This window comes from Cavia porcellus, unplaced genomic scaffold (assembly GCF_034190915.1).
Source record: "Cavia porcellus strain 051 isolate PalLab524CR breed Dunkin Hartley unplaced genomic scaffold, mCavPor4.1 scaffold_10, whole genome shotgun sequence".
In the NCBI taxonomy this organism is placed as follows: Eukaryota; Metazoa; Chordata; class Mammalia; order Rodentia; family Caviidae; genus Cavia; species Cavia porcellus.
In genome coordinates this window covers 60,668,924-60,728,436 of record NW_026947493.1, presented here as the reverse complement: position 1 = coordinate 60,728,436, position 59,513 = coordinate 60,668,924, and the positions used below count along the sequence as shown (strand labels likewise).

Genomic DNA, 59,513 nt, shown 5'->3' with positions numbered 1-59,513 from the left:
TCCCTCAATCCTGGCCAGTTTATGTTATAGATCTTAGAGACTGTTTCTTCTCAATCCCCCTGCATCCAGAGGACACTCATAGGTTCGCCTTTACTTTACCCACCATTAACCAAGAAAGCCCTGATCTCAGATACGAGTGGATAACGCTGCCCCAAGGTATGGCCAACAGTCCCACTATGTGTCCGATTTACCTTGATTCCCTACTGGCCCCCCTACGGAAATCCTCTCCCAAGATAAGATGTGTGCATTACATGGACGACCTTTTGCTCAGCGGCAGGGACCCAGACATGCTAAATAATATGCTCGGCCAGTTGGTCGAGGCCCTGAGACAAGCTAATCTGCATGTTGCCCCCGACAAGATTCAGGGAGGAGAAATGGTGACCTACTTAGGCACGAAAATCTCCCCTATGCTAGTCTCTCCACAGAAGGTCACCATTAGGATGGATGGCGTTAGGACCCTAAATGACATGCAAAAGCTATTGGGAGACATTAATTGGATTAGGCCATATTTACATATACCAAATTCAGATCTCAAACCCCTGTTCGACCTTCTAAAGGGAGACCCAGATATAGCCTCCCACAGGAGGCTCACTCCTGAGGCAAGAGCTGCCTTACAGAGAGTGGAAAAAGCCTTAGGTGGGGCTACCTTACACAGAATTGAACCAGGGCGACCCTTTGATGTCTGTTTGCTACAGACTAGTCTACAGCCCACAGCGGTGATTTGGCAAAAAAGACCATTACTGTGGATACACCCTAAGGTCTCACCTGCAAAAGTCATAGAGCATTACCCGGAGGCAGTCGCTTCATTGGCCCTTGAAGCGCATGATAGAGCTGTCCAACATTTTGGCTCAGGACCACAAGCCATCCGAGTACCCTATACCGCCAGCCAGATCAAGACCCTGGCTGCCTACATAGATACATGGGCCATTCTGAGATGTGTTTTCCATGGGGATATAAACAATCAATACCCTAAAGACCCTATCTTGTCATTTGTCACTCAGCACCCTATAATTTTTCCAAAGGTTACTGCCTCTGAGCCATTAGTCCCAGCAACTACAATATACACAGATGGCTCCAAGACGGGGATAGGCGCCTATGTGATCCTAGGCAAGCCCCCGGTTACCATACAATTTGAACCTGATCAGCCTCAGGTGGTGGAACTGCAGATCGTTAAAATGATTCTTGAACGGTTCTCAGAAGCCATTAATATTGTCTCCGATTCTAGGTATGTGGTCAATGCTATGCAAGTGCTTGAGACTGCCGGTTTAATTAGATCCACTTCCACAGTGGCTGGGCTGTTCCTGTCTATCCAGACATTGCTTCAGAACAGACACCATAAGGTCTTCACCACCCACATAAGAGCACATACATCCCTGCCGGGGCCCATGGCACAGGGGAATGCGGCTGCTGATACTGCCACTCGCCCGTTATGGATTTTTACCTTACTAACACCAATCGAGCAAGCCCGTGCCTTCCATGATAAGTTTCATGTCAATGCCAAGACACTAACAAACCATTTCCATGTTTCCAGAACAGATACACGAGATATCGTGCAACTATGTGACTCCTGTGCCACATACAAACCTGCCATACCGATGGGAGTAAACCCTCGAGGTTTGATCCCTGGTGATGTTTGGCAGATGGACATCACACATATACAGGAGTTTGGGACTCTTAAATATGTTCATGTTTCCACAGACACCTGTTCTCACGTCATATTCGCAACAACAGAAACAGGTGAAAAAGTGTCTAATGTGATCAATCATTGCCTGGCGGCTTGGGCCGCATGGGGCAAACCAAAAATATTAAAAACTGATAATGGACCAGCCTATATAGACAAAGCCTTCAATGAGTTCTACAAAATGATGGAGGTTCAATTAAAACATGGTATCCCATACAATCCCCAAGGTCAAAAAATCATTGAGAGGGCTCATAAAAGCCTCAAAAAAATTTTACAAAAACAAAAAGGGGGAGTAGGCCAAGGCCTGGCCCCAAAGGCACGATTATCCATGGCACTATTCACACACAATTTTTTAAATTTAAATAATGATAATTGCTCCCCAGCCGTGGAGCACTGCAACCCTTCCCCCAACCATAAAGGGTGGGTGAAGTGGAAAGATGTCCTGACAGGACAATGGATGGGCCCGGATCCAGTGGTCAGCTGGAACCGAGGCGCGGTTTGTGTTTTCCCACAGGAATCGGGACGAGAACCACTGTGGGTACCGGAGAGACTGACACGGGCGACAAAGCCCTCGACTGAAGATCAGACCTGCCCTACCGGAGATCCATCACAGACCAACCAACAAGATGAATAGAAATAGCGGTAGCCCGAAATGGACAAGAAGATCCTCAGGCATATGCATGGCTCGCTCGCCTAGCCTACGACCGAGTCTAGGGGCGGTGAGCTTCCCACACTCCTCCTCTAAAAAATTATGACATAGCTGGGTAGGAGAGTCAATGACGGGTAAGAGCGTACTCCCCCGGTGCGACTCAACCTAAGCCAGGCCCTACCCCATCCTGCACGTAAGCCGCTGGACTGTTAGATGCTGCCCAGGTCTAAATTTCTCTCCGAGGGGATTTCTTTACGGAGAGGAAATGAGTGCAAGCTTGTGTGCATCCAGGTTCCGTCCAGTTTGTGCCTGGCCCTAGAAAAAGGACGAGGGCCTCAGGGCCTTGGCAGACCATGGGACGGCCGATCAGGGTCTAAGCCAAGGACCTACGGTGGGCCTACGCATAGGGCATAAGCCTCTGCACCCAGTCCAGGAAGGGCTACGATGCGCACATTTATAAAAAAAATAAAAAAGTGGGAGATGTTGGGAGCCGCAGCCCCGAGCCCGGTCGCCTCACTTGGCGGACGTGAGGCCTGTAGTAAAGAGTAAAGCCTGAGGTAGATTACCCCTCCCATCGAGCACGTTAGTTTCCTGCTTACCGCGTAAGCAACCCGCTCAACAATATAGTCTGCCTGGCAACTGATGATGTTAGCCAATCAGCTTGCCTTGCTTACTTTAACATGATTGGACACTGTATCCGTATATATACTGGTGCCACCCCTGGGGGGGAAGAAGAAGCCCGGAAGTAGAAGCCTAGAAGGAGCTGCGGGGAGCGGACCAAAGGAGGCTTCGGCTGGGAGCGATCCCAGGGCAGGCTGTACGGAGAAGAAAAATAAAAGAAAAGGTTGTCCACTGCCAGACTTTGTCGTGTGTCCTTCCTGCCGGCCGGGAGCGACATCGACAGGATTCCAATGACGTCTCAGTGGTATTACAATTATAACCTTTTAGATTGTTAAAAAAAAAAACTAAAAAGAGGATTACAATACTTGGATGACTGAACTCGATATTTGGGTTTACAATACTTCATATTTGGACCCATGGAGAAGCGTGGAAAGGCAAAAATAGAACACTTTTATTAGATCTGGTTTGTAATATGATCAAATGAGAAAATAAAAAGTACTGTTTGGTTAATTAAAATTAATGTGCACGGCCTGATGAGTAATGGGACATAATGTGGAAGCAAGTATTAAGGCTACTGAAAAGAAAATGAAAAAAATGATTAACTTCAAGGTTGGTTTGCTGGGTTTCTGGGAGATCAGCAACTCACAAAAGTCCAACCTGCCTTACTTTTAGCTAATCTAGATAATGTAGCACAATTTCTTTTGTTTTCTTTAATAACTTCCTTTCAAAATTTATGATTTTTCAGCCTTTGGGATCCCCACATCAGCTTACAAAATCGGAATGTAACTGTTGATTTTTGTTCGATGTCTCTGGGAGATGCATTCCGCTATCCACACAATATTTCTCATTTCTTGTTCCTTCAGCTTTATATAAGCATAAAACACGCCATAGTGGAATTGCCTGTTGAATGCCAGAACATTCATTTTTACCTGAGGAAGAGAAAAACGGACTATCAACTTATCTGGAATGCAGACATTTGTAAAGTAATACTAAGTCACAGAATGGATCCTATTTATGCAGTACTTGTATTTAGGTAGACAATATCAAAATTGGGCCAAATACAGAAAAACAATGACAACTCAGCACATTCTAAAAGGAAAGTAGCATTCTGACAACGGCAGTTTAAAAAGTAAGTTTATGAACTCAATTAAACTTCAGAACTCAGAATGGCACCGCTAGCACAAAGATTTCTAGGTGTATTCTGAATGTGTGTCCAACTTTGTAGAGATATATATCTGGCTTTCAGCTAGTGGGCTTGTCTCAGTTGAGTAAAGTATTTCTTACCCACAATTTTTAAAAAATTAAAAAGACATTTAAATCTATCTAATTTCCCTCCTGGGCAATGTCACAGGCTCCTGGAATTTAGACGGAGTGTTGTAAGTTTTTCAGGATAACTTGCAGCAATTTTCCACATAGATGAATTGTTTTATTCTACAAAAGTTAAGGGAGTAAAGGAAAATTTTGAAAAAATATTTTTAAAAACTGGCATAAAGATGGAAATAGAACAGTTCCTTCATTCTTTTCCATTTTGACGTTTAGGATGGAAAAAAGCAGGAGAGATACTGAGTCTTAATGCAGCTCTGAAACCTCAAGAGAAGCAGCCAGGAAGCGGAGGCTGCTTCTGTTCTCAGGAATAGACATTCATCCTTCCTGCCACAGCAAGCTTCCTCGGCAGCCTCCTTTGCAGCGCTGGTGCGATGGCCTGAGCATATATATTCCTGATACCCTGGATAATTTGGATCATTTTTACTTCTGTCTATGACAGATACTAGAGAGCCACTGGAAAACGTTTAAAGGGTAGATGCAAAAGGTTTTGCAAACCGCTTTCTTCAGCCACTCCAACCCTAAAATTTGGCTCTGTTTTGTTTGCTTTCTGAGACAGTTGCAGTAAGTTGCCCAGGCTAGCCCTGGACTCATGATTTTCCTTTCTTAGCTTCCTGTGGGCTGAGATTACAGGCATGTGTCACTATGCCTGGCAGTTTGCTTCTTCATTAGTTTCAATCATACTGAGATGGTTTCAAAGAAATATATCAGAAAAATCCTCTAGATTTGGGGGATCTTATCTATTGGGAAGGGGAAAAATTTTCTTTTTTTAAACTGTGCAATAACCCAGGAATTGAACATAAATGATTTACTATTCCTTTGTCTTTTTACTATTCCTTTGTCTTTTTTAGGGTGCGGGAATAACCTCAACTCTCTGACAGATTCCCCTGTGAATGGTTCCCAAGGCTATACTCATGTGTTTTAACCTCCTTGAAGAACGGATGCATTAGAGAGTGAGGTGTACCAAACAGTGTGGGTAGTCAGGATGTGATGGCATGAAAATCCTCTCTTTGCTTCCTAATTAATTAATTATGGGAAAGCTATATTTCTTCTAGGGCTTCACAATGTGCACATCTGACTGCAGATGGGACAATTGCATGGGAAGCTGTCAAATGTGAGCCACAAGGTCCTGATGCTCAAAGGACTTCTTAAAACTGTTGATTGACAAACTTCAATTTGCCTGAGCACCTGTAAAAGAAAACTCAAAGTGGGGAAAAAAGTTTAAAAACCCAAGGTAATAGAAAAGTCTGCAAATTAGTAGCATTTCCGTTATATCATACCTCATGCTCGTAAAACACATCTTCCAGTGTCTTTCCCTCACTGCCACCTACAGCCTCAAATACAGGCTTATATACCTTAAAAATAAAGATGAGAGATTAATTGTTTCATTTCTTATAAGTGCATATAAATATATTTTTCTAGAAATATAGAAATTGTGTATTCATTTTTTAAAATCTTTACCAGAAAGCCTGAATTTTTTGTTGCAAGATCTTTGGTCTGCTGAAAAAAATAACAAAAATTGAAATATTAAGAGTATGGATAAAGAAAAAAGAGTGTGGATGAAATGCTAACTTATTGGCTTATACAGGACTATGAGGCAAGAGTCCAAAATTATTCTATTCTCCATATGTACTGCTAGAGTTAATTTCCACTCTCGTGTTCTTTGGGCTCAATGAATGCTTGTAGTTTGATGAGTACAGGCTTGTGGGTTCTTTGAGATTGACAACTGATAAAACCCACATAGAGTTTCAAGTGTGGGAAAGGGTAGGAATGGGGGAAAAGTTCACACTCTAATATTATACCGAAGAGTCTTAGACATGAGATGCTATGAGGTTCTCTACAGCCTTTGCTGATTTTATCTTTCCTGGACGGCTTTAGAAATTCAGAGACAGACAGGTGCCCATCTAGTCTTGGAGAAAGTGATTTGGGGAATGTGTACATAATTCTACAAGTTAGAGGGACTAAACTCTGAGATGAGGCATGCAACGGAGACCTGAGAAGCTTTGGGCTGTTTTATAGCAGTTTGATGCTGGAGTAGTAGGGTAGATACAAGCAGCTTTCTGACCTCTCCTGATTTCTTCCACTGCCAAAGGGAACATAAAATTCCACCTATATACACACTCTCCCTGTCACCCTCACAGACATTCTGTGCCTAGCCCAGTTTCTCTAATGGGTATTGGGAAGGACCATCGGGTCAGGCTATTTTATATAACTTTGCCATGAGCTCATATTTCCAGAATAGCACTCTTGGGAAACATGCTTTATCAACACTTCAAAAAAGTGCTCAGATGATCACTCCTTAGAGACTTAAACAATTCTTTACTTTGCAAGAACCTTTAAGAAAAAACCACTTTGGGTTATAAACTTGTATTCCAAAGGAACACAAGAGAAAATTACAGGAAGAGGTGCTGCTTGCTACCATATAAGAATTATAATTTCTTCTGGTAGGAAGTGTAAGTTTAATGTGTGAATTTCTAAAGCACATGTGATGAAATAGCACAAGGCATGCAGGGAACCTGGCATGATCACTTACTCCATAATGGTCTGCTACTGTCTTCATCTGATCAAAGTCTTCAGCTTGGGCTAACATGCGCAAGCCCTCAGGATGGAGCCTGCCGCAGGTCGGGTAGAGGGTCTTCCGGTCGTCTTTGCTTAATTCAGTCCCAAAGGAGTTAAGGGTGATAATGAAGGATCTCCGGTCAGCCTCAAACTGGATTTGTAAGACATAAGATCAGTGAAATCTGATGCTCTACCAAATGCTGTAAACAGAACCCTGAGTGGACAGATTCAGCTCTGAAGTGATTTGCTGTCCTCTCCTGATCTAAATCTAATTATAATGCAGACATGTGTTATTAATGTTCCTTCGCTCTCTTCTTGGAATGGAGTAGCTTTGCCAGAGGAGGATCACACATCTTGGCAATGGCCTATGACTCTTGAAACCTTACCAAAGTTTACTTCCCAGGCATCCTTAGTCTGTCACGTAGGCCACTAGAGTCACAAATATCTTTTCTACAAAAGTGGAAGTAATATCCACTATAGTTCATTAAAGGCCAGGTCAAGATAATGTAAGTAGATGTGCCTACCAGGATGCTTGGGCAAAAAAACTGGCATCAAACATATTAATATCATATATATGATGAACCCAAGGCCCTGAGCTACACGCTCAGACTTTTACATTTATATATTTATTTTTTGAGTCGAGGTGTTGCTAAGTTGCTAAATTGCCTAGGCTGGGTGTCTGAGCTCCCACCTTGAGGCTAGATCACTCGGTTTCATCTAATCATCCAGTCATTCTAGAAATTTCTTTTCTGTTATCCTCCATATTTCACTCTCTTGGTTTTTCTTCTGCCTACTCTGACCATTTTCTCTCAATCTGTCCTCCATGGGCTCCTCCTCTGTCTGCTCCAAATGTTTTGCCAAGCTTCTCTTGAGCTCAGAAATTCTACTCTAAGTACCCAAATCATACCTGAGGTTTTACAAGGAATCACATCACCACATCTCTCTTATTCATTGTTTTTGAACAGTCAGTGCCTGACACACAAGAAAATATATTCTGAGAATTGAACCTAGGGCTTCTCATTGAACTCCATCGCATCTTTTAAAATTTTGTTTTTAAATTATGAGACAGGGAAAAAAATTTATGAGGCAGCGTCTCAATAAGCCACTAAATTGTCCAGACAGGGCTTGAATTTGTGATCTGCTTGTCTCAGTTTCCAGGATGCTGAGATTACAGGTTTGTGCCGTCATTCCTTGCTATGAGAAAAAATAATATCTTAACTATTTTTCTAACCCAACACAATAGTTTGCAATTTTGCTTTTTTTCAATTCTGCAAAATTGAAAATGTTCCCTATAATGCTGCTGCTTGAAATGTTTGGTGGCTCAGTGCTTTGACAGTATCAGGAGGCTCATCGGAAAGGCAGTCTCGCCACAAACCAGGGCCAAACGAGAATCTGCATTTTAACATGATTCCAAAGTTCTTGACATGCACTTGAAGTTGAAAAGAATTGCTCTGTGCTATCCTTTACTCATTACTTTTAACTATTAACCAATAACAAAACCAGACATGCAGCAGATTTTACTGGAACTCTTTTGTTAGAACAGGTGTTTCCTATCAGAGTGATTGTGAGTTAGTATCGTCTGATCTTTTGATTTCTCTCATGGAAATTATGGGTGGGCCAGAAGCAGGGAGTGCCCTTATTTGGAAACAAAGGCAGCTGCTTCTGGCCACTGAATATGACCAGTCCTGTCAACCATTTTAGACCTTACAGGAATAAGATAAGTTATACAAGAGGGAGAATTCATGGCAATAAGAAACCTTAAAATAAAAATTAGGATGAGAGAGTACCAATGGGGGTAATTGTCCCAGATGTTCTTTTGTGTGCTTTCTAGTTCTAAGATGTTAGAATTTGCGGGAGGGCAGTAAGGCAGGGCAGGTAGCACTGCAGACATTGCAAGACAGCAGAGCGTGTGTGCACTGCATGCCAAGGAGAAACCACCTGTGCACACGACATTTTGGAGGAGTAGGTGAAACTCCCATGCCAGGGAAGAGGAGGCATCAGTGAATGGACAGGTAGCTGGGTCGACAGAAGGCAGGGCTTCATGTGCCCTGTCAAGAGGAGATGGCTCGCACTGACAAGCCAGTCATTTGGACTCTCCATACTCTGCAAGTCTTTATCCTCATCACCATTTCTCCCCTAGCTTGCAAAGCCTACACTCTAGCTCAGGACTCACAGGTTGAAATCTTATGTGTTTGAGGGTCCCACCTAATGCCATCTTCACCACATGGACTTTATTTCTTCCACAATTGAAAATGGTTGCCTTTAAATCCCTATTATAGTTTCATTTCCCTTATAGCTGTGTGTGTTATCTATCATATTTTACTAGTTTTCATGTGTATGTGTGTATCCTTTGAGTGAAAAAAACCTATCATTTTGAAATTGTATAAAGACTGCTTTGTGATTATCCTGAAGTACAGTCAGACACAGTATCTGGTTAGCAGAGACTAAAAGGCAGCATTGGTTTGATTCTGCCTGTTTGCACTGCCGAGAATTAGATTGCTGTGTAGTACAGGGTATATTGACTATCCTATACCTTCCTTCATTCTTTTCTAGAAATATGCATTTTCAAATCACAACTTATTGTCATTGCAAGAAAAAATAACACTGTCGATTTGTTCAAAATCATTATCAGTCGCACGTCATAGATTTGGGATCAAGCATTCTTAGAGGAAGAAGGGCGGGGGCACAGCGCAGAGGTGTCAGCGGAGGTGGAAGAGTGAAGTGAGCTGGAGGTGAGTCCAGCCTTGGATGCACACGTGCAGTGCCATTAAGCAGATGCACTCAGTGCAAGAGTGGGGTACACTGTTGTGCGCCATCAGCTGTCCAGGTAGACACCAATAGTGGCACCTGACAGATAATGAAATGAGTTTGCCAACTGTTAATCACTGAACTAGAGTCTTCCTAATGAAACTGGAATGCTCAAGGATTGCCAGGGTCAGCCTTCACTTTAGGATTGGTTTTGTATCAGGAATGATGTCCCTGTGGATGGAGCCACAGTGCACCTTGGTGCCAAGATGTAAACGTTTCTAGCTACCCTGTGTTCTTCTATTATAGGGAATTTGAGTAATTACTGTAAGATTGTTCATCAACTGCTTGTAGTATACTAAAACTTAAATAATTCTAATATGCCCTCCAGATACTACATCAAAATGAATCATGATCAAACATTTGTGTTTTTTTCCTAATTACAGAATAATTCTTCTATGTAGAAACTTGGAAAATAGTATATTTTTAGCAGAGCTGTGGTCAAATCCACAGCCTTGGCATGATAAGCTAAGCCTCTACCCTGAGCTACACTCCCAACCCTCAAAAATTGCTCCTTTTCATTGAAGTCATTAGGTGTTATGTGTATTAAAATGTACTGCTAATTTTATAGCTATAAAATTTGTAAGCTAAAGAAGGATCAAAACAAGGAAAGGCATATAAGCACATTATTTGACATAAAAAATTCAAAGACTCTTTCTTACCTCAAGAATGGGACACATAACTTCTGCTGTGATGTCCCCATGATTCTTACAGAATTTATAAAATGACTCAAGGTAAGACTTAAAAAGAAGAAAGATAGAACAATAAAATGAACATATTTTCCTTTTGGAAATTTCTAGGTCAGCTTTTCATGGCTTATTAAATTCTTTAATGGGAATTGAATTATTTTTCCCATAGGGAGACACTTTTTAATAAATCTGGTAGAAACTTGCACATTGCCGCACGTTGCAGAGACTAAAAAAGAACTCCGTAAGAGAACAAAACTGCACGTCTCGTAGCTTGTAATTACTGAAACATTTCTTTTTCACATGGTTCTTGGATTATTTCACATGGTTAATTCTGGCTATTCTAACAAGAGTGCCAAGTTCTTTTTTGAGCTCAGCAAATGATTTTAGCGGTCTTGTGCTGACATTTAATCTCTCAGAGATGCTTTAAGGATGGCTCCGAGCGTGGAAATATATTGGACAGGCAGTATCTGGGCTGTAGTATAGGACTGCCTCTGTTTGAATCCCAGTCTAATACTTACTACCCAAAGGATTTTTGCTAAGGAATCTTTACCACTCCATGTATCAGTTTTTCTCATCTGAGGAATGGGTAGATCAGAAATCTCATAGTTTTGCTAGTAGAGTAATGGAATTAAAGCCTGTGTATTTCCCTAAAGACTGCCTTCTGTTAGTTGTACCTTAGATGACTCCTCAAGGCTCATCTGTCTCTTTCCAAACAGAATTGCCTGTAATACAGTGCTTTTGAGAGGACCACTATAGTATTTCACTATATCATGCTATATACATATACACCATATATTATATATAATCTATATGGCATAGCACTATATATTCATTTACCCTGTGGAAGTGTCCAAAGATGCTATGGTTACATGAGTGTACACAGGGCTCCTCTAATAGTGGCAGCCTAGCCCAGACAGTCACATTATGCAAAGTGGTGCAGATGCTGTAGTGACCACCAGCTGGTTATCCTGGTAAACTGCACACACGAGGTAAATTCTATGGGCAGATTAATGGTGAGATATGGGACACCATAACACTATCAGTGGTCGCTGTAAAGGAAGACTAATCATGCATGGTGGTTGCCTTACATAGGTTCATATGGGTCACCTTACTCTTTTATGCAGCCACCTGCTACCATCCAATCAGCACTTTTAATGTTCTGAGCACTGTACAAGGAGTTAAGAATACAGTAGAGTATGTTATTTCTTCTCAAAACTGTTGTGGCTGGGGGAAGTTGACATGCATGAGTGTAACTAGAGTCAGGCTAAATGATAAACTACATTTCAAATCTATAAGCTTCCTAGTTGCAGATGTTGGCTAATAGACAAAGAAACTTAGTTAGCAAAGCTTTCTAGTTATGGTGTATTATATAATCAAGAAAAATATAATATCTGGGAAAACTATTACCTTATATAGTTTATTGCGCAGTAATTCAACATTCAATTCATCAAGAGTATTTTCAGACATGCAGTCTTGAAAGAATGGTGCTAAAAGCAAAAAATATCAAACAAAATAAAATAATCAAAACAAGGTATAAACTGTAGAGAATGTTCCCTGAACTTCCCACCCTCTGCTGACTTCTAATGAGCACACCAAGGAGCTGCAATTCACAGACTTACTGTGACCAGCAGCAGCCAGGATGATAGGAGCTATTCCTTATTAAGCACTTATGATGTGTGAGCTCTAAAAACTACTTGCTGTATTAAACACATTTCTACGTATTTAGGCTTCACAACACCTTAGAACTATTCACTCAGCAATTGGTTTTGAAAATCTCTCCTGAGTCCCCAGTAAATGTTATCTACTAGTAACATTTGCCATTTGTAACCTAACTTACACCAGGCATTGAGTTGTATTAATACTATGTTTTATTTAGTTTTCAAAACCTTTCTCTGGTCAGATACAATTGTTTTTAAAACAAGGAAACTGGGGTGAACTGACTTATTCCCGGTCACCTTGTTGGGACAAGGTCAGAGCTGTCTGATTCTAGGCTCACTCTCTTCTGCAGGCTGTGTCGCCTCAGCATCAGATGCCAATGGGTGGCACAAATATTATTTTTGTCTTTTAAAACTTGCTGTTTTTAAAACTATATTGCATACTGTTACCTTCAATGTAGTTGTTCAGATTATAAAATTTCAGCACAAAAATGATCAAACAATGAAAGTGCAAACTCTTCTTTTTGATGAACTGACAGAGACTAGTAGTACAGTTAATGTTAAAAATTTCTGCTTTAAATTTTGGCTGGGGACATCAGTGGTTGAGCACATACTTAGTGTACATATGGCCCTGGGTTTAATCCACAGGACTCCCTCTAAATTGAAGCGAAGGGCAAGCGTTTTGACAAGTGACTAATTCTGGATTTCTCCTATGCTGATTTTCTGACAATAATAGATAAATAAATGTCTGTGAAATTACCCCTTTAGCATTTTAGGTAATCCAATTCTTTCCAGGGTCAAATTATAAATGAAATTGACATTCATTTCACCATCGCTTCAGATCATTTGATAGAGGATCTCAATAAAGTGACATTTCCAAGTCTCCTAAAACAGAAGGCTCTTCAGGTTGACTTTTTTAGACCTTCATTTAAAATGAAGTATAAGGAAGTAACCATGTAAAACTCAGCTGGAAGACTAATGTTTTCAGTCATGGTATGTTCTGTCACTAACATGCTATGGGCTCACAGAAAACACAAGGCCTTGAAGGTTGAGCGGTGAGCTCCAGCTATTCCTCTGCAGTGAGATTTTGCGTGTGACTCTGAGCAGGTTATCTCACTTTTTTGATCTGAAAAATGAGGGAGCAAGACTAGATGATTCTTTAGTGCCCCTTGTACACTTACGAATCTGCACAGTATGAAACTGCATATGTGGAAAACAATAGTGAACTGTAAGTACATTTTCCAATGACTGATAACAAACACAGCTATGTGCTTATGCATTTGTACCTAGTGGGGTTTCAACCAGAACTGCATTGAAGAGGTCCGAAGTGGTCTCTGCAATGTTGACTGCTTCCATTTCTGTAAAACTGCCCAGTGGATGGCACTTATCCAGAATTTCTTTCACGGATTTTTTTTGTAATGCACCATTCATCAGCAGAATCACATTGTCTATCATATAACTGCACCTGGTTTAGCAGGAGAATCAATTGTTAGGAAAGCAATCTCATGAAGACAAGAAGTATCATACCAGTATGAAATAACAGTTCAAGCACACCACTCCTTTGTTAAAAAAAAAAAAAAAAGAAGAAGAACATCTTTTACTTTTAACTCTGAAATTTAGGAGCTGTGGGAGGGGAAAAATATCCCAGAATATGCTCTAACTTGAGAAAAAAACACATTCAACTAAGTCAAGTTAAATGAAACTATGGTTAGTGGGAAAGTGCTAAGATGGTCCCTGTGCAGCAGTCATCAAATGTGATGAGTGTGAAATTATTTGGTGTATCAGAATTATAGCACTGAAAAATTGTATAACAGTGCTTCTAACTCTGCTTTAAATACTGAGTATTGGAATCTACAGTGCAGCCCATCCTTCTCCAACAAGCCCAACAGTGAATATTTTAGCCTCCCCACTCTCAACACTCTCTGGAGTCCACTAGTTCATATTTTACAGAATTTCTTTACTTGGCATAAGTTCTGGTTGGGATATTTGCCTGTGGATGCTTTTCAATCATGCTTTCAGCATGTAGGATGTTCCAAGAATTGACAAGGAAAAGAAGAAGTGACCTCGTCCCTTCCTTCACAGGGAATGCCGTTCAAGGGAGGGGCCAGGCAGACAGTCATTTACAAGCTACACATGAAGCACATGTCCTAAGCAAAAGAAATTTTAGGGGTGTGTGGGAATTTGTTGCTGGGCCTCAGCCAGAATTCCCAGGGCAGTGACACCCAACCCAAAACTTGAATGTGTAGAAGCTGTCTAGACACAAGGAGCCAAGATCTGGAGGAAAGAGTGTTTTGCAACAGAAGGGAAAACATTTGAGAAGCCCCAGAGGGATAGTAGAAGGATATTCTGCTGTTCCTTTTGCCAGGAAGGAGCACTTGAGGTGGGGCTAACTCTGAGCATGTTGGGTTCTTCATGAAGACCAGATGAGCAATTTGGATGCTAAGGGCAATGGAGAAGGATACTGAATGTTTTTAAACTGACAGAAGTAATAATATTAAGTATTAAAATAGATGAAGAGGTAAACAAACACAGAAGTGCTTTAGAAAAATTCTTTGATGTCAAATAGAACCATGTAAGGTAAGTGTTGTTACTATTTCCACTTTACAGATAAAGAACCCAAGGCCCAGAGAGATGCAAATGTGACCTATGATAATTCAGAGCTGTTAAATGTGACAGATGACAATCAAACCCAGCTGAATCCTACCCTGCGATCCTACGCTAAACCCTCCTGTCATGCTGTGTTTAGCTATCAAAGTAGATGCACAGGTTTCTAGGTTGAACAGTTAGGTTGTGGCTCTAGCTGGAGATGCTGCAGGAAGACACGATGCTAAGGGGCCTTCGAAGTCCAAGTCCTGACCGCAAGCACAGGTAAGATGCATTTGGAGAGCAAGAGGAGTACGTTAAAGGCAAAAGCTGAAGTCTTAGGAATAATTAGTATCCTATCTTAGAGGTCACATAAGTGTTCTTCCCTGAGAATTTTGGGGAATTTAAGGGAACTTTGGGGAAGCCCAGAACTTAAAAAATGTTTTATTAGAACATGTTTCCAATACCTAATGCTCACATTCCTTGCGTGGAGTTGATATATACATAATGCATCTTAATTCCTTTTCTTCATCCCCTTTTCTTCTCTTTCTTCCATTTCTTGATTCCTTCTCATTTGAGAATGTTCTTTCTCCCCATTTCTTACTGTTGGGAGCCGCAGCCCCAAGCCCGGTCGCCTCACTTGGCGGACGTGAGGCCTGTAGTAAAGAGTAAAGCCTGAGGTAGATTACCCCTCCCATCGAACATGTTAGTTTCCTGCTTACCGCGTAAGCAACCCGCTCAACAATATAGTCTGCCTGGCAACTGATGATGTTAGCCAATCAGCTTGCCTTGCTTACTTTAACATGATTGGACACTGTATCCGTATATATACTGGTGCCACCCCTGGGGGGGAAGAAGAAGCCCGGAAGTAGAAGCCCAGAAGGAGCCGCGGGGAGCGGACCAAAGGAGGCTTCGGCTGGGAGCGATCCCAGGGCAGGCTGTACGGAGAAGGAAAATAAAAGAAAAGGTTGTCCACTGCCAGACTTTGTCGTGTGTCCTTCCTGCCGGCCAGGAGCGACATTGACATTTGGTGGCCCGCACGGGGACTGATCACCCCCGAGACGTGACAGCGGACAACGCTCCAGTACAGAGCTGCGAGACAGGTGAGTTGGGGATAAGCCTGGGCTCTGGGTGGCGCGCACCTACAGGGCTTTTAGACTCCCCTCAGGCTCACGCGTAAGTGGCGGATTCCTTGGGCCTCACGCGGTGAGTAACATATTAAAAGATGGGAAACATGCTAGGTAGCAACACTAAGAGCGAGGGTGGTTGTGGAGAAAGCTCTCAAGAGCTTACAAAAGTACGCAGGGTATTTGAGCAGGCCCAGTCGGGGAGCTCCCGAGAGGGGCCCGTCAAGGGGAACAAAGATGCTAAGGAGAAGGACGGGGCTCTAGCCTCGGAGTCGTCTGACTCCGAGGACGAGGGAAAGTTGAATGGCAAGGAGGCCAAAGAGACCAGCTGTCAGGAGCCTAAGTCGCTCGATAAGGAGTCGCAGGGTTCTTTCCCAGCGTTGTGCCGTGAATTGCGCTCCGCTCAACTTGGTCTGCGGAGGAGTAGAGAGCTCCTGAGCGCTCCCCGGCGCGAGAGGGAGGCGAAGCCTTCCGCCCCACCTTGGGGGCTGTTCCCGGAGGCGATCCCTCGCCGTGAGGCGGCCGCCCGGGAGCTCCCTTCCCCTTCGCCAGAACAGGAAGTGATGCACGGGCCCCCATTTTCCGCCCAATCATGGCCGCCGTCTTATGCTCCGCCCCCGGCGGGTCGGTATTTTTACAGGCGGCTTTGGCAGGGGGGACGTTTGTCTCATGAGGTACATCCACTACCTGGGATAGATAGTGGCCCCTACGGGATATTTCCTGTACAAGTAGCTATGGGCCAGGGACGTAATGCATGGGAGCCTTTTGAGATAAAGCAGATTAGAGAACTTAAAAATGCAGTTACAACCTTTGGGCCGACTGCGCCTTACACCATTGCCATGCTGGAGAACCTGTCTTCTGGGCCCCTCACCCCCGCGGACTGGATTCAGCTGGCAAGGGCGTGTCTGCCCTCGGGTAGTTACCTGGATTGGCGAGCCTGGTACGCAGAGTTCTCTGCAGAGCAGGCTGAGAGAAACGCCAATCGGGGAAACCAGGGGTGGAACAAGGAAATGCTTATGGGAGAAGGTCGGCACGCTGATGATCAGACTCAGTTCCCCGGCGCTGTCTATGAACAAATCAACGCCATAGGGCTCCGTGCCTGGAAGCAGGTAAGTGGTGCCGGAACAGCCTCCTTGTGTCTTTCAAAAATAATTCAGGGTACCACAGAGCCATTTGTTGACTTTGTGGCCCGAATGCAAGATGCTGCCGATAAGATATTTTCTGATCCGGGAGTGGCTCGACCGCTGGTAAGGCAGCTGATTTTTGAGCAATGTACAAAGGAGTGCAAGGCAGCGATAGCTCCTCATAAGAACAAGGACCTCAACGCCTGGATTAGGATATGTAGAGAGATAGGGGGGCCGCTCTCCAACTCGGGAGTGGCTGCTCTCCTGGCCGCGGCTGTACAGCAGAGGGGACCTCGCGGGTTAGAAGGGAAATGTAAGGCTAAAGGGTGTTTTGCCTGCGGGGAGCCAGGACACATTAAACGTCATTGCCCAAACAATGCAGATGCTAGGCCTCGCCCTAGGAATGAAGAACCATATGTTTGTGGGCGATGCAAGAGGGGATCACACAAAGCTGAGGAGTGTAGGTCGGTCTTTGATGCTCAGGGCAACCATATTTGTGGACGAGATGCTACAGGGCCAAAAAATGGCCAGAGGGGGCCCCCTTCACAGGCGGGCCCCCGCCCCAGAGACAGGACAGCTCAGGATGGCAGCCTTCAACAAGGGCCACCCCTGGGTCAGCAGGTGTGGACCTCAGTGTCGCCTACAGACTTATATTAGTGCCTGATATGGGTGTTCAAGTGGTTGAAACCACCTTTAAGGGACCGGTACCCGAAAATTCCGTGGGTCTGGTGATCGGGAGATCCTTCACGGCCCTTCGGGGTCTCATAGTAGTCCCGGGGGTCATAGACTCAGACTACACAGGACACATTAAAATTATGGTTCAATCTCTTGTGGGTACTATGGTAATCAATAAAGGAGACAAGATAGCGCAGCTCTTGCTGCTCCCCAGTCTCCACAAGAGATTCCCCTCAAAGCAGAAAATTAGAGAAAGTCAAGGTTTCGGTTCCTCAGGGGAAGTCTTCGAGGGACTCCATATAATACTTGATAAAAGGCCCATGCTCTCACATAAGGTCAATGGCAAGAATATAACAGGGCTCCTAGACACAGGAGCTGACCGTTCCATTATCTCTAGAAAGGATTGGCCCTCCAACTGGCCCACCAACACTGCAGATAACACGCTGCAGGGCCTGGGGATGGTGTCAGCTCCTCAGGTTAGTGCTTCAACCCTGCTCTGGTGTGATGAGGAGGGTCATCAGGGCCATTTCCAACCATTTGTGTTGCAGTTGCCAGTGTCTCTATGGGGAAGGGACATCCTCACTCAGATGGATGTCACGCTTACGTCAAACTGCTCCCCCCAGGCTAAGGATATACTCAGAAACCAGGGATATACCCCCGGCAAAGGCTTGGGCAATGCCCTACAGGGTCAAACATCCCCAATACCAGTAGAGAACAAAAAAGATAGGCAAGGGCTGGGTTTTTCTTAGGGGCCGCTGAAGAAGCTCTCCTACCCACTTCGATCAAAATCACCTGGAGGTCAAATGATCCGGTTTGGGTACCTCAGTGGCCCCTGCCTAAGGAGAAGCTATTAGCCTTGTCAAAAATAGTCAGTACACAACTTAGATTAGGACACATTAAGCCGTCAACCTCCCCATGGAACACCCCCATTTTTATAATTAAGAAAAAGTCTGGCAAATGGAGGCTGCTCCATGATCTAAGGGCGGTCAACGCGCAGATGCAGTCCCTGGGGGCGGTCCAGAGGGGGCTGCCAGCTCTCTCAGCCATCCCTCAGTCCTGGCCAGTTTATGTTATAGATCTTAGGGACTGTTTCTTCTCAATCCCCCTGCATCCAGAGGACACTCATAGGTTCGCCTTTACTTTACCCACCATTAACCAAGAAAGCCCTGATCTCAGATACGAGTGGATAACGCTGCCCCAAGGTATGGCCAACAGTCCCACTATGTGTCAGATTTACCTTGATTCCCTACTGGCCCCCCTACGGAAATCCTTTCCCAAGATAAGATGTGTGCATTACATGGACGACCTTTTACTCAGCGGCAGGGACCCAGACATGCTAAATAATATGCTCGGCCAGTTGGTCGAGGCCCTGAGACAAGCTAATCTACATGTTGCCCCCGACAAGATTCAGGGAGGAGAAATGGTGACCTACTTAGGCACGAAAATCTCCCCTATGCTAGTCTCTCCACAGAAGGTCACCATTAGGACGGATGGCGTTAGGACCCTAAATGACATGCAAAAGCTATTGGGAGACATTAATTGGATTAGGCCATATTTACATATACCAAATTCAGATCTCAAACCCCTGTTCGACCTTTTGAAGGGAGACCCAGATATAGCCTCCCACAGGAGGCTCACTCCTGAGGCAAGAGCTGCCTTACAGAGAGTGGAAAAAGCCTTAGGTGGGGCTACCTTACACAAAATTGAACCAGGGCGACCCTTTGATGTCTGTTTGCTACAGACTAGTCTACAGCCCACAGCGGTGATTTGGCAGAAAGGACCATTACTGTGGATACACCCTAAGGTCTCACCTGCAAAAGTCATAGAGCATTACCCAGAGGCAGTCGCTTCATTGGCCCTTAAAGCGCATGATAGAGCTGTCCAACATTTTGGCTCAGGACCACAAGCCATCCGAGTACCCTATACCGCCAGCCAGATCAAGACCCTGGCTGCCTGCATAGATACGTGGGCCCTTTTGAGATGTGTTTTCCATGGGGATATAAACAATCAATACCCTAAAGACCCTATCTTGTCATTTGTCACTCAGCACCCTATAATTTTTCCAAAGGTTACTGCCTCTGAGCCATTAGTCCCAGCAACTACAATATACACAAATGGCTCCAAGACGGGGATAGGCGCCTATGTGATCCTAGACAAGCCCCCGGTTACCATACAATTTAAACCTGATCAGCCTCAGGTGGTGGAACTGCAGATCGTTAAAATGATTCTTGAACGGTTCTCAGAAGCCATTAATATTGTCTCCGATTCTAGGTATGTGGTCAATGCTATACAAGTGCTTGAGACTGCCGGTTTAATTAGATCCACTTCCACAGTGGCTGGGCTGTTCCTGTCTATCCAGACATTGCTTCAAAACAGACACCATAAGGTCTTCACCACCCACATAAGAGCACATACATCCCTGCCAGGGCCCATGGCACAGGGGAATGCGGCTGCTGATACTGCCACTCGCCCGTTATGGATTTTTACCTTACTAACACCAATCGAGCGAGCCCGTGCCTTCCATGATAAGTTTCATGTCAATGCCAGGACACTAACAAACCATTTCCATGTTTCCAGAGCAGATGCACGAGATATCGTGCGACTATGTGACTCCTGTGCCACATACAAACCTGCCATACCGATGGGAGTAAACCCTCGAGGTTTGATCCCTGGTGATGTTTGACAGATGGACATCACACATATACAGGAGTTTGGGACTCTTAAATATGTTCATGTTTCCACAGACACCTGTTCTCACGTCATATTTGCAACAGCAAAAACAGGTAAAAAAGTGTCTAATGTGATCAATCATTGCCTGGCGGCTTGGGCCGCATGGGGCAAACCAAAAATACTAAAAACTGATAACGGACCAGCCTATATAGGCAAAGCCTTCAATGAGTTCTGCAAAATGATGGAGGTTCAATTAAAACATGGTATCCCATACAATCCCCAAGGTCAAAAAATCATTGAGAGGGCTCATAAAAGCCTCAAAAAAATTTTACAAAAACAAAAAGGGGGAGTAGGCCAAGGCCTGGCCCCAAAGGCACGATTATCCATGGCACTATTCACACACAATTTTTTAAATTTAAATAATGATAATTGCTCTCCAGCCGTGGAGCACTGCAACCCTTCCCCCAAACATAAAGGGTGGGTGAAGTGGAAAGATGTCCTGACAGGACAATGGATGGGCCCGGATCCAGTGGTCAGCTGGAACCGAGGCGCGGTTTGTGTTTTCCCACAGGAATCGGGACGAGAACCACTGTGGGTACCGGAGAGACTGACACGGGCGACAAAGCCCTCAACTGAAGATCAGACCTGCCCTACCGGAGATCCATCACAGACCAACCAACAAGATAAATAGAAATAGCGGTAGCCCGAAATGGACAAGAAGATCCTCAGGCATATGCATGGCTCGCTCGCCTAGCCTACGACCGAGTCTAGGGGTGGTGAGCTTCCCACACTCCTCCTCTAAAAAATTATGACATAGCTGGGTAGGAGAGTCAATGACGGGTAAGAGCGTACTCCCCCGGTGCGACTCAACCTAAGCCAGGCCCTACCCCATCCTGCACGTAAGCCGCTAGACTGTTAGATGCTGCCCAGGTCTAAATTTCTCTCCGAGGGGATTTCTTTACGGAGAGAAAATGAGTGCAAGCTTGTGTACATCCAGGTTCCGTCCAGTTTGTGCCTGGCCCTAGAAAAAAGACGAGGGCCTCAGGGCCTTGGCAGACCATGGGACGGCCGACCAGGGTCTAAGCCAAGGACCTACGGTGGGCCTACACATAAGGCATAAGCCTCTGCACCCAGTCCAGGAAGGGCTACGATGCGCACATTCATAAAAAATAAAAAAGGGGGAGATGTTGGGAGCCGCAGCCCCGAGCCCGGTCGCCTCACTTGGCGGACGTGAGGCCTGTAGTAAAGAGTAAAGCCTGAGGTAGATTACCCCTCCCATCGAGCACGTTAGTTTCCTGCTTACCGCGTAAGCAACCCGCTCAACAATATAGTCTGCCTGGCAACTGATGATGTTAGCCAATCAGCTTGCCTTGCTTACTTTAACATGATTGGACACTGTATCCGTATATATACTGGTGCCACCCCTGTGGGGGAAGAAGAAGCCCGGAAGTAGAAGCCCAGAAGGAGCAGCGGGGAGCGGACCAAAGGAGGCTTCGGCTGGGAGCGATCCCAGGGCAGGCTGTACGGAGAAGGAAAATAAAAAGAAAAGGTTGTCCACTGCCAGACTTTGTCGTGTGTCCTTCCTGCCGGCCAGGAGCGACATCGACATCTTACCATCTACCTTTTATTTTGTTCTTTATTTATAATGTGGGTTTCTCATGTAAGAGAAATCATGCCATACTTAAGCTTGTGTGTCTGATTTATTGCATTTAACATTATGGTTCGAAAGTGCATCCATTTGCCTACATAAAGTCAAGTTTATCTTCTTTGTGCAGAGTAGTACTTCATGGGGTGTAAATATCACAATTTCTTTATCTGTTCATCTGTTGCCAGACATATGGGATGCTTCTGAGACTTAGTTATTATGAATTGTGATGGTGTGTGTGCATCTATCACTGTCCTATGATGTTTTTAACTCTTTTGGAAAGATACCTAGAAGGGAAGTTTCTGGATCAGATGGAATTTTTAGTTTTAATGTTTTGAGGAATCTCCACACTTATCTCCATAGTGGTTCTATTACTTTACATTCCCATCAATAATGTAGAAGGCCCCCCTGACACTACCGCCCTATGATTTTAAGGCCCTGAAGGAAATTAAGAGGAATAGCGAGATGGGTGAATGAAACCCAGGCAGTGAACTCTAGAAATTTCTAGAGAGTTCAGGAAGAAGTGGTACAGGGTTAAGAGTTACAGTTATGTCAAGGTAAATGCTGATGTAAGCACTCACAGGGTATAGCAACTAAGGTCAACAGAGCACAATGAAAGTGCTTTTGGTGGCGTGTTTGTGGGGGAGAGAGAAAGAAAGAGGGTGCATCTCTAAGCACTGTGTGTTTAAAATGAATTGGACATAAGGAGGCCAAAGAAAGTTCACGTCACAATTCGCTCTTCAAGTAAGAGGAAAATAGCTATGTGGAAACACAGGGCCAAAGGGAAATTTTTTTTTGAGTTGTACTATTTATTCAAAGTGCACCCATGAAGACGCTTTAGTGCTGGGGGTAAAAGGTAGCACACAGGGTGAGGTTGTGGATAGAGACGGGGAGGGAGAAATGAACTCCTAATCAACTGAGGTTCTCTAAGTTTGATAGTAGTGGAAGGCAGAACCAGTGCCACAGCTGAAAGATGACACACTGCACTAGATTACAGCCAACCTGGACACCAAGAACTGGAGTCAGCCATAAGGATTTACAGTCTTGTGCTAGAATTCATTTTTGGGTGGAAAACTGAGAGTTTTTCACTGTAGCACTTCTACAGTTTACCCTGATAAAAATTCTAACTAAAGAAGTTTTGAAGCAAGCAATTATCCTTTTATAAAAAGCACATGACTATAAAGTTTCTTCACTTCCCCAACAGCAGTACCAAATTTAGACATCTTGGAATTTCAGAATCCTTTTTATCTCTTGAAAATGATATTAAAATGGAAGTGCTTATTTAACTGTCCCTTTCTGGCTCAAAAGCAATTACCTGAGCAAGAATTGCCTATACTTAATAATCCTTAGCTGGCTTTAGATATTTAATGGTTCCCCACGGCACCCCTGTAATGTAAAAGCATATGAGCTGCTAACATTCTCACTGTGCGGAGGAAGAGGACGTCAGTGTTGAGGGCGGCCAATGTCAGTGCTGTGAGTAGGGTTTTGCATACACAGAGCATGCAGGCTTACACCCACAGTGTGTGTATGTGTGTGCACAGTGGTACATCAGTTCATGAACTTCCCATGATGCTGGTCATAAGCCAAGTTGGACAAGAACCTAATCAAGCTCACTGTTTAGGTTCAATGTTGATCTGATGCGAAAATTTGATTTGGTCCTTACTCAGTTTGGTTTTGAGTAGAATCCATGGAGAGAATTGTGTTCTTGATCTGAGGTACTGGTGTATTCAGCATGCTTATTTATTTATTAATAGGCTGGTGTGCAAATAGAGTTTTTTATAGATTGGGTTCAGTTTTATTTCAGTATTTGAGTGACCTCCTTTCTAAAATGAGACAATAACACCAGTTCTGAGAGTGCGATGTTGGAAGCAGAAGGAGAACCCAGGATTTGGTTCATGCTTGGGGCCTGGGATTTCTCTTTCCTAGGTCTCCTCTTCCCTTCACACATGTGCACCAGGTGTATGACTGTCATGGGCTGTTGGACTAAGGAGATAACATACCCATAATATCTCTCCTTTCTCCAGATTGTAATCTTTATAGACTCCAGGGCCGTGGATATAATGATGAATAATGATTGCTGATGGCCTGGTAATGTTTGAGCTCATAACACCTGCTTATTCACCTTGCTCAAACTCCTTATGTTTTAGATAATTGTGTCTGCAGGTAGTGAGAGAGCCAGGACCAGTGTATGTTAGTCTGGCTAATTTTTCCCTATCTACAGTCTTGTAAGTATCCCTATTTTTAGCTTTCTAGATAATTTATTCTGTAACTCTGATATGGGCACCTGTGAAAATCATGCAGTCACCTAAAACTGTGATAGAATTAATTACTTAATTCCAGAATTTCAGGTTGTAAAAATATCGTTTTAAAATACTTAATGTTTTACACGTTTTTAAAACAATGTGCCAGGCATTATATGTGTATTTTTACTCAACTCCAGGTGGTTCAATGCCACAAGGACATTATTATGAGCACTTCAAAGATAAGGGAAAGGAGGTGTGGAGGTATGAAATACTCTGCCTCTAGTCGCACTGCTATAACCTGCTGGTAACTTGTCACCACCCATGTCTACCTGCCTGTCTCTTAAGCTTCACTCTGAAGTGTCCCCCACTTCCTCAGTGTGTGGAGAGCCGAGGTGGCACTGAGGCAAGGGCAAAATGTTAAATAATCCTTTTCCCAAAGCCAAAACTCAGGCTCCTGTATCAGGTTCAGACATAATAGCCCAAGCCAGACAGTATTTTAACATTTCCTTCTGGTCTCTTCTTGCTTGTTAACTTTTTACAGGACAGTGAAGATAACTAAAGTGTATTTCCTGTACGATAATGGGCAAATTCTATGCAGCCATAATTTGCTGAATTAGAGAAACTCTCTTCAGTGGATAAAAAATTTAAGGCTTTAATGTCATTAGCAATAGCTGAGAAGTGACGGTCGTTTGCTAAGCAATTGGGCATGAAAGAGACACATGGACCTTCTAAGAAAAACACCGTTCACTGAAAGTCTCCAGGGTGCTATGTCACAGGAACATTTTTAGTAGTCTATGGTTTGTCTAGTGTCTTAAATTTTCTATATCTCAGAGCTGAGCATCACAGAATGGTTTAGAGACAATGATTGGGAAAGGAAAATTTGCAACAGGGAACCCAGCAGGGTGCCCTGACTGCAGGTTACCTTAGGTAGTATTAGAACATATGCATATAGACATTCAAAAGATGGAGCATGGCCAACTTGAAAGTATTCCCACCTCTGTAACCCTCAGAAAGCCATCCTCTATACCTGTGGAGACACACAGCACAGTTGGCAAATTGTTACCCTAGAAGGTATTCAAAATTATTTGCTCAGATGTCTTTAAATTTCTTTTATTAATTTCAGTTTTTGTGTACATATTAAAGCGCAATATTAAAAATGGTATGTTCATGTAATACATAATTAAATATGTCTACCTTGGCTTGGATATCTAATCAGAAGATGATGATCACTGACCAAAAGAAACTGATAGAAACAAAAGAAACTGCATAATATATGTTAAATTTAGAAAACAATAAGAAGTGGGCTTCTCCTCCTTGAAGGTAGAGTAGATACACAGTTATTTCAAATTCTTCTGCAGGGAAGATCTGTTCCCTTCCCTTGTTAAATTGTTTAATCATTTATTTGTACCAGGATGAGTTACGATAGGAGGTGGAGAAGTGTCCATCAGACTTAGCAACTAGCTCGACGTGATGGGATGATGAGGTAGGAGATAAGACTGAAGTGGGTGAGTGGACAAGAGATGAAACAGAGGGGAATAGATTATTCTTTTCAAGAATTTTGGCATCATAGGATGAAAAGGGGCAAACTTCACAGGGTCACTGTGCAAATTAAATCAAATCAAGCATAAGAAAGCAGCTTGGAAAGCACCAAGAGGTTGTTACAGTAAAAGGAATTCGGGCTTGGAACAAATACACCTCCTTCTAAACTCAGTTCTGCCACCTAAAACCAGTTTAGCAAGCATTTCATTTCCTCAGTTTAAAATAGAAATGTTTATTCAATTGTGAGTGGCAATACATGCGAGAGAACCAGCTGAGTACCTTGTATAAAGAAGGTAGCTACATACAATAAGAATAAGGCATTTGCTTATGAACTGGTCTTTGCATGGATAGGTGTTGGGAGCCGCAGCCCCGAGCCCGGTCGCCTCACTTGGCGGACGTGAGGCCTGTAGTAAAGAGTAAAGCCTGAGGTAGATTACCCCTCCCATCGAGCACGTTAGTTTCCTGCTTACCGCGTAAGCAACCCGCTCAACAATATAGTCTGCCTGGCAACTGATGATGTTAGCCAATCAGCTTGCCTTGCTTACTTTAACATGATTGGACACTGTATCCGTATATATACTGGTGCCACCCCTGGGGGGGAAGGAGAAGCCCAGAAGTAGAAGCCCAAAAGGAGCCGCGGGGAGCGGACCAAAGGAGGCTTCGGCTGGGAGCGATCCCAGGGCAGGCTGTACGGAGAAGGAAAATAAAAGAAAAGGTTGTCCACTGCCAGACTTTGTCGTGTGTCCTTCCTGCCGGCCGGGAGCGACATCGACATTTGGAGGCCCGCACGGGGACTGATCACCCCCGAGACGTGACAGTGGACAACGCTCCAGTACAGAGCTGCGAGACAGGTGAGTTGGGGATAAGCCTGGGCTCTGGGTGGCGCCCACCTACAGGGCTTTTAGACTCCCCTCAGGCTCACGCGTAAGTGGCGGATTCCTTGGGCCTCACGCGGTGAGTAACATATTAAAAGATGGGAAACATGCTAGGTAGCAACACTAAGAGCGAGGGTGGTTGTGGAGAAAGCTCTCAAGAGCTTACAAAAGTACGCAGGGTATTTGAGCAGGCCCAGTCGGGGAGCTCCCGAGAGGGGCCCGTCAAGGGGAACAAAGATGCTAAGGAGAAGGACGGGGCTCTAGCCTCGGAGTCGTCTGACTCCGAGGACGAGGGAAAGTTGAATGGCAAGGAGGCCAAAGAGACCAGCTGTCAGGAGCCTAAGTCGCTCGATAAGGAGTCGCAGGGTTCTTTCCCAGCGTTGTGCCGTGAATTGCGCTCCGCTCAACTTGGTCTGCGGAGGAGTAGAGAGCTCCTGAGCGCTCCCCGGCGCGAGAGGGAGGCGAAGCCTTCCGCCCCACCTTGGGGGCTGTTCCCGGAGGCGATCCCTCGCCGTGAGGCGGCCGCCCGGGAGCTCCCTTCCCCTTCGCCAGAACAGGAAGTGATGCACGGGCCCCCATTTTCCGCCCAATCACGGCCGCCGTCTTATGCTCCGCCGCCGGTGGTTCAGTATTTTTACAGGCGGCTTTGGCAGGGGGGACGTTTGTCTCATGAGGTACATCCACCACCTGGGATAGATAGTGGCCCCTACGGGATATTTCCTGTACAAGTAGCTATGGGCCAGGGACGTAATGCATGGGAGCCTTTTGAGATAAAGCAGATTAGAGAACTTAAAAATGCAGTTACAACCTTTGGGCCGACTGCGCCTTACACCATTGCCATGCTGGAGAACCTGTCTTCTGGGCCCCTCACCCCCGCGGACTGGATTCAGCTGGCAAAGGCGTGTCTGCCCTCGGGTAGTTACCTGGATTGGCGAGCCTGGTACGCAGAGTTCTCTGCAGAGCAGGCTGAGAGAAACGCCAGTCGGGGAAACCGGGGGTGGAACAAGGAAATGCTTATGGGAGAAGGTCGGCACGCTGATGATCAGACTCAGTTCCCCGGCGCTGTCTATGAACAAATCAACGCCATAGGGCTCCGTGCCTGGAAGCAGGTAAGTGGTGCCGGAACAGCCTCCTTGTGTCTTTCAAAAATAATTCAGGGTACCACAGAGCCATTTGTTGACTTTGTGGCCCGAATGCAAGATGCTGCCGATAAGATATTTTCTGATCCGGGAGTGGCTCGACCGCTGGTAAGGCAGCTGATTTTTGAGCAATGTACAAAGGAGTGCAAGGCAGCGATAGCTCCTCATAAGAACAAGGACCTCAACGCCTGGATTAGGATATGCAGAGAGATAGGGGGGCCGCTCTCCAACTCGGGAGTGGCTGCTCTCCTGGCCGCGGCTGTACAGCAGAGGGGACCTCGCGGGTTAGAAGGGGAATGTAAGGCTAAAGGGTGTTTTGCCTGCGGGGAGCCAGGACACATTAAACGTCATTGCCCAAACAATGCAGATGCTAGGCCTCGCCCTAGGAATGAAGAACCATATGTTTGTGGGCGATGCAAGAGGGGATCACACAAAGCTGAGGAGTGTAGGTCGGTCTTTGACGCTCAGGGCAACCGTATTTGTGGACGAGAAGCTAGAGAGCCAAAAAACGGCCAGAGGGGGCCCCCTTCACAGGCGGGCCCCCGCCCCAGAGACAGGACAGCTCAGGATGGCAGCCTTCAACAAGGGCCACCCCTGGGTCAGCAGGTGTGGACCTCAGTGTCGCCTACAGACTTATATTAGTGCCTGATATGGGTGTTCAAGTGGTTGAAACCACCTTTAAGGGACCGTTACCCGAAAATTCCGTGGGTCTGGTGATCGGGAGATCCTCCACGGCCCTTCGGGGTCTCATAGTAGTCCCGGGGGTCATAGACTCAGACTACACAGGACACATTAAAATTATGGTTCAATCTCTTGTGGGTACTATGGTAATCAATAAAGGAGACAAGATAGCGCAGCTCTTGCTGCTCCCCAGTCTCCACAAGAGATTCCCCTCAAAGCAGAAAATTAGAGAAAGTCAAGGTTTCGGTTCCTCAGGGGAAGTCTTCGAGGGACTCCATATAATACTTGATAAAAGGCCCATGCTCTCACTTAAGGTCAATGGCAAGAATATAACAGGGCTCCTAGACACAGGAGCTGACCGTTCCATTATCTCCAGAAAGGATTGGCCCTCCAACTGGCCCACCAACACTGCAGATAACACGCTGCAGGGCCTGGGGATGGTGTCAGCTCCTCAGGTTAGTGCTTCAACCCTGCTCTGGTGTGATGAGGAGGGTCATCAGGGCCATTTCCAACCATTTGTGTTGCAGTTGCCAGTGTCTCTATGGGGAAGGGACATCCTCACTCAGATGGATGTCACGCTTACGTCAAACTGCTCCCCCCAGGCTAAGGATATACTCAGGAACCAGGGATATACCCCCGGCAAAGGCTTGGGCAATGCCCTACAGGGTCGGACATCCCCAATACCAGTAGAGAACAAAAAAGGTAGGCAAGGGCTGGGTTTTTCTTAGGGGCCGCTGAAGAAGCTCTCCTACCCACTTCGATCAAAATCACCTGGAGGTCAAATGATCCGGTTTGGGTACCTCAGTGGCCCCTGCCTAAGGAGAAGCTATTAGCCTTGTCAGAAATAGTCAGTACACAACTTAGATTAGGACACATTAAGCCGTCAACCTCCCCATGGAACACCCCCATTTTTATAATTAAGAAAAAGTCTGGCAAATGGAGGCTGCTCCATGATCTAAGGGCGGTCAACGCGCAGATGCAGTCCCTGGGGGCGGTCCAGAGGGGGCTGCCAGCTCTCTCAGCCATCCCTCAGCCCTGGCCAGTTTATGTTATAGATCTTAGAGACTGTTTCTTCTCAATCCCCCTGCATCCAGAGGCCACTCATAGGTTCGCCTTTACTTTACCCACCATTAACCAAGAAAGCCCTGATCTCAAATACGAGTGGATAACGCTGCCCCAAGGTATGGCCAACAGTCCCACTATGTGTCAGATTTACCTTGATTCCCTACTGGCCCCCCTACGGAAATCCTTTCCCAAGTTAAGATGTGTGCATTACATGGACGACCTTTTACTCAGCGGCAGGGACCCAGACATGCTAAATAATATGCTCGGCCAGTTGGTCGAGGCCCTGAGACAAGCTAATCTGCATGTTGCCCCTGACAAGATTCAGGGAGGAGAAATGGTGACCTACTTAGGCGCGAAAATCTCCCCTATGCTAGTCTCTCCACAGAAGGTCACCATTAGGACGGATGGCGTTAGGACCCTAAATGACATGCAAAAGCTATTGGGAGACATTAATTGGATTAGGCCGTATTTACATATACCAAATTCAGATCTCAAACCCCTGTTCGACCTTCTGAAGGGAGACCCAGATATAGCCTCCCACAGGAGGCTCACTCCTGAGGCAAGAGCTGCCTTACAGAGAGTGGAAAAAGCCTTAGGTGGGGCTACCTTACACAGAATTGAACCAGGGCGACCCTTTGATGTCTGTTTGCTACAGACTAGTCTACAGTCCACAGCGGTGATTTGGCAGAAAGGACCATTACTGTGGATACACCCTAAGGTCTCACCTGCAAAAGTCATAGAGCATTACCCGGAGGCAGTCGCTTCATTGGCCCTTGAAGCGCATGATAGAGCTGTCCAACATTTTGGCTCAGGACCACAAGCCATCCGAGTACCCTATACCGCCAGCCAGATCAAGACCCTGGCTGCCTGCATAGATACGTGGGCCATTCTGAGATGTGTTTTCCATGGGGATATAAACAATCAATACCCTAAAGACCCTATCTTGTCATTTGTCACTCAGCACCCTATAATTTTTCCAAAGGTTACTGCCTCTGAGCCATTAGTCCCAGCAACTACAATATACACAGATGGCTTCAAGACGGGGATAGGCGCCTATGTGATCCTAGGCAAGCCCCCGGTTACCATACAATTTGAACCTGATCAGCCTCAGGTGGTAGAACTGCAGATCGTTAAAATGATTCTTGAACGGTTCTCAGAAGCCATTAATATTGTCTCCGATTCTAGGTATGTGGTCAATGCTATGCAAGTGCTTGAGACTGCCGGTTTAATTAGATCCACTTCCACAGTGGCTGGGCTGTTCCTGTCTATCCAGACATTGCTCCAGAACAGACACCATAAGGTCTTCACCACCCACATAAGAGCACATACATCCCTGCCAGGGCCTATGGCACAGGGGAATGCGGCTGCTGACACTGCCACTCGCCCGTTATGGATTTTTACCTTACTAACACCAATCGAGCGAGCCCGTGCCTTCCATGATAAGTTTCATGTCAATGCCAGGACACTAGCAAACCATTTCCATGTTTCCAGAGCAGATGCACGAGATATCGTGCGACTATGTGACTCCTGTGCCACATACAAACCTGCCATACCGATGGGAGTAAACCCTTGAGGTTTGATCCCTGGTGATGTTTGGCAGATGGACATCACACATATACAGGAGTTTGGGACTCTTAAATATGTTCATGTTTCCACAGACACCTGTTCTCACGTCATATTCGCAACAGCAGAAACAGGTGAAAAAGTGTCTAATGTGATCAATCATTGCCTGGCGGCTTGGGCCGCATGGGGCAAACCAAAAATATTAAAAACTGATAATGGACCAGCCTATATAGGCAAAGCCTTCAATGAGTTCTGCAAAATGATGGAGGTTCAATTAAAACATGGTATCCCATACAATCCCCAAGGTCAAGGAATCATTGAGAGGGCTCATAGAAGCCTCAAAGAAATTTTACAAAAACAAAAAGGGGGAGTAGGCCAAGGCCTGGCCCCAAAGGCACGATTATCCATGGCACTATTCACACACAATTTTTTAAATTTAAATAATGATAATTGCTCCCCAGCTATGGAGCACTGCAACCCTTCCTCCAACCATAAAGGGTGGGTTAAATGGAAAGATGTCCTAACAGGACAATGGATGGGCCCGGATCCGGTGGTTAGCTGGAACCGAGGCGCGGTTTGTGTTTTCCCACAGGAATCGGGACGAGAACCACTGTGGGTACCGGAGAGACTGACACGGGCGACAAAGCCCTCGACTGAAGATCAGACCTGCCCTACCGGAGATCCATCACAGACCAACCAACAAGATGAATAGAAATAGCGGTAGCCCGAAATGGACAAGAAGATCCTCAGGCATATGCATGGCTCGCTCGCCTAGCCTACGACCGAGTCTAGGGACGGTGAGCTTCCCACACTCCTCCTCTAAAAAATTATGACATAGCTGGTTAGGAGAGTCAATGACGGGTAAGAGCGTACTCCCCCGGTGCGACTCAACCTAAGCCAGGCCCTACCCCATTCTGCACATAAGCCGCTGGACTGTTAGATGCTGCCCAGGTCTAAATTTCTCTCCGAGGGGATTTCTTTACAGAGAGGAAATGAGTGCAAGCTTGTGTGCATCCAGGTTCCGTCCAGTTTGTGCCTGGCCCTAGAAAAAGGACGAGGGCCTCAGGGCCTTGGCGGACCATGGGACGGCCGACCAGGGTCTAAGCCAAGGACCTACCGTGGGCCTACACATAGGGCATAAGCCTCTGCACCCAGTCCAGGAAGGGCTACGATGCGCACATTCATAAAAAATAAAAAAGGGGGAGATGTTGGGAGCCGCAGCCCCGAGCCCGGTCGCCTCACTTGGCGGACGTGAGGCCTGTAGTAAAGAGTAAAGCCTGAGGTAGATTACCCCTCCCATCGAGCACGTTAGTTTCCTGCTTACCGCGTAAGCAACCCGCTCAACAATATAGTCTGCCTGGCAACTGATGATGTTAGCCAATCAGCTTGCCTTGCTTACTTTAACATGATTGGACACTGTATCCGTATATATACTGGTGCCACCCCTGGGGGGGGAAGGAGAAGCCCAGAAGTAGAAGCCCAAAAGGAGCCGCGGGGAGCGGACCAAAGGAGGCTTCGGCTGGGAGCGATCCCAGGGCAGGCTGTACGGAGAAGGAAAATAAAAGAAAAGGTTGTCCACTGCCAGACTTTGTCGTGTGTCCTTCCTGCCGGCCGGGAGCGACATCGACAGATAGGATTTGCTCATCCACAGAATCCTTTAATGTAAAAAAATATTTCAGTGATTTTATACTCTTTCATGGAGGCTGAGCTATCTATATCTCTGTACTTTTATATTTAGTTCTAACTAAAATAATCCTTCCTAAATTTATCTATTGCTGTTAGACAAAAAGAGATTATCAACCCAGTATGGGAAGAAGCAGGAAGTTGTGTAGTACAGTCATGTAGAAGGCTGGAAAATCCACAAATCATGTTACTTCTTGGGCAAATATCCCTCCATGTCTGATTTATACTTGTTTGAAAAACCTGCTACCATTCTATTCTGCATCTTGGAACTCACAGATGTGTCTGCATGGTCAAGATGCAGTCTGAACTTTATCCTTTGCTCTCAACTGAATGGTAAATAATGATGATTACAAGAGATTCATCATCTAGAGCATCATCGTGACTAAGATTTTGCTTAATAGGGGTCAGAGGTTGCATCTCTGATGCAATGAGTTGGTTCCCTTCTAACTGAGGAGCCAATCCCTCATCCTATTAATTACAAAGTACAATGCATCATATTCTCAAGGACAACAATTGTGTTCTAGGTAATGAAGAACTAAGTGATTATGTTGGCAAGGTCACATTTGTACACACAGGAAATACAAAGATTGGAACGTAAATTACATTTTCTGGGCTAAACTGTTCATGGAAAGGATAAGGGCTGAGATACTTGGCATTTTTTGGCAGAGGGATCAAACCAAGGCCTCACACATGGTAGGCAAGTGTTCTACTGCTGAGCCACATTCCCAACCCCTGGTGTAGTTTTCATGTTATTTTATTCCTCAATGAAAATTCTAAATGAAAGGTGCTGATTCAACAATTATAGGTCCATCAATTACTTATGGTGACACGGATAATAAAGACCATGTTGGATATGTTTTCCAATATACTACTTTTCAAATGAAATTTTTTCTTGATTACATTGATAAACATTTTGTTATACTCTAGATTTGCTTAATCTATCACTAATCACGTATAGCTCACCCCTACTATTTTACATGATTCACTAAATAACCTGATGAGAATTCAAAATATCCCCACACACATTTTGCTAACTTTTAAATTTCAGTAACGTTTCTTATTTCTCTAAGGTTTCCCTTTTTTCAAATAGAGGAAGTGAAAATTAATTTTAAAAAGCAATTAATTTTGCTGTCATATCCATTTTTCTTTAGTAAAGTAAAATATTGAGAATTTATTCAGAACTCAGCATAATCTATAATAGCATACTTCAGCAAGAGTGCTGATCACTGTGCATTTCCAGACACTTGGTAGTTCCAGATTCTTCAAATTTTTTTTGTATTTATGATTCTGTACAATCTTAGCCTAACATATCCATCTGGATTAAAATTATCTGACTTCTTTGTCCTTTTCTGCACTAGTATCTTTGTTTCTGTTCTCAAGATGTAAGAAGTTGAAATCTTCCCCATCCTTTAAGGCTATATTCAAATAAGTCATTTTTCCCTAAGTTTTTAAAGTATGTCCAGTGAAAAGTGGTACCTTTGTCTCTCTCTAAATGCCCTATAGTTATATTTATACTGAAGTAAAATTAACTTTCAATATGCATGGGCAGTAAAGTGGGAAATAGTTGTGATGAATGTGATGGTTGTAATGGATTTGGGAATAGTTAATGCATTCATTCACAAATACTTGTCACATATTTATTATGACACAAGATTTGGATTCCAGTATAAACTCTGTTATTTCATTGTATGCTCTTGGGCAAGTCATCTCAAATGTTCGTTTCAAATAGTATTTCTGCAGTTAACTTTTAGCCATCTTTATTAACTATAATATTTATGAACATAGAATTTTTTTTTTAGTACTTTGGTTGTGGCCCCACAGCAGCCTTAATTCTATGTTGCATATACAAAGAAACAATTTTAAATATTTAATTTGATGCATAAATTTTTCTCCACGTTCACACAATTATAGTGATTCATTGAGTAAGGAGAAGTAAAAGAAATAACTGGCTACCGGATATCTTATCTTGGTCCTTTTTCTAGAAGACATAGTTACTTATTTCTTGTCTATTTGTCTATTCTTGTCTTTTTTGCTAGAAAACATTTGAAAGGACATATATGGAATTAGGAGTGGTTACCACTGGGCTTTGCAACATGGCTATTTAACCTGTTTCCTTATTTTTTTTAAAAAAAGACAACAATAGTAGTGCCACCCAATAGGGTTGTGAAAATTAAAATTACTAATACATGTAAAGTGAATATAAATTTTTGATTAAAAACATTTTTAAACACACATTTTTTTTTGTCTTTTTGAGATAGGGTCTCACTATGCAGGTCAGGCTGTCCTTGAACTCACTTTGTAGCCCAGGCTGTTCTCAAACTCACAAAGATCCTTTTGCCTCAGCCTCCCAAGTGCTGGAGTTACAGCACTTGGTTATGCGTCTTCTCAAAATAAAAAAAAAAAAAAAAAGTGAGACAAAATAAAATTACAGCAATAGATATCCTGATGAGTACCAGGGTAGACTGCAGACTCCATCCTGAAAATGAAGGTTATGGAACAGACTCAGATACCTTTTAAATTTAAGAATGGTGGGAAATGGAAAGGAGGAATACTTGGGAAAACAGGTTATTAGGACCCATCTCGCCCCCTGGTGGTTGATTGATGCCTTCCCCAAGAAGTTGAACCCAAAGGAAGTAAGAAGTCCATCTGGTCAGTAATGTGCAACCCATTCAAAGAAAGCTTGCAGCCACATACCCTAAGCCTTTTTGCAGTCATTACCTTAAAATATTTACCTTTCAGCCACTATGTGACGTCCTGTGCCATCAGCAACCCAAGAGCAGTACCAGCTAAACCTGTGCTCTCTCTGCCCGATTTGCCTGGATCCAGACACAGGCACAGCCCCAGGTTTCAAGCTCCAGCATAAGCATCATCTCCTTTATACAGTCTTTTCTAGCTCCCACAGGTGGGCATTATACTTGAAGACACAAAGTTGACCACGTTTTGAACACACTACCTGTATGTGGATATATTCAGACATATGATCTACAGATACGTGTTTAACCTGTCAGTGTCCTGGGTATGGAATCTAGGCACTCACACAGGGCTCCATGTTTGATTGAATTATTTGCCTTTATTCTCTTAAAATTTTTAAATATTTCTAAACAAAAGGCTGTGCACCTTCACATGCAGTTAGCCTCACAAAGTAGATAGCTGGTCCTAAATTTAAATTACCTCACAACTCCATATTATATATAATTACGTTTCCCCATTAGAGATGAGAAACATGAGGCATTCCGTGATTGCAGGACTGTTTCCTACAGCTGATGAACTGATGATCCAGGTTAGAGTCTCCTTATGGTGCAAGAGTTTCTCATTTGCCCAAAGTTCAGCTGGAAGCGTTATAAAATGCAGATGTACAGGCCACATGTCATGACCTAGGAAGTCATGATTCTGGGAAGCGTAATTTTGAAATCTTCAGGTGAATAATTCTTCCAATGGTTAGAGAACTGCCTGGATTCAGTGCATTTCTAATTATAGAATCCAGCACGAGCCTTCAATTATACAAGTCACCTAATAAATGCTATTCTGCTCCTGTGAGTATCATTCAGTTACAGATAGACCAAGTTTGGCTTCTGCAAAACAGCATCACTGCACTACATGCAGTGTCTGAGAATTGTGAATGCTGAAGTTCTCACCAGCAACTGCACTTCTGATGGTTTTGTACAACACTTCTAAGGAATGTCCTGTGGAATACAGACATAAAACCTTTCAAGCAGTTCAATCTGTGACTTCAGAAGAGCTTTTTTGACCAGAGGTTTAGAATCCCAAATATGTAGTGGTGTCCATTTCTTAATGTTATTGGGGATTTATTGAAATTAGAACTTACCAAGTTAAATACTATGTAGAGCTGTGATAAGGAAAACACAAAACTCAATACTTTTAGAACGTTCCTGACCAGATGGAAGACTACATAGTCATTTAAAAATATGAGACAAATTTTTGACATGGGAAAAATGGTGGTATTGTATATAGAAAACTAAGATTCAAAATTAAACTGACACTGATTTAAATTCTTTAAAAATGTGTAGGAAAAGGGAAATATATGTCGAATGATGGTGAAATGAGGGATAATTTATTTATGTAGTTGTGTTTAACTCACAGTGGGATTCCTATTCCTTTTTGTTAGACATAAAAATGAAATCTTTCCTCATACCTTAAAAATGTCCCTTCCTTTTACTTAGAATTCCCAGGGATTTTTTACTTTCTCTCACTTGTCGTAAATTGAAATATTAAATTTTGTCAAGTCTGCCTTCCAAATATATCTGTCTCCTCCTTCCTATTTCTGCTGCTGAGATCTACAGGATAAACTTTTAAAACACTTTTTCTTCTATGGTTCCTCTGCTTCAAGTCCCATCCTCTTACCTGACATCACATTTTAGGTGCTCTACTTACTAACTACAGGAATTTGGGCACTTTAAATAAGCCCCAGAATACACACATTAGTAGCAGATGTCAATTGTTAAATGTGTGGACAATAATCTTAAGACCAGGTGCTCTTCCACTGGCTACCTGAAAAACTCATTAGTGCGAGGAGATTGAAATGCCTTTTGGCCATGGAGCCCGCCGTGGCTCAATCAGTCCATCCCGTGGTCTCCCAGTAGGAAACTTCTCCTTATCCTGTAGTGTGGGGACCACTACATGAAGAGCATGGGCTTCAGCAGTGGAGAAGCATGTGAAGGTAGCACCTGTCAGACAGCCTTTCTTTGTTCACTTTCTCCTTTCTTAGAGACTCACAGTCAAAGCCCTGTGACTGACTGGGCTTTTGGCTCTGATTGCATGGTCCTCCTGCTCATTTGTATGTTCTAACTGCATCTGAGATGAGCTGTTATCTCCAAATCCCAATTCCTTTCATACCTCAGTTAATCTTTCAATCAAAGCAAATTTATTTATTTATTTAGTGCTGGGGACAGAACTCAGGGCAAGTGCCCACTGAGATATGTATTGGCTGAGTTTCAACTCTATCTGCAAAATCTTTTAAAGTCACAACTAGTTACTCCAGTAATCTAGGCTCCTCTGATTGAATGCTAAAGGCTTTATGGTAGCTTTCTGTTGATCTGCCCTATTTTTTCCACCATTCGCAGACACATTTCCTTGCCTTCATGTCAGTGGAAGCTCTTCGTGACCCAGAGCTTGGAAATGTATTTCGTGAGAACCACATATTTCTTGAGAACCAAGGGGAGCATTCGTCTGGATGGCTGCAGACTTCCCTGGTGCTGGCACTGAGAGTCCTTCCATGTTCAGCAGCAGAACGCAGTCTTTAGGAAGTAGCCTTCAAAGATTTCTTCAATTTGTGGCCCTTGACCTCACATTCTCTGCAGTTTTAGGTCCTTAACCTGAGATTATGCACTACCCCGCCACCCCACCTCAGTATGTGTGGGGAAGGGAGGGCTTGTTCTAGAATTTTCTGTAGATACCAAATTTGAGGATTCTCAGAGTCATTATATTAAATGGCATAATATTGGCATATAATCTGCAGGCATGTTCCCATATACTTTGAATCATCTCCAGAGAGGATGCAGTCCAATGCAAATGCATTATAAATAGTTGTTATACTATATTGTTTAGGAATAATGACAAGGAAAAAGTTTGTAAATTTTCAGTAAAGATGAAATTTTTCCCTAATATTTGTGAACCACAGTTTGTTTAATTGGCAGATGGGGAGCCAGCAAATATGGAACACCAACTGTACCATGTAGATATTTGAGACTATTTCTTTGATCATCTTCTATTCAAATATCTTACAGCCCTTGGGGGTATAGTACTCTGAATATGTGAGAGATTATTCTAAAAAAAAACCATAGGATTTCAAAGGATGAGAAGTAGAGATGGTGCTGGAAAGGACTGGTTAGGAAAGAAGAAAAAACAACCTTGGCCTATATTAAATAGTCTTTACTAAAATGTTACCAGATCTATTCCTTTGTTTCATAAACTGTGTGTAATTATAGTATAAAAAACCTCCAGATCTTCCTGCTATTAAGAATTTAAAAATATCTGTTCCAGATTTTCAAAATAAGTTTCTCATGTACAGTAATTATATCACATAAAATGCGCTATACTTAAAATTATGTTTATTATAGCAATTTAAATTTAGACTGCCTCTCTTAGGCTTGATTTAGTCATCTCTATAATGTCACCTTGTTCACTTCCTATCAGGAGAGAAAAGTAATTCTATTTGATTGGAAGTTCGTGGGTGTTAAGTAGATACTTGCTTTTGCAAAACATTCTGGAAGAGATAAGACAAATGGCTTCAGACCAGCGGGACATCATTCCTCCATTTTTCCAACCTTTGCTGTTGAAATAAATCCTTAGGCTTTACAGAAAGTAGCAGCATGGTGCCTGGGCTGGCCAGTTACATAGTCTGTTGCGATGATGGGACAAAACATAGACTCAAAAGATCTCTGTTTTCTTTTTTATTTTGAGACAGTCTTGCTAAGTTATTAAGTTGCCCAGTCAGGGCTTGAAGTTAGTCTTTCAATCTTCCAGAGTTCTGGGATTACATGTGTGAGCACCACCATACCTGGCCCAGTTTTTCATCAATATTCTTTGTGTATACATATGTGTGTGTGTGTGTGTGTGTGTGTGTGTGTGTGTGTGTCTGTAACTATCTGTACTCTTGTATAGAATTTTTAAGCATTGCTATTGATTAGAAATGTTTGGAATTTTAAATAATTTGTTTTTAAAAACAGACTATATTTTAACATAGCAGCTCATTTTGAAATCAGGATCCTCACCTAGTTAATATTAAGGTTCCTTCAGAACTAAGATTCTACAGTTAGGAAATTATAAATCAGAGAGTTTAATATGTGAGAAGAACCACTGACCAAATGACTCACAGTGATTCTTGGAACAGGGGCCTTTCCTGGTAGACACTGGGCAAATTTTCTTTGTCGTTGAGATCTATGTCCTAATATTAAAGTATAGAACCTGGCAGCTCCCTGATCCAGTTAAAACTGCATGATGACCCTTGCCATCATTGGGGTCAGATTTTCTAAACTCAACTGAATTCTGAGCTAAACAATTCTAAAAAGTCTACTGCTAACGTTTACTTTGAATTATGACTTCTCCATTTGTCAGATTTTCATCCAAGAAAATCACTGCTCTGAAATGTTAGCTTCCTCTTTAGAATCTTTAGAACAGTGATAACAATTGCATGACACTTGCCAAGACTGCCCCCCCTGCCCCCCACATACTGGAAAGACTTGAGAAGAATTAGACCAGGCAGTGTTTGTAAAGCACTCAGCAGAGCCCTGGCATATAATAAATATTCTGAAACACTGTCTAGCATTTTGGCTATCACTTATACTCCCATGCAATTAGGACATTTTGTACTACTCTGATGTGGTAAAATCCACTTTCTTTGCCTAGCATCAAAGACTTTCCATCTGTGTGTTGCCTGTAAATAAACTGGAGAGAATAACCTTAACCCTCATATTGGTAAGAGCCCTGATTATAGAAACGGGACCGTGGGCACTAACCACATTTCTCAGGTGCATTACATTGCTTCTTCTTTGAACCATGGCCATGTCTTTGATTTACCACACCCGACTAGGCCTTAACTTTCTTAATTTACAAAATCTTACATATCCATTAAAAACAGCTGAAAATTCCAAGTAAAAACTAGGTAAATTATTTGGTCACATCCCAAATATACATAAATAATACATATGAAATGATCAATTTCACTCCCTAAAAAGCTATAAATTGGAGAAAAATATACTGTTTGTAACCTACTGGAAAAATTGAACAGACTCACCAGTGTTGGTAATGGTGCAGAAATTTAGGCCTTCTGGTGAACTGTTACAGTAATTCAAATTGGTGCTACCTTTGTTAACTTAGTATTATTTACCAAAGCCCAATATGCAGATTTCTTTGATTTACGACTTCCAGAGCTATAAACTAAATTCAGAAATACATTCAAGACCTGTATACATGATTGAGTGTTAGCACAACAGCAGAGAGCATGCTTCACATATACGAAGGCCATACGTGTTAAGATAGAAAAAACACACAAAGAAAATTATGCTGTTATGTGTACATTTCAAATGTGATTGGAGAGGGTAGAGTGTGTAGGTACAATGACATATCCACAGGAATACTTTTTTTTATAAAAACATATAAGAAACTGAAAAGTGGATACTTTGGGAAGAACAAGGTAGAAAAGAAGGGGACAGGTAAAATGGAGTAACTTTATTTTCTTGTAAAATCCTATATGGGTTAGCTCAGTGGCTTAAGCACTTGCTTAAGCTAAGTATGAGTCATGAGTTCCAAAAAAATCGGAAAAAAGTCCTGTATGGTTATAATCATGTCCTTTGATATCTTTGCTTCTCTTTTTCTTTTTCTCTTTCTGCCTTCCTTCTTTCCCTCCCTCCCTACCTCCTGCTTCTCCCCCTTGTTCTCTGTTTCCTGCAGAGTGGGGAAGTTCTTTACTACTGAGCCACACTCCTGAATACTCTTTCCTCTTAGTTATTCATGAACCAAAGTTGATCTTTGAAAATCATAATGTGATATGAAGTCCCAAACAGAATAGACTTCCTTTACTTCTGCTTTTGTCTACTATGAATAACAGAAAGTTTACATAAATTTTCCTTTGCGTCAAAAGCTTGGGAATGAAGATTTGTCACATGGAATATTTTCTGTTTATATTATTTAGAATCCTAGCAATGTCTGTCCCAGTGTGATAACTCTGGCTGCCTGGCATGTTATTTTCCTCTCAAGCTAAAGTAACTCATATCAGTTAGAGCCCATGTAGCTTTGTTTGGCTCAGCAGATACATTTATATTTTCTTAGTTCTGTTCTCTTGTTTGCTGGACCTGAGGGCATAACTAATGATACTTGTAGAATGGAAGCATGGAAGATGGAGAAATGGAAGGATGGAAGAAGGCCTAAGCGAACAAGGGAGGGTGCTCCTGGTCAGACGAGCAGATTCTCCTCCACCCTGGTCTCAGAGGCAGCATTATTCTATGTGTTAACAGTCGATTGGGCAGGGACTGGTCACCTTTGCAGAAGGCCATCTGCCATCTGCCTGTCCAGTCTTTCTCGAATTCCCTTGGAGTCTATGTCTTTCAGGGATTCCCTGCAGAAATTTCAACACCAATTTTTTATACACATTTTTTCTAATTTCTATCTTTAGTAATAAGCACAGACTTTGACCTGAATTACTGTTTTTTCCCCCTTTTGACTAATTTTTGGCTTATACAACCAAGAACTTGCTTTATTGTTACCATCTTTTCACAAATATATTGAGTGCCTGGATGCCAGGCACCAGTGTAGAGTTTGAGACTAATACTCATAAATTTGATTATTACATCTAAATCTTGTCTACATAATACATAACTCCTGTATAGCTGGTCTTTGTTCCCAGCTTGTCAGCTAAGACAAATATAGAGGCATAAAATTATTTTAAATGGATCATTTGAGCAATAGATATGACTTTTAACTGGATTAATAAAAGGTATAATTTACTGGCGATTAAACATGGAGATTAAATATGGAGAATCTGGAGAGATAGAAGGGATTATAAGAACAATTTGTGATATTGCAATTCTATCTCACAAATGATATAAAAATCTGACGTAACACTAATCTTGGTAAATACTTTAAGGAGCGGCACTATTTTTTTTTTTTACATGAAAAATGAAAACACTGGTTGATATGGAGGCCACTGCAACTTACATAATCATCTTTGAAGTGTCTTTTTTATAATGTGTAAATGTGGCTGTGAGATTTTTAGTTGCTAAAATTTGAATGTATTCAAACTTATAAGCGATGGAAAAGGTCTGAAGTCTTACTCCGGCCAAATACACCACCTGTGACTGTTAGAAGCAGTTTGCACAATCACACTTGGGCTGAATGCAGCTTCCCGCCTGCACTTACGTCATGTAGGAAAGAAAGGTGCTGAGGGGCTCCAGGGAGTGATTCCGGAAATAGTCAAATTCTCTGCAGAGCTTTTTCCTCATCTCTGTGTCAATTTTGGAAACCGTAAGAGGATTTGTCTCATTAGCCAAAAAGTTGCCATAATCAGTGGTCTGGAGATGGATTTTCAGATCTGAAATTAAGTGAAATACCAAATCAAATGGACATTTGAGCATGCATGAATAGCTTTTTTAACATTAGTTGAATCTGTGAAAACTGTTAAGGTAAATATGTACTTATTGGCTTATTGGACTTCAACATAAAGTTTATATATTCCTTAGACGTGAGGGTTTATCTCTAGAGCAATGAAAAAGTCAATGTAAATATTATCCCAGCACAGCATAACAATTTCCAGTTATCTAAGAAGTCTGTTATTTTTTTTCACAGAGGTAAAACCTTGGTAAACATCTAGATCACAGATGGTGTTACCTGAGCTAGTTTTAGTCATTTGATCAAGGATGCTTGGGAAACTGTTGAAGAGATACTAAGGGTCCATCTCAAGTGGATAAGAAAGAGAAGTTTATGGTTAATATACACTTCCTCCATTTAGAGAACAGGATAGGCATCTTCAGAACTCCTCCCTATCCCGTTTTAAGTTTACTGATTTGAAACTTTCAAGGTCTGATTATAGCACTGAAATAATTGCTACCAGTGATGGAGTGCTTGTTATGTACCAGATTTTGTGTTAAACCTACACTGTCTCACTGTCTCATTTAATGCTCATGGTAAGCCTGCGAGATAAGAATGACGTTTACACTGGGCCGGGGGTTTAGTTCAGTGGCATAGATGCCTGCCTGGCAAGTGTGAGGTTGTGAGTTTGATCCCCAATTTAAAAAAAAAATGACATTTACTCCATTTTCAAGTGAGAACATTGAAGTGCCAAGAGATGAGAAACTTTCTTAAGATCACACGAGTAAAGTGGGATTTAAAAGTGACTTAAAATTTACTTTGTTGCCAACCAGTACAATCAGACAGTCACTTGCTCTGTAAAGCTTCAGTTTTCTCAGGCAAAATTATTCATGCTCACTCATCTGAGTTTCACAGTATTTGGATAACGGTTATAACATAGCACAAGATACATAGTGCTTTTGTTTTTTTTTGAGATGAGGTCTTGCTGTATAGTTCAGCCTGGCCTTGACCTCATTATGTAGCCCAGGATAGCATCAAACCTGTGGCAATCCTCTTGCCTCAGCCTCCTGAGTGCTGGAATTACAGGTGTGCACTGCCATGATATATAGTTTTAAGTATGATAACCCAAAAAGGGAACTATACATTATACCTTCTATCTGTGATTTCTTGCAAAGTCCCTAACACATAAGTGTTACATGAATATCGAAAGTGATACATGAATATCTAAAACGCCTTTGGCTCTACCTAGTATATGTAAACTGAGGCCAATATAGTGACCCGGGTCTTACTGGTCCTTACATTCAGACACCTCCTGAGCAATTATTGTGTGCTGGTGACTGCAGGAAATGGAAAGATGAAGAAGCTATACATTCCTCAAAAACATTCAGTGTGGCAGGGGGAAGGCTACCACCAACACACCTTCCAAGCAGTATACTAAATTCAGCTGAACGTGGTGGTGCATAGCTGTAATCCCAGCGTGGGGAGGCTGAGATAGGAGGATCACAAATTAGAGCTCAGTCTAAGTAGCTTAGTGATTTCGTAAGATCCTGCTTCCCCTTCAAAAGAAAAACAAAAACAAAGCAAAAGTGAAAGGGGCTGAGAATGTAATCAGTGCAGTTTCCTGGAGAAGGTCAAGTCACAGGGCGGTTTCAATGTGCTATGTAGAAGTACAAGGAAGCCTCCCCATGAATCAAGACAGGAATGATGTGTTCCTGTAACTCCAAGAAGGCCAGGGATGGACATTACATGGTAGATATGGAAATTAAAAATGGAGCTGCCACGTGATCCAGCACTCTACTGGATATACATCTGCAGGAAATGGGTGCGGGTGTCTGCAGCCTCACGTCCACTGCAGCACTGTGCACAGTCAGGACATGGAGGCAAACTTCATGTTGTCAGTGGATGACTAGATAAAGGAATGTAGGACACATTCGTGGTGGGATACTATTCAGCCATAAAAGGAAGGCAAGTCTGTAATTTGTGATGATAGAGATAAATCCAGAGAATATAATGTTAAGTGAAATAAGGTACCCAAAGGCAAGCACCACATGATCTCACTGAGACACAAAATCTAAAACACTTTGAACTCATAGAAATGGAGAGTAGAGTCGTGGTTACCACCTGCTGAGGGAAGGATTTTGGTGGGGAAATGGTGGTCAAAGGATACAAAATTTCAGGTGGATAGGAAAAATAATGTCAAGAGATCTATTGTACAACATAGTAAATAACAATATATTTTGAAAATTACTGAAACAACAAATTTTAAATGTTCTCAGAAAAATAAGCATATGAATTAATGTATGTATTAATTTGCTCAATTGAGTTATTTATCATCTATCTATCTATCTATCGATCTATCTATCTATCTATCTATCTACATATCATCTTTTGATATATTTCAAGACACATTGGCTGGATGTGTTGATACACAGGATGACATGTTCAAAACCAGCTGGGGCAACTTAGCAAGGCCTTCAACATAAGTGAAAAGGACTCAACATAAGTGAAACGCAACTCAGTGACAAAGCACCCCTGAATTCAGTGTACAATATGGCAAAAGAAAGGGGAGTTGATGGGAGGGAAGGGGGTTAGGGAAGAGAAGAGAAAGAAGAAGGAAAGGAAAGGAAAGGAAAGGGGCTAGAGATGGATGTAGCCCAATAGTAGAGCACTTGCCTAGAATGTGCAAGACTCAGTTCACCCCCAGCACTGCAAACCAAACAATACTTAAAAACATCATGCTGAAGCTACTGTTAGAAGTTCTGGTGTGTGATGGTACAGTAGGATGACCACAGATATAAAAAACGTTCCTACATTTCAAAGCTACAAGGAAAAATTTTGAAACTTTTCATCATAAAGAAATGATGTTTGAAGATACAGATATATTTAACTTGATTTAAACATTACCAACGTATACTTGTATTGAAATGCCATATAGAACCCCATCAATATGTACAATATTATATTTTCAGTTTTTGCTTAAAGATTAGTTTAACAACAAATTTAAAAATCATGTTGTACATGACTAATATATACAATTTGTAAGAAGATGGTGGCATAGGAGAAGAATTGAGTCAAACAAATAAATATTTGAAAAATGTTCAGCATCACTGGTCATTCGAGAGATGCAAATTAAAACAAAACTGAGATTCCATTTCACCCCAGAAAGGATAGCTAATATCAAGAAAGCAACCAATAACAAATACTAGAAGGAAACTGGGGGAAAGGAACCCTTCTCCACTGTTAATGGAGAAAGACTGTAGACTAGAATAAGCACTGTGGAAATCAGTGTGCAGAATCCTCAAAAAGCTAGGATTAAAGGTCCTATTCCACCCTTCTGGGCATCTTCCCAGAAGAGTTAAAAATGTCTTACCAAAGCTGTATATGCTCACCCATGTTCATAGCAACAAAATTTGTAAGCCAAATCTTGGAAACAACCTAAATGTCCATCAACCAAGGAATGGATTAAAAACATGGAGTACTACTCAAGCATAAAGAAGGATAAATTTGAGACTTTTATATGTAAATGTCTCAAATCATAAGAGATCATAGTCATAAGTGAAATAAATCAGACTCACACATATAAACATCATAATGCCTCCCTGGTATGAGAAACTGAAAGAGTCATTAAGGTTTAAAATGTGCAATAAATATTGTGAAATGGGAAGAAATTGCTCAAAAGGAAAAAGAAACTAGGATGGGTGAAAGAGGAAAAGACAGTAGGGAAAAGAGAGGAAATGCAAGTTGGTTATTATACTATTAGTGTCTTAATTCATTAAGAGGGAAGGTTTGTGCTAATATCAATTGGAGAAATTATTATTCCCATATCATGTACCTTGAGCAACTACTTTAAAGATAACAGCATGTAATGTATTAACGATTGTTATTCTCCTGTTACTTTGTTATGAAATTTTGTTTTACCCTTTTTCCATAAAATGAACAATAGGAAGTGTTCTCCTTAGGAAGACTTGAAATATCCCCGAATGGCTTGGGGTCTTTGATCACCCAAAGCCAGGGAGCTGCAGTGGGCCATGATGATGGCTCTGGGCTGCAGTCAGGCACAGTGTGGTTGGTGGGTGGCTAGGGCATGGGGTACAGGGACTCTCCCTTAGTGCTGGGAACAGATTTTGTATGCAAAATGCATTTTATTTGACTGTAGAATTCATTTGCTCAATTACCTATTTAATTAACTCAATTTGAAACAATTGCACTTTTTTTTCTTTTGCCCTAGTTTGTTTGGCTTTTATTTTGCTGGTGTGGATTTTTATGTAATTTGACAGTCTGCATTCTCAGCACCAGGAATATTTGCCAACAGAACTGGCATTTCTGGTATTTTTTTCAAAACCACGATATTTTGCTCTGTGACATATGTTTCTTTTAAGCTAAATAACTTTCAAACCTTTCAACTGCCAGAGAGAAATTAAATGTCTCAAATTTGTCAGACCCTGGGGGGAACTTAGACTACAGCACTGGAGTCAGTGGGTGAAGGGAGGCCACCTCCCTTCCGCAACAGCAAAATGATCCAAGGGACATTCCTGTGCAGATTTTAAGAAAAGCCTCCACTCTGACGTGTTTTCTCTGAGATGAGACTGCCAACAGCACTGTTTATAGTTTTCTGGGTTATAAAATGAGTCGACTTAATTTTCCCCCTGCAGTTCCCTAAATGCTCATCTAAATAGGTGCATCAGTTTTAGGACTTTGTGATAAATACGTTTGCAATAAAGAGGTTCTTTACAGCAGGAATCAGGAGCATTTCATGCATTAATTTCAGTGTTTTCTTTGAAACCCTGGCACAGAATGTTTCAAGTCACTAAAGAACAATTGGCCCACCCACAGCGTGCAACTGAGGAAGTGACACTATGTTTTTTACCCAGAGAAACAGTGTGGCACATGGTGCTGCAAGTGCTTTTATTTTATTTTATTTTTATTTTTATTTTTGGTGAGGAAATAGAATGTTTTCCAAACTGTGGAATCTCTACCAATTAAATCAGTGTAATAGGTCCTAAACCGAAATAGAACAATAGGAATCCACTAGGCTTTTTAAACAAATATCAAAGTGTATCACAGAGTAATGTAGTTAAATATATGCCCACATGCTCGTACATGATGAGGCTATTAAAAAAGTGTCTTCTCAGGGTTGCAGCCACTGAAGTTTAGGATTCAAACCTGAGATCACTGCTAGTAAATAGTCAGGATAGGGCACAGAGACTTAATGGATGTCTTTTATTAATATGTTGGCGAATCATTTTTAGAAAGTTATTTGTTTTTCCAAAAGGCTTGTTTAGATCTCTGTATATCAATGAATGTCTGACCTTTCACTTTCTGGTAGGCTATGCTACAGAAGTATCGTTAGAGACCATCCAAGGTACTCTTTCCAAATGAAAGGGGACAGCTTTTCCTCTCCTCTGCTGGTGCTGAACAGTTTCCACATCCACGAAATGGGTGTAGAAGACTGGGATACGGCAGTTGTCCTTCATACTCAAGGCCTGGGCTTGATCTCCAGCACCCTTCCTCCTCCCAAAGGAATAGAGTCTTGCTTTCAGGTTATAACTAGGCTGGAATAAAGTGCGAGTCCTGCAGATGATGCAGGAAGACCAAATATAGAAGCTACTACAAAATTTTAATTTTATCATCTCACATGAACTAATTCGATTCCAAAATAACTTTTCTTAGCTGGCTAAGACCTTTGACTTCTATTCTCTAAGCTAGAAAGTTTCAAATGGATATATTAGATTCTACCATTTGGTCTAATAATTACTCAGACCTTTAATAAATATATCAGTAGCTACCAAACCAGACACTTTCCCCTTCTTTCTTGTTTATTTAGTGCTATTTCTTCAGCGTTGAATCCTCAGAGTCCTCTTCGGTGTTTCATTATGTCAAATTCCACTTCCCATTTCTCTGCTGTCTGTCCACACTTTTGTGATATGTACAGAATGACCCTGACATCCAGATTATATTCTTCAGTGTCTTACCTGATTTTCCTAGGCTATTTCTCCTCTTGCACTTCAACCTGAAGTTCAAGATTTTCTAAGAATTGTTTTGACCTTGTGATGCTCTTACAAGGAACCAAGGAGCCTTTAATTTATCTAAAAATTTTAGATAAATTAAAAATAGCTTCCATAGGATTTGTACCATATTTTATCACAGACATAATGGCTTTAAGGTCCATTATCTTTTGACCTTCACAATAATGTCCATTTCATAAATGAAGAAACAGAGGTTCAGACAAATAACTTGCTCATGCTTTTCACACCTGGAAGTGTTTGAAGACACACACGTGACTCTTGTCTTCATTCAGTGAGGTTCAGTACCTTGAAACTCCATGATCAGATCTTCGAGTTCCTTAAAGAGTTTCCCCAACTTTGACTCCAACTGTTCTTCCTTTGATCTCCAGTTATTCTTCTATTGCTGCCAAACTCATTGGCTCCATCTAAATGGTTTTATTTTTTTCCCATCTGTAATTCATGGTTTTCTCTGTGTACCTAAAATGTTTTGCCATCTCAGCTCCTCTCCAAACACCACCTCAGTGACCTATTTTTTTCTTTTTCTTTTTCTTTTTTTGTATGTTTGTGGTATATAATGATTACATTTATCCTGGGGAGTTAGTTGATACATGTACATATATCTTTTAGTTTCTTTTTTTCTCAGCCTATTGTTAATCAACTTTGGTTCACTTTCCAATACAGGTTTGAACCTTTTGTTATTGTTTTTTGTTGTGCTGTGGATTGAAGCCTGGGTCTTGCACATACTAGGCACATGCTCTGCCATAAATTGTACTGCCAGATTCATACTTTTATATTTTAAAGTTTTATTTATTTTTACTTATTCTCTATATCCTCTCAAATAGAGGATTGTTTAGGTAACTAACAGTGTCTTATTTTTTTTCCATGTTCTCTCTTGTACTTAATATTTTTGTCACATACATAAAGCTCAAATATTAGATTTATAATTAAAATCTGGCACCTACAGACTAATAGTCACACAGTACTTCATAATATAATTCAGTGAGTGTTACCAGGTTTGAAACTATTCATTTTGATTCTTATCTTTGGAATGAATGTTTCCAAAACTGGTGCTCTACGAAAGTGAATATAATCAACTAGTTATATACCAAACACCATTAACTACCACCAGCAAGCAAGAAGAACTAGTTCAGGAATTCTGAAGTGTATCAAAAGAACTAATTCTTGTTGTGTAGGCACTAATTCTTGTTGTGTAAGCACTGCAGCTCAGAGGTAAACCCAGGAATGCTGAAGATTTACAGTACACAAAACATCTTCAGACATTTCTGAGCCTCCACTGAAATAGTAGTTAGGCCAGGAAAATGTTATCTAAGTATCATACAAAAAAACCCACCAGGCTATTAAAGGTTAAATAGGCTCATAACATCTCAGAGCCAAGAAATAGAAAAGCCAGGATTTGAACACAGTCATTTCTAATGTACGTTTTCAAATTCTTATTATATAAAATACTAGCTTAGGTTCTGGGAGGCAGGAGACAGAAATGGGCAAGGTGTATTTTTTGCTCTTAAGAAGCTTATAAGAGGGTAGGAAATGTAGCTCAGTGTAGAACATGAGGTCTTGAGTCAACCTCCAGCACTAGAAAAACAAAGAAATGAACAGGTTACAAAACAGCTTATAGTGTGTAGGAGAAAGAAACATTTATTAATTCATGAACTGAGACTCTTAATTTTTACAGTCTCGGGGACTGGGAAGACAGGTGGGATAAATGTCCTCCCCCAGGGTGACAGACTATGCAACTGTACAAAATCAGGCTTATTACAAATTGCAGTAAGGGAAGGAGAGATTTCGCACTTCAGTCTCATCAGGGATGCAGCAGCAAAGGGTCTATAGAAAACGAGGCTTGGAAGGAAACTTTAAAAGGAATGGGTTTTCTTCGGGGGAACCAGATGGACCATAGATTTGTGATGGAGGAATAGCTTCAGAAAAGGCAGAAGGCGTCTGAGGAAATACTTGAAAGGCAGAGATCAGCCAGACTGTTGGAGCCTTTTAAGCTAAGTGTGATGTTGACCTTGTCTGATGGAAGCCGCTGATATAGTTTTGAACTGTGACAGTATTAGATACACATTTCTAATATAAAACACGAAACACAAGTCATGTCATTTGAGGTATAAATAATGTTGAAGGAATTGGAGAAAGCTGATTGAAATGAGTCTTCCTCCTGTCTGTATTTTTATTTGATTTAAAGATAGGTAAGAGGTAAACAGAACATTCTCCTGGACTTGGTAACCACATCCCACTCCTTTTGCAACTCTTTCCTAGTCACAGGAAACTGGTATTTCCAGTGTCTTTTGAATCTTTTCACATTTTCTTTGCATCTAGAAAAAATATATAGAAAACATTTCAAAAATGTATTGCCTTTTCTTACTAAAAAGCAGCATGCTCACATGATACTTTGCCTCAATCCAGGGGATCTTTCCAGTTTCATCCTCTTCAAGTACTTTTTAAATTTCTTACATTTTTTCCCTAGCTGCAGCAGATTCCATTATGTGAACGTTCTATAAGTTATTTAACCTGTTCCCTGCAGAGGGACAGCTGCTTTGTTTTTATCTTTTTTACTCAAAACAATGCTGCATGAAGATACAGTCACAGCTGTCATGTCACGTGCGTGCGTGTAATTCTTTTTGTGGGATTTGGAATTCGCAGGCTGGGTGGATATGCATTTGGAGGGTGGGTAGGTACTGCCCTCCTTAAGGGTTTCTGATTTGTTTATTTCCCACAGTGGGAGTCTTTGGAAAGCAGGAATTTTATCTTATTTATCTGTATTTCCTTAGCCATTGGAATTACTTAATATATGGTTGTTAAATTAATTCTTACCCAAAGGCACACTTGGAGTACAGCTGAAGGTCAAATTCCTCTTATTACTGCTAATGAGATCTAGTGGGCTCCCCACAGTCCTTCCAAAACATATGGCAAGGGGGATAAAATAAAAACTCAATGCACTGTGCTCTCCTACATCTTAGAGAGCCAGCGAACACATTCATCCTTAGAAAAAAATATATGTTTATGACTAAACTTTACGTATAAGTTTCACCAACTCTTCTTTATCAAAGAGAAAAGAATATTTACACAATATTCTTATTTGCTATTAACATCTGAAAAAAAATAGCCATGTTAATATTTTAAAGAATTCTGGCTTCCTTCTTTTGTACCTAGGAAAGACTGAATCGTGCTGGATCCTGGTGACTGTTCAGGTTAGTCAGGGTCGGGCCTTGGAATGGATGAATATTTCTCACTACATTTGGCCTATTATGTACACAGTTCGGCACAGATATGAATACAAAGACTTTCCAAAGCCTTTCCTGGACAATCTTACTAATCTTCTAAATTGACCTAAACCTTATGTGTTCCTTGTAAGTGGCTTATAGTTTATTGCTTTCAGAACACATTTAAGAAGAAGAGGGCATTAAAAGAGGGCTTTAAACAAATCCAGTCTTTGCCAACAAGTTAGCTTTCCTTTCTCAAAAAGTACTTGTTTCAACATGCAGCACTGTAAGGACACAGTTTTACCTTCTCTTCCGTATCCATAATTTGTACAGTGCATTCTGTGTGAAAAAGTAAACAGAAATCCTTGGCTCTTTAACTTCTATTCCAGCCAATGCCTTTGGTTAATTCTTGACTTTGGATCTAGTCCACCAGGTGGCTGGGTCTCTCTGAGGTCATTCACATCAGCAACAAACACATCACGCTTCACACAGTTTCCCTAGCATCCTAGGAAATCATCAGACTGAGCAGTGTGCATTATTTTCTACCCTCAAAATGAAGCTGACATCAGCTCAACATGGACCAATCATACCTTCAGTTAATGTTAGGGAAGCAGCGGCATTTTGGTGGAAAAAAGAGATGCAGGTACCTTTGTCCTCTATGGTTGACAGCCTTCATGAAGGTCACAGCCATACTAATCCTCAGGGTCTTCCTTAATTGTTAAGTGAGGACATGGAAATCTTATTTAGATCAATATTTTTAGCAGCCTTGACAACCGAAACATGATTTAGTGACCCATAGTTGATATTTGTGGAAATCTCCCGAAAGTAAATTAGCTCACAGATGGAAATATAGTTGTGAAATGAATAATTGAAAAATATGTATTATTGAGGAGAGAATTAGAAACAATGAAGCCTAGTGATGATAAAGCAATGGCTTACATCTTTCTTTCTCTCTTTCTTTCTTTCTCTCTTTCTTTCTCTCTCTCTCTTTCTTTCTTTCTTTCTTTCTTTTTCTTTTTTTTTCTTTCTTTCATTTGGCACAGAGATCGAACTCACGACCTTGTGCTTGTCAGGCAGACTCTTGAGCCGCTGAGCTAAATCCCCAGCAATGGCAGGACTTCTTAAGCTGGGTGCAGGGACAGATTTGGGTGGTCCATGATCCCCTAACTTTGCATGGAAAATTCTGTTCGTTTACACATTTGTGTATTTGCCCAATAAGTTTCACTCCTGAGATCTCCGAAAGAGTTGGAAACCTATCCCAAATTGAAGACAAAGTCACCGAATTCAGCTAAGTTACTGTTCAGATAATGGACCTGTTTGGATCATTCTTCTCTTCTCATCTCTCATTTTTTCTCTCAACAGAATCTTTTGGCAGAAGATATTGGGAGCAAATTCTAAATTCTTGATTGTTACCCTTTTAGTTTCTAAAAATTCTTTCTGTGCCTTTAAACAGCTTTCCTTGATTGTCTCTGAATTATTTTGTGAGCTTTTGACATTGCAAAGATATTTTATGTGTTGCTTGCCCTTAAATCTGCATTCCTTATTTCATTTGAAGACTTGACTGAAAACTAAATAGAAATTTTCCAAATGGCTTCTTTCAGAAGCAGTTATTCTGCTGTTTTTAAGTTTTTCTGACTTTAATTTCTGTATATTTTTCTACACTTGATTAACATTCTTCAGTCACCAAACTTCTAATTTAATATGCTGGAAGGATTTAGAATGTAGGAATATTATTATTGGAATTATAATTATTTGTAGCCAACAGAATTACTTATCATCTGACGGATTCTAACTTTCCCATGTTAATGCAAAGGTAGGGTCTGTCCCAGCTCGAGCAGTCTGGCCTCACCGCTGGCTTTGACTGGTCACCACCATGAACAAGTGACCTCAGCACTCTTCAGCCCCACATAAGAACCCTAAAAAGTCACCTTCAGAAAGATTTGCCTTTACCTGCTAACACCCTTCCTTGGAGGCTTTATCCTTGGTGCTTACTCGCTTCTTGTAGAATAATCTGCCATTGTCTGCCATTGTTTTTTTTTTTTTTTTTTTTTTAACTATGTCGTCAAGTTTTTAGAAGGTTATGTAACCAAATCAAAAAGTAACAGAAACTGGACAAAGTCACATTTTATAGATGAATAACTTGAGTTTGGTTTGAACTAAAGTATTTGGGAGTCTGTACCCCTTTTCAGCTGTAACTTGGTAGGGTATTGTCATCCGCCAGTTTTAAAACACATTATAGACTTTGTAAGTTTGCTTCAAAATGAGCAAAGAAAGCTGTTTTTAATGATAAAATATTGCTACAGATGTGGGATCTTTGGTAAGATTTTTAAAAATGTGATTTAAAGATAATTTCCACTTGCTGAGTGCTCCATTTACTCCTTCCTCTCTGTAACTCAGCTAATCAGGCGCCACCATCACAGGTGACAAACGAGGTCTTTTTTAAATCTGAGGCTGGGTCACCACACTTGTGATTTTCTTTTTGAAGCTTATATTAAAAGCAAACTTCATACTCTCAATCAATTCTGAGAATCTGGGTCTGGAAAAAATCCCCTCGATCAAAATTTTTTCTACCCTTCCTTCCTTCCTTCCTGCCTTTTTTCTTCCCTTCCTTTCTTCCTTCCCTTCCTCTTTCTTTCCTTCCCTTCCCCTCCCTTCTGTCCTTTTTGCTTAGTACCCATACCCTGGAAACTTGACTAAATTCTTCTTCAAATATGTGGAATGAAAATAAATAGGATTACAAAGGAAATAAACTTTTAGAGATACAGTTATCAGAATGCTTTTAAAGTATGTAATAATTGGTATGCTGCTTTATTAAAGCACTAAAGTCCAGTGTAGCCCGACATGGTGACACATGCCTGAAATCTTAACTGTTTGGGCAGCTGAGTAGGTGGATCGCATGTTTCAAATGAGGCTGGCAAACTTAGCAAGGCCTTGTCTCAAAAATAAGTAAATGAATAAATAAAAAGAAAAAGAACTGGGGACATAGCTCACTGGTAGTGCCCATAGGTCTGATCCACAGTACTACTAAGAGGGAAGAAGAAAAGAAAGAAAAAAGCTTAATGTGTAATATCTAACTCCAACTTCAAAATACAGAAAACATTAATAACCTTTTAAAGTATCTGTAAGTATCCTTAAAAAAGGATATAGTGATATTGAATTTGTTGGTCACAGGTACCACTTACACCAACCCCTGTGATTTGCTTACTACATTCAAAAGGAAAAGAAATGTTATATTTCACTTTGAGGAAATAAATAGAAATAGACTCTATTTTTTTCTTTATAGACACAAGAAACCTGGATGCTAGGAATAAAAATCCCCTTGTGGGCCTTCTCCCGGCTTTTGGAGAGGGACTTTATTTCCCTTTTTCTTTCTGAAGCGTAAGAGAGGCTCCACTTACCTTCCAGGGTCTCGCACTGGACCAGGTTGACGTAGTCCTGCGGGGTCAGGAGGCTGGCCTTGCACCCTCGCACCAGGCCCTCCAGGTAGCCATGGTCCACGTTGAAGTGCAGGTCTGCGCTCTCCAGCATGGTGAAGACGCTGTGACTCTGGCTGCACAGCTTCAGAGTCGAGGTCAGCCCCGTCAACCTGCACCAGTCTGGAAAAAGTGCTGGGGCGAACAATCAGCTGATCTTCAGGGTTTCTGTGACTAGTTTCTCCCGGCTTTTTGTGGCTTTCAAAACAGTGTGTTCAGACCAGTTTTTCTGGCAAGAATGAATCAGCCAGATGATCCAAGTAAAACCAGGGTACAAATCACTACTGGGAGGAAAGCAGGAGGGAGGGGGCCAGGACCCTGCTTGAAACACCAGCCCCTTGTGGTTTTGCTATTGGGAGCTTCCAACAGCTGAACATTTTGGAAACATTCCCATTTTCACCTGAGCCTTCAAATTACATTTACACCAAATTTTTGGGGACTATCAATATGAACAAAGAAGGCTTTGGTCAAAATAACAATATTAGGCTATGTAAATACATCAAAAATAAGCAGTTAGGAGAAACCTGAGAAGTCAATTTACAGCACAATCTATTTGTAAAACAAATGGTTAATAAAGTCCTAAAATTGCCAAGAGCTAGTACCTATCTCCTACCCATCTAGGGACAGAGCCTTATAATTCTGTAGTAAGAATTCAGCGCCTTTGCAAAATGTGACTGTGTGTAATACACTCTTCATTTTCTTATTTTTTCAATTTGAGTCTCCTGATTACTCTGAGATTGGTATAAGCAGAGACAATTTTAGTACTAAAGTCACAGATAAGGAATCAGCTTTCAGAAGCTGTGAAGTAGCTCTGCTCAAAGAGTTGATAATACAGCGCATACTTAATAAAGCAGGGCTTACTTGTTGAGTTTCACGCTCCGAAAAGAAATGCTTGTTCTCCTAACATACTTACCTCTAAAATTGCATTGAATACTTGAACACAATTAACAAAAATAGTATTTCACAAGATTGAGTCAAATCCTTTAATTGGAGTAAACTATTAGGCTCTGTTCAGGCTCTGTCTCTGAGTTTTCAAACTACTTGGGAGTATAAAAGATGGGCTTAATATACATTCTGTTTTCGTTATTGCAAGTCACAGTGATTCAAACAGCCTCACAGAGTGCCTGACTTAGAAAATGTTTAATTCATAGTAGCAACTCTTATTTATATGTTATTATCCATGCCTCCCCCTAAGAACTCTACTGTCCTCAAACATCCTTGGTATGTTTTGTGTTGAATCATTGAGGTTATTTATCATTTTCATCAATGTAAAATAATAACTCTATCTTAAAGGAAGGAAGAAAATAACTTATTTTATTGCCCTAGTCCGGCAAAAGTTGCCCTAAATGAACCATTCCACCAAGCAAAGGCTTACAGGAACTTTATAGTAACAGAAGAAAGCATAAATCAACAAATTTACCAGTTACATTGACAGGCACATCAGGTAGGTGGGCTCTATACAGGAAGGTGGGAAGATCTTTTCCATAGTATCAAATGTTATTTTATAACATTGTTAACTTTAGAGCTGCTGGAGGCTGGACTCAATGGTACTTGCCAAGATTTTTGCTTAGTAGTCACAAGAATGTTTGGTCAGATAAAGAGGTTGGTAATAGTTATTTAAAGAGACTAAAGGTAGTTCAAGGTAATTTTGGTTTTTTATCTACAATATCCCATCACTCCACAATCCCAATGACAATTCAAAACAGTTTGCAGGATTTGCAGTACAGATATAACTTCCTCAGAAAATTTTAGTTCACCTTTTGATAAGTCTAAACACGATTGTATATCAACTGCCTAGATAGTTCAAATATAACTTATAATTAAATAAATTAGAAAAACAAACATCTTTTCCTAGTTATTTAATTATATTTTACTGTTAAGTATGTATTTGAGGTTATTCTGTCCATTATTATTTGTATGGAAGAGTTTTTCCATTTTGCTTTGTTGATGATGCTAGGTATTGAACCTAGGCCTCACATACGCTGGACAAGTCCTCTAGGGTTGAGCTACAATCCAGGTCTGTATGATAGATAGTCTAGTAACAGTGCACTATCTTGTATCTCCTCTTGGTCACTAAGACAGAAATATTTTCACACTGTGAAAATATTCAAATGCAAAAAAAAAAATCTAGGGCTTGATTTATTGTTTGATTGATTGCTGAATCAAAAAAATGATGGGGAAAATGTTGACAAAGCAAATTTAAAATATGTAGAGTCTCTAGCCATTAATATTGTGGGCTGCAAAATTGTTAAAGAAATATGCTTTCAGTATTTAAAATTTTTGTTGAATCAGCAAAGAAGTCATTCATATTATGCAGAGCAAGTGAAATTCTGACTTAGGTCTGCATTGTTCCACTTTCCTGTCATTCATTAATATAAATAAATATAATGCCATTCACATGGTAAGTATTCTTATAAATCAGTCGCAACCATGGGTTGGTTAGAGATTAAAGAGCAGGACAACTGTAAATGGATGCAGTGAGTTCCCCTCTTGGTGAGGTGAAGCCAGTGAGTACAAACAGAAGACAAAGAGCCCAGAGAGATTTATTACTGGAAGCAAGAGGGCACCGGAGTCATTTGCAAAACAATGCTCTCCTCAACAAAGAAAGTAGTAGTAGGCATTTTATTGGGGAAACTTATACATATTCACATAAGAAAGTTTGTCAGGCAGACACGGTCCTGTGTATGCTCCTTTTGACACTTCATAAACCACATGTTCAAAAATAAAAGGTGACCAGGTATATAGCACAGCAGCACAGGTGTCAGCTTAGCAAACCCAAGGTCCTGAGTTTCATTCCCCGTACCAAAACAAACAAACAAACAAACAGTAGGTCACCAAAATGAACAAGGCAGAGTGACCTGGTGAGCTTGACTATTTCCTCCTTAGCTTCTCCAATGAGTCTGAGCTGAAACAGAAAACAGCTTTGAAGGCCCTGTCAGTCTTTTAAAGAGGCAGGAGCACCCCTCCCACCAGCCAGAGAAATTTGACCCTAAAGCCGCTCTTTCTGCTGGGCAGCTGCCACAACAACAACAAAGCAATTGGAGCACATGGTGTGAAATTGCCTAACCACGTGGAGTCTACAATCAGGAGTATTATTTTATTATCATTCGTATCTTGGATGATAAATGATTTTTATGTTAATAAAATTTATAATAAACATACACATTTTTGAGAGCCAGTTGCTAAACACTTACACGACTAGATCATCTCAATTTTTCTTCTAGATAGTCTTTGTCATTGTTCTTGTGTGAGTGGGTGTAAAATAAGTTTTCAATTTGTCACATCTTTTATTTATTTATTTATAAGCTAATAGGAGCTTTTATATTTTCAATTTAAGCTTGTTTCTTTTATAAAATCTTACATTATGGAAAGTTTCTGTTATTTACAAAAGCAGAGAAACTAATATAAATGCTTGTTATTCATTTTCATTTTCAGAAATGGCAAATTTTAATAAAGCTTGTTTTTCGTATATCCTTTGTCATTCTGGACTGTCGATGCATATAGCAGACATCATGTAATTCTATTTTTAAATACTCAATATCTATCTCTGTAAGATAAGGATTGGTTTTTTGCTGTCTTTTTTCTTTCTTTCTTTTTTTTTTTGGTTCCAGAGGATCAAACTCATGGCCTTGCACTTGCCACACAGGCACTTTAGCCACTGAGCTAAATCCCCAGCTCTTAAGAATTGTTTTTTAAAACACTATAATCATAGGACACCTTCATTTTAACAGAAGTTCCATAATGTTCATATGAACAATCATGTATATAGATAAGCCATGTAACTTTCTTAATCAAATAGAGCATAAGCAGCCGTGTGCTCCCTGCGCGACTCCAGCTGGCACTGAGGAATGCTATGCTGCCCTGGGACCTTGGCCTGCACCCACCAGAAGCCCGGACCCAGGACATCTGCAGTCCCCTTGAGGATACTCCTTACCTCCTGGACTTAATACTACTGTTAATCTTCAGCTCCCACCCTTTCTCCCAGATCCTTGGACTACAGTGGATTACCTGTGCTAGCTTGAAGGGAGATTCAGTAGCTGCCTCACCCAAACAGAAGATCTCAGCAGGCTCCAGTCAGTGTGGTGAGTATGTCCCTAAAATAGAGGTGTACCATGAGTAAATAGGGCCAGTAGTAAAGCTCCCTCCAACTAACTGTAAGACCTTGGTGAATCTGACAAG

General features: G+C 41.7%; 1 protein-coding gene across 4 annotated transcripts; it reads right to left on the bottom strand.

Annotated features, from left to right (window-relative positions):
• Positions 1–3,382: 3,382 nt before the first annotated feature.
• On the bottom strand, positions 3,383–55,538 carry Atp6v0d2 (ATPase H+ transporting V0 subunit d2). 4 transcript variants are annotated; one of them, XM_013144157.3, is made up of 9 exons: positions 55,260–55,535; positions 42,468–42,639; positions 13,269–13,447; positions 11,735–11,814; positions 10,301–10,378; positions 6,808–6,984; positions 5,736–5,771; positions 5,555–5,629; positions 3,383–3,880 (listed from the first exon to the last, which is right to left on the bottom strand). In XM_013144157.3, exons 1-9 carry the CDS (start codon positions 55,387–55,389, stop codon positions 3,719–3,721), a joined length of 1,089 nt encoding a protein of 362 aa, XP_012999611.1. In that variant the 5' UTR covers positions 55,390–55,535; the 3' UTR covers positions 3,383–3,718. The 4 variants fall into 4 exon arrangements, with proteins under 4 accessions (XP_012999611.1, XP_023417513.1, XP_003480049.1 ...); XM_023561745.2 differs by having other exon boundaries at positions 5,736–5,774; positions 55,260–55,534; XM_003480001.4 differs by lacking the exon at positions 5,736–5,771 and having other exon boundaries at positions 55,260–55,524.
• Positions 55,539–59,513: the final 3,975 nt, after the last annotated feature.

Excerpts from the sequence above, each read along its gene's own strand:
- Atp6v0d2 (XM_023561745.2), bottom strand. The coding sequence starts at position 55,389 with ATGCTGGAGAGCGCAGACCTGCACTTCAACGTGGACCATGGCTACCTG. Across the intron at positions 42,640-55,259 it reads CCAGTGCGAGACCCTGGAAG|ATCTGAAAATCCATCTCCAG; the intron begins GTAAGTGGAGCC and ends ACTTAATTTCAG. Across the intron at positions 3,881-5,554 it reads ATGTGTTTTACGAGCATGAG|GTAAAAATGAATGTTCTGGC; the intron begins GTATGATATAAC and ends TCTCTTCCTCAG.